The 55901-nt window shown below is 39.3% G+C and overlaps 2 protein-coding genes across 3 annotated transcripts; both read right to left on the reverse strand.

Annotated features, from left to right (window-relative positions):
- Positions 1-517: 517 nt before the first annotated feature.
- On the reverse strand, positions 518-7161 carry LOC146385337 (uncharacterized). The gene is made up of 4 exons (XM_084931014.1): positions 7111-7161; positions 3976-4438; positions 1972-2102; positions 518-1471 (listed from the first exon to the last, which is right to left on the reverse strand). Exons 2-4 carry the CDS (start codon positions 4428-4430, stop codon positions 1299-1301), a joined length of 759 nt encoding a protein of 252 aa, XP_084787140.1. The 5' UTR covers positions 4431-4438; positions 7111-7161; the 3' UTR covers positions 518-1298.
- A 500-nt stretch (positions 7162-7661) lies between these two features.
- Positions 7662-37883, reverse strand: rab11fip4b (RAB11 family interacting protein 4 (class II) b). 2 transcript variants are annotated; one of them, XM_084931015.1, is made up of 14 exons: positions 37443-37883; positions 24426-24676; positions 23708-23893; positions 20363-20497; positions 17537-17572; positions 16526-16625; positions 15996-16099; positions 15417-15557; positions 14994-15075; positions 13373-13510; positions 13029-13187; positions 11411-11491; positions 10817-10960; positions 7662-10140 (listed from the first exon to the last, which is right to left on the reverse strand). In XM_084931015.1, the coding sequence occupies exons 1-14, from the start codon at positions 37518-37520 to the stop codon at positions 10024-10026; spliced, it is 1752 nt and encodes a 583-aa protein (XP_084787141.1). In that variant the 5' UTR covers positions 37521-37883; the 3' UTR covers positions 7662-10023. The 2 variants fall into 2 exon arrangements, with proteins under 2 accessions (XP_084787141.1, XP_084787142.1); XM_084931016.1 differs by lacking the exon at positions 11411-11491 and having other exon boundaries at positions 37443-37881.
- Between the last annotated feature and the right edge of the window lie 18018 nt (positions 37884-55901).

Genomic DNA, 55901 nt, shown 5'->3' on the forward strand with positions numbered 1-55901 from the left:
TGTCTAAATACATTTGAGTCCCCGAAAATAGGGGACGGGGTATAGATGGTGGTAATTCCTCAACACCTGAGGCAGTATTTCTGTTCAGCTGCTTGAATTAGAGCTGAAAATCTGCACTTGAACAGGTTTTGATTGATTCATTTCAGATCTACTATTGTGTTTAAAGAAAAAAAACATTATGAAAATTGTTACTTGTTACTAATTGCTACTTCATATTAAAACATTTTAAATGGACCCATTTGATTATAAAAATATTGCCAACATTGCGTCTGTAAACATATTTAGTACAACTAAATGGCATTAATCAGCTCAGTGTCTTATTGCATTCTGAATTCAACACCAGGGAGAAATGGGCTGAGCACTATGCAAGTAAATGCCTCTGTCTCTCAAGTCCTTGGGAATGAACCCATTGAACTCCCTGAGGTGTATGGAAATAACTACCAGAATGCAAAATCTTATATCCACTCTGCCATCTAGTGGCCAGAAGCCATTATTGCTTCTAAGAGCCGTTAAGTAGCAACAGATGGTAAGATTTCAAATCCATTTGTTTGTGGTTAAATGGTGAAAAGAAGGTGGGCCTTCTTGTTTAAGAACATTTTTTGACAGTGGCGATGGAAACATGCAAGGTTTAAGCACAAGTTAGAAGAAAATGTGATTTATTATGGTAATAAAAATGATATGAACAACCAGAAAATCACTTTGTTATTACATAATCAAACCATACTTTCTTGGTTAAATCGACTATCCCATGAGTGTCAAATTAAAATAGTTACTTCATGTACTTGCTGTGAACAGGTGGTGTTTATAAACAGATTAAACAGATCTTTCAGCTCAAATGAGCAACTCATAACAACATGGTATTAACTTCAGGCATTTTAAAACACAAAGAAACAGTTAAAACTAGTATTTTGCTCTTTTAGCACAGACACGAAAAAGAATGGAAATATAAGATGAAAACGAAACAGGAAATGCATGACCTGTGTGAGAAACAGCACTAACTGCAGCAATGAAACTAAAAGTAGTAGTTGAAATAAAACCAACCTTTAAGATCACAAAATCCAAAGTATTTTTTTGTAATATAAAACAAATATAAAACCTGAATTTTAAATATAAAATAGAACCTACAATAAAAAGCAACCAGATGGTAACCTAGACTCCACCGCACAATCTTTTACCAATAAAGTTAAATTTAATGTTTTCCACTAAACCAAATGAGAATGAAACAAATATTTTAGAAACAGATGTTGTTAATTCTCATATCAACCATTATTCTAACATATAGGCATACGCCCAGCTTACTAGTCAGCGTCTGCGAATTGGTCTGGCTCAGTGGGAATGATGTGACGGGACCATATCAGGGGGTGTGGGTGGTGCACCGCTGGGTTGTAACTGGCTGACACCGGCAGGGCTGCTGTGTCCCTTTGCTTCAGTGTCAGGTCCTGCAAAGCAAAACGGAGGACGTCTTCTGGACCTGAAACAGGCAGCAACACACGTCATGGCCTGAATTCTAAAAGTAGTACTGACACCTACAGTAACATCAGCTTCAATGAAAACAGGATGCTGAAGGACTGAAACTTGCTGTTTCTAATATTCATTTTTAATTTAGTATATATCCTGGCACTTTTATGCACATTTGACCATTTAAATGAAAGGAAATGTAGATAACACTTTATAACTGCAATGAGCCATTTCAAAGTGGCTCTGTGTGGCAAGACTCGCTTCTCTAAGGACTTTGGTTTCAGCAGTTTTCCTTTATGACAGAAAAAGTAATGACTACTACTACTATTAATACACATCAGGTAAACTTTAAAATGTCCTTGTTTGACCTCAGTGGTGAAGATATATTCAGTAATCAACCTTACAGCAACATAAATCTATAAACTTATTACATATGCATGTATATAATAACTAAGACATTTAAATTCAGTACTGTAAAGAGAGTAGATGTCATGAAAATGTTTTTTTCTTTACCATAAGGTCTGACCCCAAAACACATGTTTTTCCAGTCAGAGCGCGTGCCCTCCTGGATCTCTTTTTCCCAGTCTTCCTCCGCTTCTGTGGGTGCGGGTGAAAGAATTTCCGGGTAGACGACTTCTTTGTCTCTGCAAGAGGGCTCATGTTAATTAAAGCAGTGGTCCCTAACCTTTTTTGCGCCACGGACCGGTTTATGCCCGACAATATTTACATGGACCAGCCTTTAGGGTGTCGCGGATAAATGCAACAAAATAAAACTAGTACTGGTACCGAAAAAAAGAAAATTTATTCATAACACACGCGAAAAGACCAAGGAAAACCGAGTAAACGATAAAAACGATAACGAAATAACGCTGAAAACCGATAAAAACCCTGAAAACTATACATTTCACACCTGAGCCTCAACTCTCGCGGCCCGGTACCAAACGACTCACGGACCGGTACCGGTCCGAGGCCCGGGGGTTGGGGACCGCTGAATTAAAGTGTTCCATAATCAGAGGGAAGGGAAATTAATTACATATTTGAAATATATTTCTGGTTGTTAGTGGCAGTATTTTTCGCCACAGTTTACATCTGATGTGTGCATAAAACCATTAATGTTGGAATTAATGTAACTGTGTGCTTTAAAAAAATGCTATACAAATAAAGTTATATTTATGAGTATTATAGAGTATTTTTATGCTTTAATTCATGCTGTTATTATGTGAATGAGATGAAAAAAATTATTTACCATTCCCATACGTTTTCACTGAATATAATAATTCAGTATAATATGCACAACTCATTCTTCACATCCAGAAGAAGCTTTGATGCATCTCTCCACTCAGTCTTAAGCATTAAAGAGTTATGGGAAGATGGGCTGTTTATACAAGAGCAGCTGGTCAGGGTGATAGAAGGGCAGCAGGACAGTTATCTGCTCCTTTGTGCAAAGAATTAACCTCCAGCGGGCTGCTCGTGTACATGTTTATGTCGCTCTGATGCACCTGTCATCACTTTAATTTGCACCGAAACAAGTGAAATGGATTCACAATGATTTATGCTTTTTACCTGGACAGAATGATATCCCTTAAGTCTGTGTGTAAATCTACAGACAGATTTGAGCCTAACTATTATGTTTTTAGTGTTTATACTGTGCTGGCTGGAGATTTAAGAGACAGATATGCACAAGAATATTGACATCACTCTCACATGTTACTCACAGCAAGATAAGCAGTTATCTAAAATAACAACTAAAGCATTCAATTTTCTGTCGTCTCATCTGAAACTTCACTCAAGTTGGGACTGAAAGCATTTATTCTTCTACTTCATGAGTATAATTTTTGTACAGGAATACTTTTAATGACTGTTTCCAATACAAAATTATAGTGTGAAATTGTCTGCACTACAGGAGCTTTTATAATTTCACATATTCAATCTATGGACACATCTGAATCCCCCTCGCTCTGTGCACAGTCCCACTGGAATGGCATTCCCTAGGCTGTTCCCATAAATCTGGAAGCATAGAATTGAGAACCCCCCTTGCTTGAAGTAAAGGACCCTGGCTAACCCTAAAAAACAACCCCATAGCATTATCCCTCCTCCATCAAACTTTACAGTTGACTTTTATGCACCTTGTTCTGTACTTCAGGGCTGAGTTGCAATGGTTCGTAATTTATGAGGGAAGAACTTCACAAACTTAACTGATTTATTACAAAAGTGGCATCCTATTACAGTACCCCACTCAGATTTAGTGAGGTCTTTAGAACAACCCATTCTTTCACAAATGTTTGTATTTGTTTTTATGCAGAAGGGAGTAAACTTGACTCATCTCCATCAGCTGAGCATTACGTATTACTTATCTGTCTCAGGGCCTCTGCAGTAGTAAATCTTGCTACTCTAGGGCTGTTATTAATGGTCCACTGCAAAACCATTAAAAAAACGTGTTGATTTGAAGTAGAATCAACACATATAGGTATATATAGGCTGGACTTGAGAACTTTAAGATTAAGATAAGTGATGGACCTCTTCTTGTGTCTCGATCTCCTCCACCTTTTCTTCTTCCCTGACGCTGATAGGCTGGGATCTGGTACCTTTTGGTCAATGTTACTGGGCGGAGCACTAACTTTGGCTGAGTTACCACTCAGGAGATCTTCACTGCCGTTTCCATCGGATGCTGGGGCATCACAGAGAGCTGGAATTTTGCATCCTTGTTTCTTGAGGGTCCCTGAGGGTGCTGCTTTTGTACTCTTGCCTTTGTAGCCATAGTTAAAATAATCGTTAATCCTGTATGTGGGTTTAGGACCATGCTGTGTGCCAGCTGGTGTGCTCCTACTGATTCTGCTGGCAGAAGCTGAGCATCCATTGTAAACAACTGCTCCATTAACCAAACCTGTGTTGTTGATCAGATCATTGGTTTTACGGCTGTTGTGATAGGTTCCCCTTCTGTTAGGCTCAAAGTTCATACAAGCCTGAGGCATCGCTTCACCTGTGAAACAGATGGAAGAGATTGGCTGAATTTCTTAGATGATTTGTGTCAGTTGAGTGTGATTAGACCAAAAGTGACACAAATGTTATACTTGGACTTCTTTAGAGACTTTAGTTAATAATGAAAACATGTAATTAACGGCACCAACAGACCTCAGGTTATTTACATATCAAAGAGATTACCTAATTCTTACAGTGACTGACACTGAGAACATAATACTTTCAAATGTAAATTACTGACAAGTCTCCTTCCCTTTATACTAAGGAATGTTGGTTTTAGTGACGTTTCTAAACATATTTCCTGTATTAAAGTCTGATTCACAAACATTTACTTTTAGTGTGAACAGGCAGCTTTGAGCTGACAAATCTGGATATCGTCTGATTAGCAGTAGCTTCATTTTTCAGCATGACAATAATCCCAAACACACTGCCAATGAAGTAAACGCCACGTGGAACTAAAAATCCCCCCCACCCACAGTGAAACAGTATCTGTCATGGATTGGCCTTCCCAGAGCTTGGAACTCAACAGTATTGAAACAGTGTGCGATCAATTTGTCAGAGGAGGGAACAAAAGCCAGCCAACATCCAAAAGCTTTTGGGTGTCCTTCAGGATGCCTGGAAAACTACTCCTGAAGACCACTTAAAGAAATTACAAGAAAATCTGTCTAAAAGAGACATCCATACCATTATTGACTTTCATTAATTGTAAAAAGCCTGTTTTTGCCTCTTATACTGTTTTTTCCATTTATGTTTGCACATGCTCAATACATCTCTGCACCCATCTCATTCTTTTTCCTTTTACAATACCAAAAAAAGATGGGGTGGCTCAAAACTTTTGCACAGTACTATATAAAAAGTCTAAACTTGGGGAATGGTTTTAATGAGGACTTAAAACTGTGCAATTCATTTTTTGTCTAGTGCATATACTGACTAATGATTGTTTTTGGTGAAATTTAGTTGGTGTGTCTCTATAGAGATTGACAAACCACGTGACTTTCGCGCATTGCATGCCGGGAACTCGTGGCAAAACAATCCAAGTACCTGCATCAAATGCAAGCATTTGCAGCACCGCAAAACGTTCATTCTTCGGTTCCAATAAATTCTTGCTTTTTCTTTGCCCCCCAAAAAGGTATGTACAAAACGAAGGAGAACAATGCCGGTCCGTACAAAGACAGACTTGATGAAAAGTCAAAGAAAAGATATGAGGAAAAAAATCAAACCAGTGAAAGGGTTAGACCCCTACGAGCACACAGAGGGACAAAATACGTTAGCGTGCTGCCCAACTTTCACCACGCTCATATTTATAATTATATGGTTCTTGGAGTGAGTGCATACACTCGTGAAGTTTAGTAACTTCAGGTCACTGCAACAAGCCCAGGTACAGTTTACCGACGGATGGGTACAGGACCTTGAAATGCACCGTGTAGAAAGTAAAGACCATCGTACATATCATAAGTTTACCAGTCTCACAAATCGTCTTCATAAATACACATTCGTTAACCGTTTATTAATAGGACCTTTGAGCTCAATGGTAATTAATTAGTAGAGGAAATAATTTCTGGTACGCATCACAGAAATGTAGCACTGACAATAATATTGTATGCTGTAATCGTACTGGGCAATTGGTGATACAAAACAACTGTTTTATCCTGTGAATAAAAGTATATGTTTTTGTCAATGTACCATGGTAATAACAGAAGCGAAACACAATATTGTGTCAGGACAATTTACTATTTATGCACAATAAACAAAGGAGCATAGCGCGACAATTTCTGTTCAGCGCCAGACTTGCTTGTAACCTATATCACCAATTATGTTAAGAAAAATGACGCATTAACTACAACAGCAGACTGACCTTTGTGGAAATGCTTGGAGCAGACTAACCAGTGAGCTGGAGTGTTCTGGGACGTTATATTTTGTCTTTGAATGGCTGCAATCCAGTCGCCTCTTTGTTACTTCGGAAACATGGCTGAACAATTTCTCTTCAACGACGTAATCCGATAACAACCGATCTCTTTACCCGTCGGCTTTCCGTGGCTGTCATGCGACCGGCTATTGCAGTTAATAATACAACAGCTTCTTGCCATTTTTTGTGTTTCTTTTTATCGCTGTATAACTGATTTCAATTGAAAGCCTGCGTGCGCTAGTACCTCTTGCCACGAGTTCCCAGAATTCTTTGCGGTTTTACCCCTGAGTGACGTCACATTTTCAATCTCTATAGAAAACAATGGCGGTCCATTAAGCTAAACTTTCAGCCTAAACCTTTTCAGTCAACACCTTTCTTACTTTTTTCTGTTAAATAGTTATTTTCATTGGTATTAATAAAAAAAACTATAAACAATAAATAATTTAAATCGTAAACAATTTTACCTTAACAATAACCAAACATACTGACACTTAGCTAGCTTTGTGCTCTTTTAACCCCAGTGAATGTAGGCGCCCTGTTTTCTGTTAGTGGGCTAACAACTTTAGCGCCGTCATGACGCCGGCATGACGATAGCTGTTGATAAAACAGCTATCGTCATGCCGGCTGCTAAAAGTTTGTGAGCTTCCTGTGGGAAGAAAACAACAGGGAGCAGATAACATACACGGAAAGCACCAAGTTATGCGTTCACATGCAAGTTTACCTTAAAACTTCACTCACATTATGCTTAATTTTAATTTAACTCTTACCTGCACCGCTATGTCGGGCACACCAGCCGCGTGCAGCACCCAGCTGATCAAATGAAGCTGCGCAGTTCGCCGATAGGAGGCGCCAGAGTACACAAATACTGCTCCGAGAGCAGGTACAAATAAATATAAATGAAAGAAGATAAAGAATAAAATATACAAATAAAACTAATGTATAAAAATTAATAAATGAATAAATAAATACATAAAACAATAACTGGCATTTATAATCCGCAAAATCTCTAATAACACCTAAATTAACTGTAATGTAATTAGTCAAATTAGGTAAAACTACATGTATAAAAGCACCAGTCACAGTCAAATCAGATAGAAATGTTTTTTCTGTCGTTGCTCCAAAATAATGTTGCAAGGAAGATTTATTTAATAATTATTTTTGGTTTGTTTTTTTCCCCTCAATGCCTGGCCCTACATGGGTATTGACCATACATAACTAAACAGCGCAGTGCTGCCCTTTTACAAAAGGTTGTAAATCTTGCGTTTTAAGATTTCCCATATGAGAATACACAATACACATAAACACATAAAATAAAACATTAAAGTTAAAACATTCTCATTTGGCGACATGACTATTTTCATGCCAGCGCAAACACTTTTATTTACAGCAAAGTACATAATGGCAGCTAAGACAGCAGCAGCATACACTTTAGGCACAATGTTTATGTTTTAGAAACTATAGCTGAATTCAAATGAAAATAACAGAAATTTCATGAGGCAACATCACTGCCAAAGCCATTTTTTATTGCTATTTAAGATGACTGCATCCAATCGGATCGTCCTAATAACAGAAAGCTAAAAGCCATGAGTTTGTGACAGTTTTTACAGCTCAGTGTGTCTTGAATTTTTGTTTTTTTACTTGAAGAATGGCATAAGTGGATTAAAAGTGAAAAGATTTAAGATGCAAAACAGGACACAGATCAGCAGGTACTGGTAATAAGTTAATATTGCTCATAATAGTCACCGTTTAAGTTAGGAAGACAGTAAACAACCATATATAAAAACCCACTTTGAAGCTGATTGAAAATCAGTGGACTTACTGAATCTAACAAAAACCTTTAAAAAAACTCAAAAATCATTGCTCACTGTGTTTATATAAAAAAAGGAAAGAAAAGAAGATAAACTGGCTTGCATACGTCACAAAGTCTTGTGCTATACTGCAAACAGGACAGCTAAGCAACAACAATTAGTTTCTTGATTAATCTGTATAAAAGTGTTTTCTCAGTATCAATCTGAAAAAAGATTGGTGAGTGGCACATAAAATACAAATTATCACTAGATAATTACAACATTTACAAGTCATGAAAATGTCATACATAGACAGAAAACGCACTTTCCAAAAAACAGCGTAAATCTATAGCGAGATTATCTCGAAAAATGTCCTCAAAAGGCACAGACAGAAGTAAATGTGACCATGCAAAAGGAAACAAAACTTTTTTTTGTGCAAGGAAGCAAAACTCAAGTTTAGAATAATTACATAATACATGAGATTGTAATTGTTTCCCCTCTGAAAACAATGCCCTCCATATAACAGTACTAAATACTGTACACATGTTGCCAAATGTATTAACCAGTTTCAATGGAAAACTGCTTTTTTGGCCACACAGAAAGTTAATAAGGAATCGTACATTCGTGATATTTACAGTTTAAGAGGGCTTCAGAGTCATTGGGGCTTAAACTACAATCTGCAACCTGCTGTAGGTGCAAATGTGACAAATCAAGTCTTTTGTACCAAAAAGTGAGTCTCCTGTGCACGCTCACATCCGGTATCCAAGTCACTGAACATGAAAAGACAACTCGGTAAACCACGTTACAATGGCTACCAGTCACTCCACCTCACGCTGTACATTCACATCTTTATATTTCTGTGCAACATCATTTGGGGTCTATTGCAAAGCAACAGTGACTTTTTATCAAGCTCAAGTTTAGCTAGCAAATAGCAGCCATGGAAGTTACAGTTTGAAGACACTCCTTGGTTGCAGCTTCGGCGCCATAACGCGACACTCAGCGACTCGTCTGTACCAACTAAGGGCCACTTCTCAGTGAAAACTGTTCACTGCTTTAGGACTGATTGACGTACGAAATGTGGTTTCGTGGAAGACGTGCGCAAGAGTGAACGAAAAACGAAATTTCACTTTCAGTGTACCTTCATCGACTTCACAAAAAGCCTCTTTTGGTAGCTTACCTGGCCTATCATGTAACATCCCCACCTGTTTAGGGTCAACGCTCTTCCTTAATTCATCGTCTTCAATTTATAATGTGGGCATCACTCTTTTTCTCTCTCTGACCGCTTGTGCCTCGCTTCTCGACCTTCTTTCAGCACATACTTGTCCAAATATGTCATCACACGCACTCAGAGACTGGCAACAGTGCCCTGGCCTGTCTCACTCTGGATTTAAAGTCTGCTTGTCATGTTGCTCTACTGTCTTATTGTGCCTCTCTACGCCATGCCAAACAGCTTTAGATCAGGATAAAGCTGTTTTCATTTTCTTTTTTTTTCTCCAGTTTTCATGTCCAGTGTACTAAATCAAGTGAATCTTCAAAGCACGTTGGACACTGAATATTCCTGGAGTTTTCACAAGAGATCAATCTTGTGACTTTAACTCCAGCTCACAGCATAGACAGAATAAAATTGTGATCAAATGAGTAGAACAGTCACAGTAGCATAACCAGTCAGTGAACAATCACTGGCTGAGAACACAGAATCCCCTTCTACCATCCGGAAGAGACGCTCTTCTTGGCACAAACAGCAGGGGGCGATGCATGTCTGTTTACATAAGACTGGCTCTGTTTTTCTGTACACTTTCCCCCCGATTCAGGTCACCCTGCTCTGATCAGACAACTGGAATGATCCTCACTCTCCCAAGATCAGGAACGCTGCTCATTCCAGTTGAGTCGCTGCTAGTTCTTTATCTCTAGAATGGAGGGGTTGTGGTCCAGGATGTTCAGGATGATTTTGTCCATGTACTGTCGCAGACGTAAATTGATCTCCTCTTGCTCCTTCAGGGCTTCCATTAACTAGGGAGAAATATGTACAATACAAGTTATTCATTAGAAAAAAAAAATGTTACTATGATTCAGTTACATGACAATGAGCTCACTGTACTCAAATGGCCACCACAGTTACCACATCTGCATCCATTAGAGCAACTTTTTGATGTAGCGAAAAACCTGCATCAGCTTTGTGATGCTATCATTTCAACATGGACCAAAATCTGAGGAATGTTTCAGTCACCTCGTTGAATCTGTGCCACGAAGAATCGAGGCAATTTCAATGTCACTAGCAAGGTGTACCTAATAAAGTGGCTGTTGACTGTATTATAATTTTAGAAAAAATAAAACTTTTAACCAACCAACCAACCAAAAAAGTAATGCCAATGTTGAAAAAATCTAACTAATGCACTGAACTCCTCTAACTGCACAGAAATATGATAACTCCTAGTAATGCTCTCCTCATTATGCAGATATAGATTTAATTGTAAAACAGAGGTAGATGCATAACATCGTACTGCTGTGATATGGCCTGAAAAACAGCTATTTCTCACTGTAACTAAGGAACCTGTAAGCACTGTGATAAAACCCTGTCTGGAAGCTGTCAGTAAGACGCAGAATATTAAAAAAAAAAAAAAAAAAACACATTGTAGCCGCAGGGGTGTTCATGTTCTTTGTTACAAGTCTGCGTAACTGATTTTACCTGGTCTCTGGAGGCATTATCGATCTCAGCAGCTAGAGACTGAGCCTTGGTCTGTGTGGCAAACAGATTCTTGGCTTCATGCAGGCTGAGGCTGATGATCTGACCGTTCAGGTCCTCGTTCTGCTCTCTAAGCTTCTGGTTCTCCTAAAATGCAAAATCAGGGGAGGTGGTGGAGGACAGAGAGCGAGAAAGGACAAGATAAGTTCCTAGGCCATAAAAGTGCACTAAAATTACTTTTTAAAAAAAAAGAAAAGACCACTACTCAAGCCACACTCAACCCATTTGACAAAGCACTGCGGTTGGTAGCAGCAAACTCAGCAATGCACGTCTATGTTTGCAGCACCTACGAGATGTAACATGGGTTATGCGTGTTACAGAACAAACTCTTCCCTGCTTTATCTGGTGTGTTATGAAAGCGCTGCGATCAAGTTGCCTTAAACTGCTGACGAGAGGTCAGTTTGCGTTTCCCTTAAGTCTATCCTTAAACATTAGTGAGGGAACTGCAGCGCCCGGTCAGCATGAACAACTTCACTCTACTCCATTGTCGTGATTAGTGGTTAATCGGTAGGTCAGAGGTCACGGAAGCAATTTTACCATCAGACCGGGACGGAGCCGAGCCCCAGTCAACACCAGGTGCTGGTATTCAGGGGGAAGAAAGTCCTGGGACACAAATCGCTGGACACACACACAGACATTTACAAAAAGGTGCACAGGCAAGCATAAGAGAGTGAATTCATCCTTCTCGTGGGTGAACAGAGGCCGTGATCCATCACATATAAAACACAGACAGTTTTATTACTTGTCCGAATTCAAAAGACATGCTGGTAACTCTGCTGGGAGGAGCAGATTAAGAGAAAGACAGGACACGAAGGCAGAATGAAACTACTGCTATTACTCCTTTGCTTGCTTGCAAGGTGTGACAAGTTTGGCTCGAAGCCAGGAGGACATGGACCGTATCATGTTAAGTCACTGATAAAACGGACACTGAATAAATCAGCAGTTCTGGCCGGCTGTGCCATTTAAAAGTTACCTCAAGGCCACGTGGGTTTGATAACTCCAGATTTTTATGGTGCCTTTGTCTGGCTTAGGAACATCAAAGCGACATTTCTAATGCATATGAACTCGTGATAAAAAGTCACACAAAAGCTTCTGCACAACTGCTTTTATGCATCTTATCTGAGAGGACATCTGAAAAACACTTTCATCTACTTGCTTATCTCTAATGTTTGCTTTACACCAGGTCTGGCCACTTAACAGGACTGCAACAATAAGATCTGCCTTGTAACTGTAGCAGGCAAAATGTCAGACAAACAGATCTAAGAAAAGATAAAGATCACATGTCCTCTGCAGCTGGCACTGCATTTAGCAATGCTGAACTTCTCTTTAATGGTTAAAAGATCGGCACAGTACATCGGGGATCACAGCAGTTATAATGCACAACAATGTATTCTGGCTGAATGTAGTCTGTGACACTATATTCTCAATTTTCATCTTTTGGTTGTAGCCACAAAAACAGCTTCATTTACACAAGCAGAAAGGTTTATGTTCCTCTGGCAACCAGTTAGCTGTGTTAAACGTTGTGGAGGTGTGCTTCAGAAAAAGTTAAAATACAAAAGGTGCTCATGAAAAGTTGTAAAACTGTATGTGATAACAGTGTATTTTTTTGAGCTGAATTTCGATTTCTAGGGGCGATTACTGTACTGAATGCATCATTCAGCGTGACAGACAGTGGAAACATATACATATGAGCCAATAACTTATAAAATCAGTCAAAAATATTCACATTCAACGCTGAATCAATCAAGTCTAAGAAGCCAGGGTACATGAACTGCTACTCTAATCAAATGAAACATGAATAATCTGTAAATAAATATTCATACATTACGTTACATTCAGTCTGTGACAGCTTAATTTGTACTTCTTACTTCTGTGCATCTACCACCTCCACATGCATGAAAAGCTCCACATAAACACATTTCAAAAAGCAGAAACTCCTCATTTCTGTCATACGATCAAATCAAAACAGCATTTAGATATTTTTGAAAATCCTTTGATTGCTTACATACATTGACTGAAGGATTGTATAAAGTTTTAAACACTGTTTCATATTCTTATTGTTCATTATTCATAACAAACAAACAGTCTTAAAGCACATTCATTAGCAACAATACTCGCTAAACTGCCTATGCCCAACAGAACATTTCATCAGTACCTGTTTGAGCCTCTTGACTTCATGCTCTAGCTCCACCTCCCTGCTCCTGTTGTTGAAGTCTGAGAGCCCCGTGGAGGAGCTCGGCCTCCGGCCTGACCTCTCTGCATCCAGCTTGAAGACCTGCAAGTGTTCCAGCTCTCGACGCAGGTCCTCTATCAGCTATGCAGCACAGAAAGAAGAATGAAAAACGTTATATAATGTGCAGAGGCAGTATATTGTAGGTGTAAGTGTATCAGCTGACATAAATGCTGCGAGAGACTGGTTACAGAGAAACTGAATGAGCAACATAACAAACAATCACACCTTGCTGTGTGTGTCTGGTTACATAAAATACTTCCTCCTACCTCCTGCATGGCATCCTTTTCTTTCTGGAACTGATGTCTATTTTGTTTCAGTTTGTCCATCATTTTCTTGTAAAGATCCATCTCATCCTTCAGGCGCAGGCTGGTATCCTCCAGCTTATCTGTCATCCTTTGCTTCTCCTAAGGATAGACATATATACACACAGCTATAGTTTGAACTTTATTTTCCTTTATTTATCTGTGTGTTTGGTATTCAGGGTCATGGGAGTGCATTTCTTTTGAGCAAACAAGTTTTAACATCAAGATAAAGTTTGCATTTATATTCTGTGATAAATTGCTCGCACAACATTTTGTAAGCTAGAGTCGGGTTTGGTGTCATTTGCATAGATACAAGTTCATAAATGAGGTGTGTCTGTGAAGGTTCTCAGTCATCCAGGTCATCGTTGTCAAAGGAGCTTGCAAAGAAAAGCGTCTGGACTTCTTTAAGTTACTTGAAGACGTTTCACCTCTCATCCGAGAAGCTTCTTCAGTTCTAAGGTCAAATGGTGGAGAGTCCCAGATATAAACCTAGTGGGAGTATCCCCCCACAGAGGGACAAAAGGACCCCCTGATGATCCTCTAATCGCCTGAGCCAAGGTGTGAAACTGGGTGTGGGTCCCAATCAGCCAGAGTTTCGGGTGTGTTCATTGTGAAACCTGGCCCCACCTTATCATGCGAATTCCTGAGGTCAGATGGCCCAGGATGTGAGTGGGCGTTAAGGCGTCTGGGAAGGGATCTCAAAACTGGATTATAGATGGCAGAGAGTTGGTGTCGGAAACCCCCGCCTCTGTTCAAAGATGGTCGCTCACAGTGGACATAGATGGCTTCTTTCACTCCTCTTTCAAACCATCTGTCCTCTCTGTCCAAAATGTGAACATTGGCATCCTCGAAAGAGTGTCCTTTATCCTTAAGATGCAGATGGACTGCTGAGTCTTGTCCTGTGGAGGTGGCTCTTCTGTGTTGTGCCATGCGCTTGTGAAGTGGCTGTTTGGTCTCTCCAATGTAGAGGTCTGGGCATTTCTCGCTGCACTGTACAGCATACACCACATTGTTAAGTCTGTGTTTTGGCGTTTTGTGAGGTGTGGTTCAAAACTAAGAGGCTATCTCCACAGATATAATTACTGGCGTCTCTCTTTGGCTTTGTGAATGTTGAAGGAGTTGTCGCTGTGCTCACAGGCGTGGATAGAAATGAGAAAACCCGCCGCGTTTGCAAGAGAAACAGACACCAAACTGCAGAGATTCACACACACAACCGATGACAGACAACTACTTAACCCTTTAAAGCCTAAGCCATGAAATAAATGGCAGAAAAATAATCTTTTGGAAAATAGAGTGTTTACTGCACCTTCTGACAAAATGTTTTAAAAAATAAATTATTAATAATTTGCAAATATGAGTTTTAACATGTATCATATTTTCCACATAAGGTGTTTTTTTTGTTGCAATTTGTTCATTAAAAATGCATTGTGCAATTTCTTTTGGTTTTTCAGAAAAAAAAAGTATACTGATGGTGTAAAAGTCTCAAAAACTCACAAAGACCCATGTATCAACTATAATACATCTGGCTTTAAAAGGTTAAATGACCAACACAGGAAATGCAGCCGGAAATGTAAGTAACACTTACCTCATCCAGCTTCTCTGTCTGCGACTTGAGTCGGTTCATGTTAAGGGACATCTCATTATTCTCCTCCTCCAGCTGCTTAACTCTACAGACACAAAATCCCTTATGTCAGCATGCATTTCTATAGTGTGGCACACAGTCAGCTAAGGCACTGTTTTGGGTAAAATACATGCTGTAGCTGTCCAGAGGCAGATGACTAAAACCCTGGGAGGACTCTCAGAGCTGTTAAGCATTTAGTTCTCCATTTTGCATTTATTTTCTTAAGCGAGCAGGGACTTAAACATCATTATCCAGGACATGGTCGGTGTCTAATTCTCTCCGATTATTATCGAACTATAATGAGTTTCACATATTTACATAAAAAAAGATAATGCACAAATAATTGGGAAATGTGCTCAGTAAATTGTGCAACTGTGTGTTTCTCACCGGTTGGTCAGCAGCTCTATCTGTGTGTTCCTGTCTCTCTCCAGCTTGCTGTAAGCCTCTCTATGGCGTCTCAGGCCCTCCTGCACACTTTGCTCTGCCCGGGTCTCTTGGTCTTTCAGCTGCTCCTCCAGCTCATGAACCCTGATGATGAGGATGATGAACGCATCAGACAACATGATTTATTTTTTTGTTACAAAGCATAAAAACCGAGCTTACTTTGAAAATGACTAAATCACTGCTGCAATTTTACATGAGTAATTTCAGTAAAATTATCTGCCCTTCATTTTTTTTGTGTTGCTATAAATTAGACTAGATTCAACTTTAATGTGACTGTGCTGAGGATTGGTACAAAGCCAGTGAAATGCAGTTAGCTGGAAGAGAACAGTCTATATACAGAAGTGCAAATGCAAATATACAGCATCACTTTAAGTATGTTGGCATGTACAGCGAGTATAGCATATATGAGCATAAATAGTGTTGTCAGTGAAGAGATGTGTATGTATAAATTATATGCATGTTACATAATTTTATGCTTATGTTAAGATAAGACTAGTGGAAAGGGGAAACAAAGTCCTCTACCTGTGCACTAGCTGAGTGTTCTCCTGCTTCAGTTTGGACTTGAGGTCACTGTTCAGCAGGATCTCATTCTCCAGTTCTGCCACCTTCTTCTCAAGAGAAGTGACCTGAGAGAAAAACAAACTGTGAAATTACACCAGAAACTAAATTAAATGTTACAATCCTATGCAAAAATTCAGATTTTGCATAGCTGGCCATCGGAAAAACATAAAAATATCCTTCATCAAAATAAACAATCTAAATTAGGTAATAAAGTTAACAGGGCAAGTTTGTAATTGAAAACAGATTCATAATGTTTAACTTAAGTTTGCAAATGTAAGAAATGACAGAAATTAGTAAATGTATCATATTAAGATGTAGCATTTTTAACATGCTGGAGGTGAGTGTTTAGTATATCAGTTTTTCACTTCCACTGAAAATACTAGATCGGACATGATCACATCCAATGAGGAATCTACTTTTGTTTAAAAAAAGCGCAGTCATACAAATCAACACATGGAGTAAAACTAACAGAAGGAAACATAAAGTCATACCTTCTCATTGATGTCGGTGTCGCAGGAGTCGATGCTGTCTCGGAAAAGGTCCTCTGTGCTGCCGTTACTGCTGCTCAAGTTGCTGTTGTGGAGCAGCTGCCTGCTCGAACAAACAGATAAACAGCTTAGAGAATATGCTCGGAACAGATCCAGGCAATGACCGGTTCTGGGAGTTTATGTTTCTGCAGCGAAGCTGCTGCAAGGTAACCCAGATATAGGACACTACAGTGCCAAAGAAAAGAAGCTGCTGCAAACAGGATTAACATGAGCATTCTCACACTCACACCCACACAGGTGTGTGTACATCTGGCTGTGATATTTATGTCATAATGTAGTTTTTAGCTTCCCCATTGTAAACTGATGGAATAACGTGGGAAAAACAAGCTGCTGGCCTATTACTGAGATTAGCAACAGAGAGGAGAGGAGAGGAAACAAAAAGGAGAAAGGGCAGAAGAACAGTTAAAGAGAGCCATAAAGTGAAAGCAGCCATCAAACCAGACAGAGGAGAAAGTAAGAAGAACAGGGAGACAGCCAAGCCTTATATTGAATACATAGATCAGGCCCGACAGGCCATTTTCACTCTGTCACTATAACTCAATTTCTGTGGCTGAAAATAGGACAAAAGCCTAGATACAAAACATCTCACCCACTACAGACGAACAGTCCATGTAGTGGGCCACTCCTGCCACTAAAAAAAGATGATGTCAAACTCGTTTCCTCAGCTCTGAGACAAAAAACAAAAGTTTTTACAGTGTGCTTGGCTCTATAATTCTTTGAATAACTAGTTAGTAATTAACCTATTTAGTGTGTGCAGTGATAGGACAGCTGAGAGATCAGGAAGCACTAGTTGATAATCTTGCTCTGTGTACGTCACTATGTCAACAAGATCGAACAAGCACGTGTAGGGCGGGCTGTATAATGCATAAACACGCAGAGGACAACTGAGTGACCTTGCCTGTAATGCACAGAAGCACATGCATGTGGACACAAACGCAAAGGTGAAAAGCCTACCTTCCAAAAGCAGTGCTGGAGATTTTCCTGTTGGGGCTACAAGGAGAAGAACAAGATTTCAGATTCTTTTCAGTCAATCATCATCATCTGTCCAGACACATAGCTCAACAATACAGTGGATGTAACCACTAATTTTAGCTATTTAGTGCGAGAGAGAGTAGGAAGCATTGGAAAAATGATCGCTGAAGGTCACTATTAATATTATTTTAGTCCTTGGTGAACAGGGCTTTCTGTCAGCTCTAGAGGGGGGACAAAGGCCCAAAGAGTTTCTGTATGATGTGCCTGGGATTCACATTAGATTAATAAAAATGAGCAAACACACTGCAGGGTTACCCAGTTGACAGCTGACACTGATATAAAGCGAACATCATCATTAAGTCCTGGCACAAAACACTAGGCTTTCAAGGCTGGAGGATAAACAAAGTTAACGCAGCAGAATAGAGTGCAATTCGACCATTTTTATAAAAACAGCCTATTCTGTGCAAAAAACGATCACTGTTGTCTCTACAGTATGACTATGGGGCTTATGTTTGATGATGTCATACGGTTTCTCCTTGCTAACAGTTTAAGAACAAGATGTACTGTTTCCTTACAGCTAATGTTTCAGTTAAACTCACACCAACTCATGACTCCAAGGTGCCCAGTTCTTAAAAGAAAAACAAGCCCAGATCATCATCCCTCTACCTCTGTGCTTGGCAGTTGTTTTGAGGCGTTTGTGATTTGTTCAGAGTCTGAGATATAGCTCTAAGGGTTTTTTATTTTTTTTGCAATTCCTCTTATTTTGGGGTGAATTTATCCCTCCTGGGAAGAATGGCAGCTGTTTTGAATGCATCTCCTTTCAGAATAATGGACTTGACATGATTTGGAAATGGCTTTAAAATCCTTCTCAGATTGATGGGCAGCAAAAATTGTGTCACTAAGATGCATCACTGCCACAGACCTGAATGCACCAGCCTAGCAAAGTGCCAAAGCCTCTGCTTTTACAGAGGTGCTCACACTTCCTGGTGATCAGTTAATCAGGTGTATTTGATAAGCAGCGCCTGGCAGTGACTTTGCCTCTTAGGTGCTGTGGGAGAAGTAAGGGTATGATAAGTTTTTCACAGGACTGTACAGAGTGGTTTGAAGATTTTTCCCCCCATGATACACCAGTGTGTGAATGTGTGTGTGAATGGGTGAATGACTGAATGTAGTGTAAAGCACTTTGGGGTCCATAGGGACTAAGTAAAGCGCTATACAAATACAGGCCATTTACCATGACTTTACATTCAGTAGAAACAAATGTAAATTCATGTGAAAGGTTTGAAATTTATTCCCTATATATTTTTTATCTACACAAATTGCAAACATATGTTACAGTACAAGACTTTATCTAAAAGCTCATTCAGTCTGTAATTTACCAGCATTCTTACGTACAAAATTGAAAAATAAACAACAATCATCTGTAGCATTGTTTATAAAACAGAATCCCAAATTAGCATTATAAGCAAGTAATAGATGAACGCATTCACCAATCCAAGCATATTTTTTACAGCCTTAAATTACTTGAATGTATTTGCCATGAAATATAATAAGAGCTCAGACAAAAATCTGAAGGTTTGGATAACCTGTTCAATTCTTTACCATCCTGAACCTCATCAAACTCAGTCTCTAAATTATTACCCCTTTATTAACACAGCCCTTCTGTGAAGACCTAACACTACTCTGCCTGCGACTGGCTTGTGCTTGTCAGGGTCGGATACACGAAAACATGAAAAATAACTGTATGTGGATGTGGGTGTGTTTTTCAAACGCTGACACAGACGACAGAGAACAGAAACAGCACGTCTCACAATGCATTCGAGAATTTCAGCTTTGTATTTTATTACATTTCTATTTTGGTAAAAACATTTACCCGCCAGCGTGGCAGCTAAACTTCGGTGATTGACACACCAAATGACAAAACTATCCGGGTGACAATTTAAGAGCCTGTTTACAAAACATAAAACATTGTCTAAGCAACTTTATGTTGTGCTCAAATGGTTAACCCTTAATGAACTCCGACCATAGGAGAAGAATATAAACAAGTAATTCTTTAAATCTTTTAAGCCTTCTCTATTGCAAAACCTATGAGAGACTAACCCCCATAGAGTCCAACATCCATGTTTCAAATTGTACTCTAAGACATTTTTCTTAGTTGAATTTTCTAAAAAGTGTGCGTCTGCATGCCTGTGCATTTGTGTATTTGTGTTTCCAGGTGGACTGTACAGTTATTAATGGTCACTGCGGATTATGTTTCTAATAATAGTTTCCCTATTACAATGGGCGGTGAGGTAAGCTCAGGAGTGACAGCCTTACATAACGATCAATTAGAGTTTGTGTGTGAGCATGTGGAGAGATGATGTGTTCAGTCATGTGTGAAACCAGGCGAGGAATCATTTAAGACTCTGTAACAATGTGAGATCATTCACATTAAATGACAGTTTAAGAAAAAGAGCCACAGATAACAGTGTCTCCTGGGTCAGTACAATGTGAGTGGATGAACACACTTTAAATTCGGGATAGTTCACTTACGAGCTGACAGCATCTGTTTCTTCTCACGTAACAGTAGGGTGGATCCTTCCTGTCTCTTGTATAAATGACTTATTGTCTTCTATGTTTAGACAAATTACCTGCCAGGATAAATAACTCTAATTTCCAAAGAAATAAGGCATGTGTGCTCTTGTTTCGAAGCTTCTGCTAGTGGGAAATGTGTACTCTGCCTGGGAAAATTGCAGACTACGAAGCATTTTTGGAAATTATTCAATTATAAGATGACATCACTGCGTGCATGCGTTATGCGTGTCCTACCTGTTTGCTTTCAGGTTTTTGAGGCGAGCATCCAGGTCATTTAGCAGGTTGACCTTTTTACTGCACTGAGAACAGTAGACATCCGTCATTTCTCCGGTGTAATGGTGACGCACCTTACGAGGAGTCTGACCCGCACTATCAACACAAAGACACAGAAACATAGTCACAGTTACTGAAACCAATCCGACCATTTATCAAGAAATAGCGAATGATGCAATCTGGACCTTATTTACATTTAATCATTAGTTATTTGGAGCTATATAAGTAAAACTGAATTAAATTGAACCTCTCATGAAAACAAAAAATAACAACATTGTTGCCCATCTATTGCTGGATTATCACTTTTAAGGTCTGATCTGAACATAAACTGCACAATCTTCATGTAGTTCGGAATAACTTTGTGAAATCGTGTTCATTACTCCTAAAAAAGTCAAAACAGTTCAACATTAAGTTTTAAGCATTCCTCTAATCTTCATCTTTTTTTAACTTTAAGATCAATATCTTGACTAGAAACTAGAAATTGTACTTTTTGCAGACGGTTATTCAAATGTCTTTGCTGTGCTGAGCTGTCTAAAAGTTCTTGTAAATTTGGGTCTCATTTTGAATTTAAATCTCCCTGCCAACTCGATTTGATAAGTTTTATCTGCTTGGTATGTGTGAAAGGAGCATGGTGCTGTAAAGCCAGTCTTTCAGCTGGGAGACGTAATCCCATTAAACACGGGCTTTTGATGAATATTAATGTGGCCTTAAGGGCAAGAACTCCTAAGCTACAGTGCTACAGTCAAAACTCTGAATAATATGAAGTTGGTACTATTCTAGGACAGAGACTGCACCCTCCCAGTCTGTGGTTCCCTTTGCCCCAAGTGATTTAGTAGGAATACTGAATCATAGCAATAATGAGACACTTACAGAGGGTTAAGTCTTTCGAATCACTCTATGTCAAACACATCAGGACATAAAATTATCAATTTGTCATCACTGTTTTGGTAAACCCTTTAGTTTGTGCAGCAATTAGTATAAGAAAGCTCAAATAAAATGACTTAATTCAATGTTTGCAGATCTAGAGAGTTTCTTTTGATGATGCAGGCAGGAGCACGTGTTTGTGATGTTTTAATGTTCAAGCATTCGACTGATGCAGGATTTCTGGTTCCACATTTGTTCCCATTTCCACAGATTTTAGGCAAAGCAGAGATTATAGGAATTCAACCAACCCCAAGTCTGCACACGGTTCTCAAACAAAGCAAGATCAAGTTGCCAACGAGCCACATGCTACGCGCAAGCTGAATTTTGTTGGTTAAAAAGATGGCTAGAACAGGAAAGAGGAAACCACGGCAGGTTTCACTACGAAGAAAAAGACGAGTGGAAAAAAACCCCCATCAAAAATAGAAAATAAAACACAAAAAGAAAAAAGAATGCTTCTTTCTCTGCTGCTTCACTTTCACTGTTGTCTTTCCACAACAGGGTCTAAGCTAAAAAGCCAGCAACAGCACAAACATGAACAAAAGTGAGCCAAATTACTGGTTCCTGGCTGCATACCTTTGACACTGCGTCATACAAGAGTGCGCTGTCATATCTGGGGCTGCAAAGATCTGTGCAGCACCCGCAGTACCAATACTGTAACATGTCGGGTCTTTTAGCAGACAACTCCACCACAATGAATGTCCAAAACAACACTGTCCATATAAAAGCAGTCAATTGTTGAAATAAGATTCAACTGGGACCTGATGAATAATAGACTATAATGAATAAAAGAAATGGGTCATCTACACGTTACACCTACAGGAACTGGTCTGTCATGAAAACTAATGCCGTGAAGCTCCCAGCACACAGTATTTGTGCTGATGTTAATGCCAGAGGAGGTTTGGAACTCTTAAGCTATTGAGCCAGCACAGCATTGGCGACTTTTAACCCTTTAAGACCTACCATAGAACCAAGTCCGCCAGAGCTTATATTATATTTTTTACATGCTGTAGTGCCATTTTTGGGAGCATTTCAAGTTGCTATACATCAATACAACCATTATAGCCCAAATTTTAATAATATGTCTGCATTAAGTGCATAGTAATTACATAAATTGCAAAAAAGTGCAATAAACTACAAAAAAATTGAAAATCATTTTTGGTTTTTTAACATATATTTTTAGTTAGAGAAATTTAAGAGGCTCATCCCTCAAAACTGTAAATACAAAAAAGTTGCACAAAATAGTTTCCTACCACAGGAAATTTATTTTGAGTGTCTTCATAGTTTTATTTTTGAAATACACCAATTTTTATACACTGCAGGAAAAACGAAAAAAAATATTATAGTGCAAATTTGCAAAAAAGCAGCATATGCATCAAAATAAACTATTTCCAGCAGTGCAATATGAGTCCTAAGCATCCCAGAAACGACACAGAAAGTCATAAAGTCAAACATAACTTTTAAAAACACCAGTATAGGCTCATGAGGCCCTGATGGTAAAAAACTACATTTCCGCGAAAATGACATCACTTCCGGTTTCAGGCAGGTAATGGCGGACATGCGATAGTTCGCGCTGATGTCTATTCCAAGTAGGAAATGTTACGAACAGCTGATCGGCTCGGTAAAGCGTGTTTCTGGAATATTATGTATTTGTTGCTGCAAGCGCTTTTTATGCAGTTTCTGCAAAGCTATATGAGGAAGGAAACTGTGACTTAGGACAAGCTGATGGCATAAGATGTAAGTACAACTCCTCCGGTTTCATATGCAAAAAAAATTATTGCACTAGCTTACGTGGTTGCAGTGCTACCGGGATTTTAAAATAGTTACGCAAAACAGAGCGTGCTCGCTCCCACCGGCTTTAAAGGGTTAAACACTATGCACCTCAGCACTTGGCGACCTTGCTCTGTAACTATATGTGGTCTGCCAGTTTGTGGCCGAGTTGCTGTGGTTCCTAAATGTGTCAGCTTTGAAATAATATCTCTTACAAGTGATTGTGGAATCTGTAGAAGGGAGTATATTTCACAAACCAACTTGTAGCAATGGTGGATTCCTGTTACAGCAAAATGCTTCAGAGAGCTCTTTAGAAAGACCCATTCTTTCACAAATGTTTGCAAAGGCAGACTCCACGGTAGGGCTGTTCGATATAACGATATATATTGAACAGCACTACTCCACGGTCAGGTGCTTGATCTCATATACCTGTCCCAGTGGGACTGAAAACACCCGAATCCACAAAATAGCTACAAGTATGTTTTTTAATGTTACGATTTTCACTATATTGAGGATCAGCATTAACACTGAATATAGTTATGAATGTAGAACGTAGTCTTATAGTTACAAGTACCCCAACATGAAAAACAATGTTTTTCTTTAGCTCGCTCCCACCTCGAGGGCACAGATGAGCCAAGGTCGGAATAACCGTTGGTACGAGCCTCGTCGTCCGGACAAGGGCTGCTGGGAGTGTAGTCCGGCTCCTCCCCTTCTCCGTAGTCTTCAAACTGCTCCTCGTACAGAGAAGCTGACGAACGTGTTGACAGGTCAGAGGTCACAGAGATACTGGTCTGACCGCACCTGAAGAAAGAGAGGGAGATGTTGGCTCTATAATCTGAAGTTATCTTTATTTTCGATATAAATTGAAATGGAGAAGTTTCTAGCTCAACTTCATCCACTTCTCCCAGTGTGCACAGAGAAGAGATTATAGTCTGAAGATGGTAAAGCTCCAGTCGGGTCAAGTAATAAAGTCGTTCTGTATATACTACAAGTGCTGCCGGAGCTCTAACTGCATCTAAATAAACAAAACTGCTTCATATGCAAGTAATGCAAATAATGGCACTTTTATGGTAACAGATCCTACTTTACTTTGACTCTAGAACTTATATTTCTCATGAGAATAAATGCATTAAATAGAGGAACTGGCAGTGGCTGTCAGACTTAGGAATTTTAGAGAACATAACAAAACAGGAGCATCAAGCTCAAAGAAACAACACAGAGCAAAGTCTGTGAAACAAACTAAAAGACATCTGAATGAACCTGAAAGTGAAGTGATCACGAATCAGTGACAAAAACAGAAAGCGTAAGTTAAAAATGACCCAAGACTGCTTACTTCTCCCCGGGAAAAAAGAGATCCCCTAGCGTGTCTTCCTTGTCTCCCAGTCTGGTGAGTCCGTCTGAGGTTTCCGAACCCTGAGTGCTTTCCACAGCGCTGTCTCTGTCCGATTCCCTCTCCTTGCCTTCGTCTGCCACCTCCTCCTCAGGCTCCTCCACCTCTTCTGGGAACAGCTGGCACTCACGGACGGGGTCAGGATAGGCCCGCGTGCACATGATGACCGGACAAACCTGATCCTCCTCAGCACCCTGCAGAAGCCAGAAGGGGACAAGCACAGATTAGCATCAGTTTGAACAAGGCCACACAATTATTAGTAGTGAAAGACAAGATAAACATAATATTTGCCCTGAATGATATCCCAAATGTCTTAAGTTTAAAACATCAAAGTATGATCTTTAGAGTTTGTATCAGAGAATTTAAAGCATTTTTGGACCTCAACTGAACCACCTCCAGGCCTCGGTATCAGAGACTTTTGTGTTTTTAAGCTATCAGAAGTAGAAAATGCATGCATACACACGGCATCATTTCCATAAGCTTATCTAATGTCAAAACATATATTTCTATATCCCCAAAACTGTCAGTGGAGTTAAAATCTAGACTTTGTTGTGGCCAAGCCATCTGTGAATACCATATTCAGGTATTCTGACCTCAGTTTATTTGGGCCCATAACATTAGACTTTAGATTATGATCTGAACAATGCCAGATCATAATCCTGCCCCTACAGGCTTGTAGGACAGGCACAAGGCATTATCTGCTTCTCGTCATACTCTAATGTGCCCATCACTCTGGAAAAGGGTAAATCTGGACTCATCTGCCCATGTGACCTTTTTCCATCCCTTCAGAGTAGAATCTTAATGTGCCCTGACAAACTGAAGCCTTTTTCTGATTAATTTGACTGATAAGTGCTTTTCTTAGTGCTGTTTATTCCCTTTGTACGTGTGAAAATGCTCACACTCAAACACAGTTGTGACTTTACTGCTGATATTTTCTGATTTAATCTCACAAAATTTTCTCCAATTGCGATCATTAAAAAAATAAAATTGGACAGTTCTTAACCTATATTCATGCAGTTTCAGCAACATCTTTAAGTTGTTTTTTTTAATCTGATGCAGGCCACTAACGTGACCCATCTAAACCACAGTAAAAGGTTTTCCATGACAATGTTCATGTTCATGTCTTCTTACAATGAGAAACTACTCACTGCATCACTGAAGGTTAAATAACCAGTTTCCAGTCAAAACATAAGAATCACTGCAGTGATTATCCAGTGGAGGGCTCTCACCTATTTGCTTAGTAGCCACAATGCCCAAGGGGGCAAAACTGTAAAAGGGCAATTTAACAGATGAATGATGGAATTGAATGCTTTTATGGGTCGTCTGACATTTCAGGACTTCTAAAGCTGTAACTCTCACGAATACCACCACTGTCACAGTTATTTTCACCTTCAGGCATAAAGAGGTCAAACAATTTAACTGACTATATTATGGCAAATCATGGAAATATTTTTACTCCTTTACAGTGCAGAGCACGATAGTGTATATAGATAATATACTATAAACCTGCAAGTAGGAAGAATCAAAAATGAGCAAATGCAACCAAAGGCATTCAATGTTTTGCAGTTGTTTATATCTGAATAATGTTTTAAATATTAGACAGTGGAGTTCATGTTGAGTTCACTGTTTTTAGCAGGGCTGTTCAGTCATTTGATTTCCCACTTAGTAAATTCCTTCACTGTGGGAATCATCCTAAGTTCACACCAGGGGGGTCTGGAGGTCTACGGGGGTGAAAGGGTGATGGGCCATAGGTCATGGGTCTCACTCCTTCTTGTTTCACCCTTCAAAAATCTGGTCTAATGCAACAGAGAACAAAGCCTTATCTCAGCATGACCGAACAGCTGAAACATGGAGGAGCAGGATAAAGAATGAGGGGCAGGTGAAGAGGTGGATAACGAGAAGAGAGAGCAGGGAAAGTAATATGTTATAGAGAGTCAGGAAAATGGAAAAGTGGGTGGGAGAGTGAATAACGAGCTAACGGGGGAGGAGAAGGAATAATGCAACAATGCAATGAGAGACTGGAAAGGGGCTAGCAGTACAGTGTGTATGAGGATGAGATTAGTCAAAGAATGAGCCATGGGAATAAAAGAGATGCAAGACAGGAGGAGAGGCAACACAGCAGAGGATAGTCAGGTTAGTTTGTAACAACATTGCAAACAAAGGATTAAAGAATCTCTGCACCTCTCTCACTCTCAAAAACTCTATGTGCTTATTGGGATTTAAACCAGAAATAGTGAGAAGCTATACCCAAAGTTTCCACAGAATATCTCCATTGCTTCATTTGATGAAGTGTGATGTAGTGGTAATAACACGTCACAAAGCATTCTGCAGGTTCAAACAAAAGCCTTTCTGTGTAGTGCTTCAATGATGCTTTGGCTTTCTTCCACAGTCCAAAGGCACGCATATTATGTTAATGTATAAATTAGGCCTGTGATGGACTGTTGACCCTGACTCAATAACCGTTATGGATGGACGGACTGTGCAAGAGCAGCTTAACGGTTTTATTTTGATGGTCAAAGAGTTTAACAGCTGAAAAATAGTTTAAATCACACTGCATACTGTATAACTTTCCTTTAAATGCTGTAAATAAATTCTATAACAGAAGATAAATGCTGTTTGTTCTTAAAAGGTCTTGTGAAAATTACAATGCTGTTATAAAGCATTAATAAACAAAGACTAATTATGCATGTAAGTCCACTGGAAAACAAAGTTTCAGATGATTATAAAATTATGAGGAAAGATTTTGCATGTATGCTTATGGAGAAGTAAATAAAAAAAGTAGCCTATCCATTTACAACACAAACTGAGGCACTGCATCGTTACAAAGAGCCAACATGGGATGTGAGTCGCAGAGAATAAAACAAAGGATAAAGGTCTCTTTAGCATTCCTTCCCTGCAGCAGAGAAAGAAACACAGTGTGCGGCAAAGAAGCAGGCAGCCCCACTCTCGGTACTCTGTTCTGCAACAATTCAGAAAACCGAACAAGCTAACACAGTGGGCGACGTGACACCTGCTGTGAAGAGACAAGAGAAGGTTTTTCAAATGCTCCTCAGCAGAAGCTGGAAATGTCAGAAATCACGCCCATGCAAAGAATATACCATCAACACTACAGTGTTATACTGACATTAACTGGAAAGCTTCACTTCACTCGGAACACCATGCATTGTTGTGGTAATAAAGGCGTAATAATAAACTTTGTCCAAAGTAAACATTTTGACACGCTGCCTTTTTTGTGTCATTTAGATTCATTTTGGTACTGAAATGTGACACAATATGGCATTGTAAAGCGCTTTGGGTGCCTTGAAAAGCGCTATATAAATCCAATCCATTATTATTATTATTATTATTATTATATGCTGAATACAAACCTAAAGATAAGACCAGAGGAAATGAAAGTAACTTGGAGACATACAAGCTGCCAAAATGACAAAGAGAAACCACATGACTTGCCCTTTTAATTAGGTAATATGGTGCATGAAGACGGCATATAACACCAGATCTCCGTACAGACATGTAGAAAAATAATTTCACTTCATCGCCACAGTTGTGGATAAATTTGGGAGATTTAACTGTAACTGATTAATGTGCAGAAAGCTCCAATCAGAATAGTCAAATTAAATATGAAATAATGAAATATTGGTTTGCGGGGGGGAAACGTAAACTTGCCAAGAGATCATCTTTCGGGGGTCACCAAAACAGTGGATCATCTGACTTCATGTCCTCCTTCACCTCAGCCATGAAAGTCATCTGCAATCTTCCACCTTTCCCCATGTTTGGCATCTCCATATTCAACATGCCCCCACCATCTCAGCCTCGCCTCTCTAACCATGTCTCCAACCTGCTCAACCCAAGCTCTCCCTCTGATGTATTACTACTAAAGAGTGTATTCATAATATTCACAATGAAATTAATTTGGTGCCAACGCATCCTCGGCATTCAGTTCATCCAGGAAGATCACGTAGTATCATTTAGGCTGCAAACTCTTCTAACAGCACTCGTTTGAGGCAAAGACGCTGCTGGACAGTTACATCCTACAGTGTTTGCTTCTTCAACCAGAAACACTTTGTACTCTACATGTCACTTTGAGCTACCCTGATGAGACTGCTAAAAAAGTGATGATTAAGGAAGGAGCTTTGCCTATGAGTGCATGTTGATATGCGTTTACTGAACGCTTCTGTTTATACCCGCCTGCTCCAGAACAGCCAGGGGGCTTCAACTGCCAAAACATGAGCCTACTGAGCATTTTGAGTTGCTTGAATCCCTGAAGCAAAAAAAATAAAATAAAGCTGGCCTGCCAAACAGCATCTGAACTGCCACTGGCTTTGAACTGACGAACTGAGGATGCCAAGATCTGCTGTACTTTTAACTGTAGCTGTTCGATCTGAAGGCTGGCATGCCTTCACATCTCATTTGGCACATTTGGCCATAAGAGGATTTTTTAAAATCCAGATATTAAATGTTTGATTTGACCAAATCAGTCATATTATTCATAAATTATCAATACCTCCCCCCAAAAAATAAACATTAAAAACTATTTAAACAATGTTGTACGCATCCAGCTTCTGCTGTAATACTGCACAGCACGAACGTTGTTATACACAGATCTCAATATTTAAATCAAATAGGAAAAATACTTTCTGATCTCTCTGTGAGCCTGTTGCTGCAGGGTCTGACCCAGTTAAAATACAGACGTCCTATCGTTCCTTTCCTGCTCTTCTCCCAAGCGAGGCCAACATCAGCAACAGAGCAAAATGGAGAGATGAAGGCGAGAGAACAATCAGTACCTTCCTGCAAGGCCTTTTGTTAGTTGAGGTTTCTGTTCACTGCAGACTATACAGTAAGTGTATTTGTTTGCAAGCTAAAGATAGTTTCATGTGTGTTACAGTATTTGTGTGTATGCTCATCATCCAGCCTTAGTAAAGCCATGTCTAGTAACCATACAGGGTTTGAAAACAAACTACCCAACTACAAATCACTGTGTGCTAACATGAAGCCGATTGATTGTCATTTATTTATAATAAGTAGTGTTTTTAAGTATGCCATGAAATGCTACTAAAAATTTTGAAATACAGACAGAATTGTGCAGAATCAGTCATGTATAAGAAAAAGAAGAGAATGCACTAATATCAGATATTATTTATATTCACTGCAACAATCTAAGCAGCGAGGAGTAAAGAGATAAGAAGACAGAAAATAAACAGCAGAAAGAAACTGAGAGAAACAAAAGGGGAAAAAATAGAGAGCAACCAAATGTAAATTAAACCAACTAGAATAAGCACTGCTATTCCTTTCAAAACGTTTGAGTTTTTTAAAAAATAAACATATAATAATTTTACAATCATAAACTTTCAGCTGAGCTTGGTAGTGACATTAGTTTTTCAGCTGAGACTGCATGACATAATGCCAGTGCGCAGCCCTGAAACTCACAACACTGAGTCATGTGCTTTTCATGCTAGAGTCGTCGAGCAACATTTCGGAAGATTAAGCAATAAAAAAACACAGTGACATACAAATGATATTACTGCACAGCCATTACCCTTGTAATACTAGAGTATTAGTTACCAGGGAGGCAAACAGTACACAGTAATCTCTCATTACAAAATGAGGGTCTGTAACAGATTATAAGAAAGGAGAGAAACATCCAGATGTGTTCTTGTTATACAATTACACAAAGTGTTGCTACTAATATTCACACCCAGCATTTTCCCAGCGTTGTGACCTGAAGTCAAAAGACCCATCCACATACAAGATGCAAAAGCAACTCAATCAGGTAAAATGGGAATAAAGGCAATAAAACAACATAAAAACAGAGTGAGTACAGCACAAAAAGATCAACTCTATTAATTATAACTATAGTAAATCATCATGATTAAAGTACACAATCAAACGGTGTTAAAAAAAACATAAACCCAGTCCTAGAGAGGCTTCAGAAGAGCTGAGTAAAAGTTTAAGTTTACCTTTGAAAACCTCAACACGCCGGGCGGTGAATCAATGATTTGGTTTCAGTTATTGAGAAAACAATGTACTCACAGCTCTAAGTCTGGGATCCCAGTACAAACGGAAGCTTTATGATCAAAAGAGCTCAGGTTTGTTAAACATACATTTAACCTATGAACTTGAAATGATTTTAAAGACGTACAGGAGAGATTGGTATCTCGATTGCATAAAGAACATAGGGATATCTGAACATTCTTGATTTTACAGAATCTGGGTGTTGTCCTAGAAAAGAAGGAAGGAGGAATCCAGTGGTGGTAAACCTATCTTGGGGTATGCTACAAGTACTGTATTTGCTTTGCCTGGGCAGCAAAGCCTAGCAGAAGAAAGATGCTTGCTGTAGCTGAAGAGGACCCCAGAGTGTTGTTATGTTGGACCCTGAGGCAACAACAACAAGCAGGCAGATCATGAGCAGAGGTGCGGCTCTCTGAGGAGGTATCGACTAAATTAATCGGCGCTTTGTGCTGTTAGCAAGTTTTTGGAAAAATCCAGACTGCTTAGTGACCACTCAGTCCAGGTACCTTATTATGGGTTATGAGCTGGGGGAACATTAAGGACAAATTGATGACTCCCACAGAATGGTCTCTACATCTTTTTAACCCGAGCAGTGTCAGCGTCAGTGAAGGCGAACGATAGAGTACCCTTCTTTTCAGAATTTGTGTACAGCCTAGTAACATTTCTTTAAACTTCAGAAAGAGCTGTCACAGTGCAACTTTTTCCAGTTGCTTTCAAGGATGGTTTGTGCTAACAAGATGGCAAAATTGAGATGTTTTTTCTAAAGCAATTTCAGGACTATTTTATAATGTTAAAAGAAGAGACTGGTTACATTTTAAGCAAACCGTTAGCGCATTCACACTTTGCCTTAGGCAACAATATTCTCCAAAATCAAGCACTCTCATACACATCTTCTAAAAAAAAGTTTGCTGTAAGCACACTGAATGAAAATGAGTCTTTTTCAGTATAATTAACACATGGCTACAATAGATCCTTGTGCATAATAAAAGCTCACAATGCACATATGCAAAACACTCACACAAATAGCAACTTCAGTCTCTCATTCAGCAGGTTGGAAAACAACTACAACGTTATTATGACCACAATTAAAGAGATTCACATCTTCTCGCGCCAATTTAGTCTATGCTGAGTGCTGAAGGTCGATACCATTTTAGTGCTGAACAAATCATTAATCTGCTCTTCTGGTAAAGAGGAGAATTATGTGGACAGCCATGCATTTCAAGAATTAAGTGATGTTAAAAGAAGGCGACGACTGGTTTAAACATAAGTCTTGATTCAAGCCGACTGCTTTACATATTTCAATCATTTGAAGTTTAATTTTATTCAGGAGACATTGCAGTTTGTAATGACTTTAAGAGAGTAGGATCTTTTTCTGGGTACCACCCTTTAAGGATATTTAAAGAACATATTTGTGGGATGTCATATGAGCAAAGCCAGATTAAAGGAATTATACGTCTCAATAAGGCTTTAAAAAGGTGTTGTTCCAGCTGCAGGTTTGTGGAATAACTAGTTAGACAGTAACCACCTTTTTGTTGTCTTATTGAGCAAAACAAGTGTCGTGCGGTACAAAGAGAAGGCTTAACAAAGATGGAGTGCTACGCCACTTTGAAGAGGGTTTGGATGAGCAGACGCACGAACTGCTGTCGAGTGGATCGATCCAAACCGATGAAGCTTTGATTTAGAGTGAGTCAGCAGTAAAAGGACCGGAGGATAAGTAGAAGAGTGAGAGGCAGAATGAAAGGGGGAAAGATGGAAGAGAAAATGGAAAATGCGTTTGAAGAGAAGAGCAGGATGGGAAATCCAGACTGAGAGCTGCAGTGTCTCCCTGCTTGCGTTTGTCAGACTGAGCCACAGAGATAAGAGGCGTTTCTCTGCAGAGGCTCCCCCCCCCCCATTTCTTGCTCTTTGTTCAGTTTACTCTCTATTCTCCAAACATCTATTTGCTCCTCGTTTGTTAGCGCCACAAATGTATTCACCTAAAACCTGAAAAGTTAAGCTTCCGTTTGATATGCAGCATTTTGACTGTTGCCGCCTGGTGCTTTGATTACCTTGAGCCTCTGATCCTGTCAGAGAAGCAGCTCTGGTACAGATGGAGTGCAAAAGAGGCTTTATAAGAACTTAAAAGGCTACAGTTACAAATAAATAAATGGTGAAATAACTTGTTAGCAACTAATAAAATGATCTTTTTTGTCATTTTTTTAACCTTTGTTTGATGATCATCTTTGTAGCCTCATTTTTTTTTGGGGGGGGGGGGCACATTTTATCACTAGGTTAATCTATGAAGCAAATAACCATTCGGTATTCCTTGAGTTGATGAGAGACAGTTGCAGCCACACCTACATGTATTCCTTAAACATCTGCTCTTTGTGTTTAATGTGCATGTTTCTGCCTGTGTAACTGCCTTACTCAGATTCAACAGTAAGCATTATTCTTCCTGAATCATATCTGACTCATGTTTAAACTCCGTTTGTTTAGGTCAACACTGTTTGAAATGCTGTGTGAATTAAACACACAAATACACACACGTCTAACTGAAATGCTGAAACATGAGGAAACCATGAGACTCTTTACAGCCTCACTGTCTTCTTGCTCATTCATCACTAGGCCATAACCATAACTGAAACATGGGGAAAAAAAGACGTTTGTTTCAGGTAGCTACTTGAGTTACAAGAAATGCCACACTGGACAAAGGACACTGTAGGGAGGGACTGCAGACGCACACTGGAGACTCTGTGGAGGTACGTTCAGTGAAACGCGAACGGCCCTAGAGTTAAAACGCTGTGCACGTGTCAGTATTTGCTTCTGTATTTCTGAATTGACTGAATGAAGATGAAATCAGATTCAGTTTAGACGGTTCAAGGTACGTTCAGTTAATAAAAACAGGGAGAACCTGAAATACATCCCATGATTAATGTGCCAGAGTTCATTGTGTTCATAAATTTGAGAACTGCATGTCTGTAAAGTGACAAAACAGTGAGGACAAGCAGCTTGTAAAAACAACTGCTATATGATTCTGATCAGAGTTAGTTATATTTGTCATTAGTTTTAATTTTGAATTTTTAGTTTTGATTCAGTTGAGTTTGAAGTGTTTTAGAGCGACTTGGCTTATCTCAGTGTATTTATTTATTTGGTTGAAAATGTTTCGTTTTGGTTTAGTTTTTGTTGAAGATGCACTGATCTGATATTTGGATTAAATATCGCTTTGACTTGAAAGACTAAATGACATGAAGGAAGCTAAGAGCAAGGGAGGAGCAGTTTGGTGACGTTTCAAGTGACTCAATTTTATTTTTATGTTGGCAGATGCTCTCATTTTAACTTCAAGCTTCAGTCAGATGATTCAACATGACTGAAAAGTTTTTACTATAGCCATGTAACACAGTTTTTATTCTACATATAGAAGGGTTGTCAAACATAAGGCCCGGGGGCCAGATTAAGCCTGGCAAAGACTCCAATCTGGTCCACTGGATGGCTTTAGTGAAGGAGGGCACAAATATTGAACTTCAATGTATTTTCATAAGTTTTACAACTTTTAAAAGGCCTTCCTGATTGCCATTCACTCTGCACCAAAACTATAGATAAACAATAAAAATTAACACACTGAAAAGTTCCTGTTTTTTCACTATTTTCTATAGAAATTTCTTTTTTCTTTTTACAATTGGTCCACTGGGGCAAAAAATGGACATTACTTAATGTGACACTTGTGACTGTGATACATTCAGAAAACAGCCACAGGCTTAAATGTTTGCAGTGGGCAACAGTATATAAACTCTTATGGAAACTTAATTAATGTTATACGTTGTAGTAACATCAGCAGGCTACTCGGCAACCATCCTAACATTTGACTCTGTGTCAACTCAACAAAATACAACGTCAACAATTTAAATAAACATCTGCCATCACCACGTCAACACGTTCAAAATTAATAAATGAGTTTATGTTTAAATACGTGGAATGATCATTTGGTTTCGGTATTTAATTGGGTATCAAAAATCGATCGTGCAGTTTTAATTGGTATTGGTGCAAACTACTACTTTCCTGGTATCCTGACATCCCTTTTTTATCATCAGGCTGGGGTTTTTTTTTGGACAGGAAGACTTTTGTGTACATGTTGGTTACCTACAGTACTTGGTACCAGCAGACCCTTGAAGCCAAAGTTCGAAACTAGAAAAGTGCAAATTTGGCTTATCTTCAGTTTCTGTGTTAGTTTTCTATTTTTAATATAATGTGGGGGTTTGGCATCAGGGACAAGTTCAGATAGATAAGATATCATAATAGAAACAATACTTCATATCATGTACACATCCTCGTTTCAACATGCACCAAAGCCTCCTGAAGCTTGCAGAGTTGATAAATTTCACTACACTGAAAAAAAACATAAAACTAAGGATATCAGTTTAGTTTTAGTTAAATGTTGCTTCTCACTGTTGCTGGTGACACTGATATTTATCAATAAAGCATGTGTGTCGGTTTTCAAACACTTCATAATGATAAATAATAATAAAAATATACCTTATATATAATGACAATGGTATAAAAAGCAGGCCCAATTTGAGCACTGATTAAAGCCCAGTGACCGTCTGTTTCATCTTGAAAAATGAAACTGTTAAAATGAAAATAGTTGTGTAAGCATCTGTCACAATAATTTAAGTTTAACCCAAGGTATATGTTACGAGGAAGTGCAATTATGAGAAGCTGTCACACAAAGTGGGTAGGTGTGAATTAGCTCATTTGCCCTTGGTCTCGTTTGACATGTGCTATGTGCTCCTGCCAAACAAAACAAAGAAGTTGGCATTAGCTGGCAGAAGTCATATCAAAACCATGCATGCTTTCCTGTAAGTACTGCAGTCAATGACTGTAAGAGATGCGGCAACTTCAAACGACTGCTTTATCAGTCTAAAACCCAGAGATATAAAACACGAAAAAAGGAGAAAATAATTACTCTCAATCATATTTTTGTCCATTATAGACTTAAATAATTAATAAACCATCAAATCTGATGACTGTTTCATCTTTTTGTCCTCAGCGTTGCAATCCACTGATTAATGTTTCCCTTGAATTATCATCGTCACCAACAAAAAGAGAAGTTAGTTATCTTTCCCGAAAAGAGGAAACGCTGACTCATTTGGAGTTTCACAAGCACTTAACACTCGCTGTCCAATTTACTGTTCAGGTTCGTTATTTCACAGCTTGAGAGTGTTGTGTCTAGAGTGTTTTATGAGTCATCAAACTCGCGTCCAAAGAAAAAGAAGGGGGGAAAAAGGACACCATCCTTCTTCAACATAGTGCATTGTCTTTCTCTTAACTGACAGCTCGTGAGCCCACTTGCTGTCGGCTATTGAACGGAGGCATTTCAGCGTGCTGTTTGGCAGACACTCAGCAGGTGGTCTAGCCCCTGTCTGCCAGGGGCATTAAAACCCTATTGTCTGTTTTTAAAAAGTAACTTTAAAACACTTATAACTGGTAAATGGTGAGAGCCAGGGGAGCTTCAGCAGCATTCGATTAATATTTATTTTTAAACCTAGAGTACATGATCTCAGTGACGAAGAAGCTACAGTATGAATGGTCCTGTTTAGATAATTGCTCGTTTTGTCTGTCGATTGTTGTGTCTTTTCTCTCAGTAGCAGTGTGTTAGAAGGCCCGGAAGAAATTGTGTAAGAGGAGCGACTGTGACTCCTGGAGATTAGCTTTCATTCACCGAGTACAGCTCAGAACTGCATGTTAATCTAGTTATTCTAGTCCCTGAGAAATACAGGTGCACTGGTACAAATACTTGGCTATGAGACGGTTTTGATGATGGAAACAAACATCAAATTACTGTAAAAAGCAAATGTGTTAAAGTGTATGCCCTTAAACACATTTGTCTTTTCAGTAGAAAGATCTTCGGAGAATGTTTTTGTTTCTTTTGGTCCAGGGGAATCGACAGCCACTTTCCTGCTCAACTAAGAGAGGGCAAATCTCATTATGTAACGTCCAGTCACAGAGCAGCAGGTGTATTCAAAGTGACTACAGAGTCTGACGTCATGTATATGTTGCCACTGACAATAGAAATAAAACTCCCCTTGCCTTTCTATTTTTGGAGAGTTGAATAAATACGCTCAAAAGTTACAGCAAACACGAACGTGTGCAAAAAAATATCAGGAAGGATTCTCCATGTATTTTAAGTGTGCGTGCTTAAATAAATCATAGCATTTGCAAACAATTTAAATGTATAAAAAGAGAAGTTTGTATATGTGCAGTGGTCATGTGACAGGAAATCTGTAGTTTTGTGGGATGTTATTAATGAGCTTTGGCTCATATCAGCTGATGGGAATTTTTAAGTATGAAATGCCGCAAAATGATGATGATAATGATTAGATAGATACATTTATTTGACATTTATAAACACAACTATAGAAAACAACTTTGTCACATTTATCTGCTGTTTCTTTCTTTCTTTTTTAAATAAACTACACCTGGACATTCACTTCACATGTCTTTTCATCCCTCTCTCTGTCATTCTCCGTGTCTCCTTCCAGCTACCCTAGTTTCCAATTAATCCCATTACCCTCAGGGAGAGATGCTGGGATGCAAAGGAAGCAGAGGGAATATGACAGGAGGAGGGGGGAGACAGGAAAGCAGAGAGAGGAAAAAGAAGAGAGGAGACAGGAGTGTGCAGGCATGACACCAACAGCTGAGCAACACAGACAGGCAAGCTGTGAGGCAGGGTCAACTACGTGCAACACTCACATTCAAACACACAAACCGGGGGACAATGGACCGCCGCTGAAGCATCACCCCCCCTTAACTCCCCTTTAACTCAGCTGTCTTTCCCCCAACGCGTAAACTGCTTTTCTTTCACTAAACCCCAGCTTCTCCCTGCGGACCTCTTTCTGTGTTTTGTTCTCATTCTGTCAAGTCATCTTTTATCACCCTCACATTTCAGCAGGCTTGCTGCACTCCCTGGTCTCTTACCCCGTTAACTAGTGCGGGGAGTCCATGATCGGCAGTCTCCCTCTTTCCACCAGCCAAACCGTGTTCCACTGAAGTCATCCAGTCGCCCTGTTTACCAGGGCTAAGTCCGTTGTCTTGGCTTTCACGCGCACAGGTGTTCCCTTCAAAGGCAAGTGTGAGGGCAGGAGGGGGGGAGGCGTAAACGACGGAATAGTCCAAAGGGTGAGTCCCCGGTAGTGGTATAGTCCACGGAGAGGCAGAGGAGCGAGGCAGGCTGTGTCTTTCTCTTTAAAAACACTGCACTGGCTTTTCCCGCACCAGCGCAGACTCTCTCTCTCTTTTGACAAACGCGTGCACGCGCAAACACACACACACACTCTCTCTCTCTGCACCTCACACACTTTCTCTCGCTCACTTGTTCGCCGGCTGACTCGCATTCACACAGCGAGAGCTCGGATCGGGCAACAGTTGTTGAATTCATGGCCCCTCCTCCTTCTCCTCCTCGCTCCCGCCTCCTTGCAGGTGGTCGCTTAGCAACTGGCTGCTGTGGGCGGGGCTTGTGAGAGTTCTCACATTGCTGCACACTCGGCTCTCGGCTGCCGCCCACTCAGGCTATATTTGCATATGAAGCCCGGCCTGCCTAAAAGTCGGACTCCCGGTGAAGAAGAGGCCAGTGCATGTGTGGGCTGTGAAGAGGGGGAGGAAGGTGACGGTTGTCACTAAAACTGAAACAGTTTGCATTCGGTGATGCAGCAGGTTGCATGAGATAGGTCAAAAATACAAGATGTGCTGGTTAGTCATAGCGGAAAAGAGGATCAAATAGAAGACAGGAAGCATGAGTGAGAAGGAGAGAGGGGATAGAAAAGAAGCTGGAGGCACTGGTTGTTCATTTCACTTAATGAGGTCAGGAAATATCTTGGCTGTAATGTATTTTTCGAGCAGAGGAGCAGACAGCAGATACAATAAAGTGATTATATGATAGAAAATTAATTTTTAAGAAAAAAACCCTCACTGAGTTACTCAGTTCTATGTTGTTAAACAGAATGTTTGGGGGGCTGGTCAGACAAAACAGTCATTGTAGGCAACATACCTCATATGGCTTGGGCTTCAGAAAAATCAGTGTAGGCGACTGACATGTTTGCATTTCATTTATGGGACGAGAAGAAATAAAGCTTAGCGGCACAGAAAATCCTCTCAAAAGTGCATTCTGAGAAAAGATGCTTTTCTTGGTGCCTGCAAAGTTTACATTTCACAGCTACAATGAGTGACAACTTGAAATCAGTGAAAATGTATCCAATTCTTCACGTTCATAAGGTGCTTACTTGCTTGCATTCTTAGGTAAAACCTGGATAAATAACTTTAATATGCTATAATTCAATGCTATAACTCGATGCTATGCTAAAACTATTTTTGCTTTAACATTTGACAAAACAACTTTTTTTCCAGTCATGCCATTTCCTCTGCACTCTTATGTAACTTCCAAAAATTCTATATATGTCGGAAAAATGGCCTGTGAGTGGGCTCTCTATAACGTGAACCATTATTAGCTTAGCTCCACAGAATATCTGAATCATTCTCACAACTTCCACTCCATGCTTTACTCCTTACTTGTATTGTGAGTCGGCCACTGCTTCAGAGTCTCTTATAAGAGACAGAAATACAGAAACAAACTGCGATTTGGTGTGTTGTTTACTTTTGGTTACTTATTTCTTAATAGTTGAGTAATTCTACATTAAAACTCAACTCAATAGTCTGCTCTGTAGACTGCACAGAAGAATTTGCAGTGTCTCCAAGAGGACTTATGCCAAAGTAAGATTAAAGGAAACTTACCAGCACTGTAATGAAATCAGCTCAGATTGCATAATATTTAACAAATGATGAGAAAAATCATATATTTCTGACTGTAGGATAACAAAGTTCAGAGCCTTTATAGTATATGGGCTGATCTAGCCAGTTCTCATTCCCAGGGAATCAAATACTGCTGTTTTGTCAAAGCTTCTGGTGTCTCAAAGATAAAATCAAGGTACCCTTAGGTTTCGTTTCTGTGACGCACAGAGATATGACAATATTGAGAGGGTCTCTCACTCCCAGATTATCATATGCGGTCCACTTTTAAATGCAGTGGCTAAGCGTCATATTAACAATTTAAAACAAGGTTTATTTTAAACCTAACCAAGTAACAAGCTGATCATTTTTTCCTCTCTTAAAACAGATTTTTATCTCTAGGTGTCCAATATAGAAATAACCAGCATATGAAGGCACCACTGGCCAAATCTGTGAGATGTCAGAGGCAACTGACAGAACAGCAGTTTTTGACAGCCTGGAATAAAAATGTGTTGAGTGTTTGTTGTTGTAAGTCATAGTGCTATTCTGATTCAGCAAAAAACCCTGAACTACCAGTTTATCTGGCTACATTTTCTTAACAAAAAAGAAAAAGAAAGATGAGATGAGCTGTTTTTTTAATATGCTGCTTCATTTGGCTCAAATCAACAACTACCATTATTATTATTGTCACATGAGAACCTCCCTGGCTGGCTACCTAAAATATAACCAGCTAGTTCCCCATGCAGCCTAAACATAAATCATACTCTACTGCCACCTATAACAAAAAAAAATACCCCTGCTGATTCAACTTCAGAAAGATGGCAACTCCTCTGTGTATCTATTTTTAAATGCCTGTGGCTGTATTTCCTTACACAGACATCTAAGCTATATTCTCTAATGATAAAATGGTGATACAGTATCTGTGTGCATGCTTCTGTTTGTATGGTGTTTGCTAAAGTTTCACCACTCTGCGTTTTGTTCTGGTAACTGGACTCAGCAGCTCTTGGCATGAGCTGCAGGCAGCTGAGCCAGATCTTAATCCTGCTAAAATTACAAGGAAATGCCAGTGGACCTATTACCTCCTCACTGTCTTTGACTCTCTCTTCTGCTTGTTGACATATTTTCAATGTTTCAGTGTGAGCTTTGTGACTCATACTTTGCTTTTCTCTCTGTCTCCCATGCATGTAGTCTTAGAATAACACAGTGATGAAAAACAAGGGGAGAGGTGGTCAGAAAGAGGCAAAAAGAAGAATAGATATGATTTACATTAAAGCAGCCAAATAAATCAGATTATGGGGAAAGGAATGCACCGTATAGTCTTCTTCTTTCTCCTCTTTACTTCTCAAGGATGCTGGCAGTTGCTCAGCCAGTGGTCTGTGGCTATTTGTTTACATGCAATTTGTTAGAGAGTTGGCCCCTTTCCTTCTTTTCAGAGAAGCCATTTACAATTCTATTCATGTCTACCTGCCTCAGCAGCACATACTTAGGGACAAGAGGGTTGGTTTTAACTACATACCTTCACAAAGTGTTATAGTAATACTTTTTAGTAAGGGGAAGATCGAGCTCAAAATCATCACATTAGTTTCTGTAACTGGGTTTAATGGACTGAAAGCAGGTGCAAGATTAAAGCAATTAGAGGAGGTGGAAAAGGGGATATGATGGTGTATGAATCCAAATTATATTTCTAATGCACAAACACATTGTGGGTATTTAAAAAAAAAAAAAGCACAAACCTAACACCTAACAAATGTGTATGTTGCAGAGTTCAGCTGAAACAGCTCTGTGGGGATTCTCAACCAGCTGCTGGGATTCGCAGTGCAGCCAGATGAATGATAGAGGGAGAGGGTGGGGGTGGAGAAGATAGAGAGAGGGAGTAAGAGGCTGCGGAGAACAAGGGAGGAAAAGGAGAGCACGAGAAGCTCGCGAAAAGTAGACGAGGCAGCAGTACTGTTGGCGGGGGGTGGCGGTTGTTGGTGGGCAGCTTATTTGCGCTGAGTGCTTTGAATGCCAATAACTCTGCTGCTAAGTGCAGAAACACAAGCTTTGGACATGGTGGCACATTTTCATAAGACCAGAAGAAAACATTTTTTGATATTCAGATTTTATTTCAAAGAAACATACTCCATCATTCTTTTAATCTTTTGTCCCTTTAGGTGGACATCAGGTCTTGTTTGATCGCAGAATGATAGAATGAGGACTGAGTGAAGCCGAATGATATTTCACTGAGCTTTTCTTTTTATTGAGTTTTCATGTTTCATGCTAAAAACAGTTTCAGCCCAGTTTCTCTATGTTATCACTGCTACTTTCCCTTCACAGATGAGCCCCACCCTCTGGTTTGTGAGCCTGGACGTTGTTTTCTAAAACCTGCTCACCTATTTTCTGTTTGATGTTATCAAAGGACCATCTGTTTGGTGGTAGTGGGCCCCGTTGTCCTGTTTTCATGCATCATCCTAAAATAAATTTACTGTACTGTCAGATTTACAGTACTGCTGTACTGTCAAGGGGATGTCCCCTTATTATCCCCTTTTCCCCAATTATAATAATTTAAATAAGCCCGCGCAAGATTACAAACTCATCTGTTACAAACTTTAATATAATCTAAGGTCATTCTGCAGAACTACAGGTACCTTTTTAATTCTGTCCTACAGACACAACAGTCTGCTATCATGATACAGGAGGAGGAGTTTATTATATAAAACCTGAGGTCTGACAACATGAAAGCACTAAGTGCAGTTTTGTGAGAGTCACTATAATGGAAATGCTGGCAGAGAAGGTGTTGAGAGAAAGAGGTCAGGCAGAGTGTGAGTGAGCTAATGGTAGACTGAAAAGGATGACATCTGCTGCAACATTTTCTTGCTATCCGAAGGGTTGATATAAACAGTGAGGCTATGAATACATGTGAATAAAAATGTAGAATATGAGCGTGACAAGTCAAACCAAACCATGAAAAGAAGAGCGCAGAGACATACATGTGGGCCATATCTGGGACTGCGAAGCTGTGGTGGGCTGGAGTCTATCCCAGCTTTCATGAGTCGGGAGGCAGGTTACACCTAAGCCAGGTCACCAGTATATCTTAAGGCTAACAAAAAGAGGCAGACACCTATTCAGTTTCACAGTCACACCTGTGGCCATTTTAGTCACCAGTTAATCCAACATGGAAGTCTTTGAATCGTGGGAGGAAAGCAGAAGACCTGGAGGCTTTCCAGCATGCACAGGAAACAGATGCAAACACCAGGAAAAAGACGCTATTCAATACGATATTTAATTTTTCCCCTTCTTTTTACTAAATCACGAAGAGTTGAAACAATGAATCGATTACTTGACTTAATCTTCTTGGAAACGATTTCTTTCACTTTTTGCATAATAAAGTGTAATAAATTCATAAGGTTTGGAAAATCGGTTGAAAAAAAGAGTTGGCGATGTCACAAAAGCTTCTGCGAAACGAATGACAGGAAATCGCAGGGAAGATTTCCTGTCATGAAAACCACACATTTATATTAAGAGAACGTCCAACCAGGAATTTACCAGCTTACTTTTATTACTTTTACACAGAAAAGATCAACCAACACTGAAAATATTTTCAAGGAATCCTGCAGTTAAAATACTATGAAAATAACCCAGACATGTTACAGGAGTGAAATCAGGTCACTGGGTCAGTGATGCCTCTGTGGAAAACTCGATATATTGATTTCTGTTTACATGGCGAGAATTCATCCATTTGTTATGGCACAGTGGACCCTGACAGGCCGATGGATGACCTGAGTGTATGTCCAGAATGTACAAAACCGTAAATTAAAAACTGTTCAGGAAGTGGTGAGGAGTTGGTCATTTTTACTGTCTTGCTGGATAGATATGCAGATATGCAACTGCACATATACACACAGACACACTTTGACAGTGTATGTGGCAACCATGCAAATGACTGCACATTGCAGTGGAAGCACTAATTTACATTTACCTGGAAACAGACATTAAACTCTTAGGTAGGTCACAGGGCCCTGTCAGTGTTATACAACTAAAAATGTAATTTTGCAGGTAAAAGTGCCTTCAGTAAAAAATGCAAAACTGTTAAGTAAAGCTTACAGGGGAAGCAAACTTTTGCTTTCTGCTATTCCTACTTCTTCTTTGCAGATTTTATTTGACTTTTAAAGTTATGTTTACGCTGGCAGTTAGGTAACCTTAAGAGAAAAACTTTGGTTTGGTTTGATAAAATTTGTATGTCATACATAAAACATGGATGGATTAATGCATCTATCTTTCAATTATGTGCAAACTAACATAGAATAATATTATAAGTCATCTAACAAGCCCCACAATTAAGGTTTCATATCTCGAGCTCTAATTTCTGATCCCTGCATGAAGGCAGCAAAACGGTACTGCTGGATGTTTAAAATGTATCAAATATAACACGGTGCAACCTGTGGTGAAGTAAAGTCACTGCTTTTTTCCCCCCCTATCAGTGAGTGATAACTAACACTGATACTCTGTCAGTATGCTGAGTAGGCCCTGCAAACAGGTGACTGACAACACATCAAATCCTTATGATCAATACGTGACCTGACCATCCATCTATCAAACTGCCACACCACTGGGACAGCGGGCGACAGACGAATCAATGAGGAAGGGAGAAGGTGGAGATACAGACAAGTCTGATTACAGGAAAGCGAGCAAGAGAGAGACAAAGTGAAGGATCTGACTGACTGCCCATGGTGGAATCGCAGGTCAAAAATGAATAAGAAGAAGCAGAAAAAGAAGGATGTTTGGTGTTTATAGGAGGTTTTTACTTCCTCTTTTTAAAGGTTACTCTGGGTAGGGAGGGTGCGAACTGAGCGGAACAATGCAGCTAGACAATGGCTGCTAATTAGCCTGACAGACGGGGGAAAAAAACACTGAACCATGAAAGGAGTCATTGGCGAAGGTCATGGAATACAAATACACTGTGGAAAGAGAAGAACAAAGAGAAGCGGATATACAAACACAAACAGCCTTTGAGCTTTAGTCCTTACCCTAAATGGACACTAGTGCTGTAACAACGTCAGATTTTTAGGTTACTGTGGCCAATTAACCAAACCAATATACATTTGCAATCAGGTCAGGTGAGAGGCCATAACCCATAGTGACGCATGAATATTAATTTATTAACTATCACACTTTTCATCAAACATGAAGAGAACTGTGATTTTCACCTATTTGTGGTGCTTTACAGTTGCTGCAAACAAACCGAACACATCAGACAGTATGAACGTGCACTGCTTGAACAGAGTGCGGTGTATGCACTCTGCATCTGCCTAAAGATGAACACAGACATCATTCAGTCTGCTCAACATGGGAAGCGTTTTTCTTTTACTTCCACAAAAGCATCACAGTATTGGTGTTGAAAGACACCTGGATGCTGACACAGTAAAGTGGCAGTGATCACAAGGAAAATCCTTTTTATATTTCTTTCTCATGTGGAGAACATATTTGAGTCATCGCTGAGGTTATTGCATTTTTTTCTGCACTGCCATGTTGTGATGCTACAGAGGACAAAAACCACCGGCTGAAACTGATTGTGCAAACCTGAGGTTTAATAATGTGCAAAACCAGGATGTGGTACCAGCAGGAACAAATGAATTTGGTGTGAGAAAAGTGTCAGGCCATTTCAATCATTTACAGGGATGTTTACAGTAAAGATCATCAAGATAACACTATCAAAACAGATGCGCTCGACTACTCCTTCATAATAACAAGACACCTTTTTAATTCTTGTCACATTGAAGTTAAGCTAAAACGTGCCCTAACCCCAACTTTTAACTAATTGTGAATACTATATGATAGCACTTAATTCCTAAAAAGCAAAGGAACTGTTACAACCTGCCATAACATGAAGTGGAGAATGACACAAGAGTAAATAACTAAAAATCAGAGGTTAAAATGAGTCAAAACTGTTTGGAACGGCGTTCCGACACCTTTGGATATTGAGCAATTAAATCTAATAGACAGATTAATGCGTATTACTCTCGAATGAGTATATTTATTGTGTGTTGTAGCTTGGCATTTCTTCCAGTGATGGCATGGAGATACTTGCATAGTAAGAAGAAAATAATGTATAGACGATGAATAGAATCTTATTTTGTATTTTGATCTCTTACTTGGATTTTATAGTTGTCACTATAAGAGTAATATTTTGTTGAGGGATAGAAATCGAGAACTGTTTTATTTCCAGAGTACCAGTTCCCAGTTAACCAATTCCTTGGAATTTTTTGTCTCCTTGCTTATTGATCGTGCTTATTGGTTCAATTTTGTTCCTCCGCTAAAAATTGCTAATTTCTACGGAGCCCCTCTGATGACATGGTCCAAAAAATAAATAAATTGTGGCCACAAAATACTACTTTGTGCCCTCGAAATAGTATAACGTGCCCACGAAATACTTATTTGTGGCCACGAAATACTATTTCGAGGACACGAAATGCTAATTTGTGGGCACGAATTGGGTATAACGTGGCAACAAAATAGATAACGTCTGCACATCATATTGATACAACAATGCCTATGGTGTATAGGCTAAACCTATACACCATAGGCAGAGACAGTATGATTGAGTTTTATTTTAGGCTGGGAATGAGCTACAAATGCATTTTGAAAAGCCTGGCAATGCAAGGAACCATTATTACGAACAGACATTTAAACAGGATATTGAGAGCCCAGTTGCTTTATAGACGTAAGTACGACCTGGACGCCGGGATAGATTTTATTGTCAATCAACTGCAAGGGCCTGGGAAGGATCACGGTTATCGGTCAAGTGTTTTGTGCCTACAAATTAGCATTTCATGCGCACGTTATACCTATTTCATGCCCTCGAAATAGTATTTCGTGGGCACAAATAAGTATTTCGTGGGCACGTTATACCCATTTCGTGCCCACGAAGTAGTATTTTGTGGCCATAATTTATTTATTTTTTGGACCATGTCATCAGAGGGGCTCCGTAAATTTCAGTTTGTGTGTTGGAGGAGGAAAATAGTGGTGCAGTCTCAAGTGTGGATATGGACATTACCTTTATTTTTATTGTACAAAAGGATCAGAGTGCAATGGTAAAGTGAAAACAACTGTATTATGCTGCTAACACAGCTTCAGCTCTTTGCAAGCAACTCCACAGACAGCATGCTAACTCTAAGCTAGACAAGAACCCAGAGTGACATTAAAGTTGAGTGTTTGCTCACCTCAGTCCAGCAGCCAGACTCTGAACTTCAACAGGTAACAAACTGATGAGCAGTCAGGCTGCACCTCTGTACCTGTACATTTTTTTTTTTTTTACAGTAGAATTACTTTAGTCTCTTTGTGTGGGGTTTTAGTTTTGGCTTGAGCTGCTGGCTTAAGAGAAAGATTGCATGTGTTTTCTCATTATGTAACGTGTTTTGTGTAATATGTGCAATACATTTCTTTTTTGAGTAATGACCCCAACTCTGATCACAACAATGAGGGGAGATACCTCCAACAGGCATAAACATTTGGCCACACAGCATGCAATTAGTTTGTACAAATGTAATGTCTTTGATATGCTGCTTAGCGATGGTCGGGACTCTCTAAGTAGAGCCAACCCTATGAACCCTATGAGAATCAATAATGGAATCAGAATGCTAAATCCTTATCTATTCCCAGCCCTAATTTTGCTACCGCCTGATTACAAATCTGCAATTCAGTTTTATTTACAAATGTCTTCCTGAATTTAAAACAATTCCAGTGCAAATTGTTTAAAGATTTTTGGTTCTTATCATTATTTTTCCAGTGTCTCAGCCTTCAAGTGTGATGCAATGCTATGGCTTGTGGGAGTGGGAGTGTACAATTATAGTTGTGTAGGAAAGAGGGAAAAAACAGAGAGTGGGAGAAGGAGGTACTGATCCAGAACTGAGTTCTTGTGACAGCTTTTCTATTCAGTCCACACATCACAGGGCAATCTGCGACCTGATTAAACAAACAGAATGAAGGAGAAATGAGAAAGACAGAAAGAAACTGGCGATGGAGGAAAAAATGTGCATGCTGATCAAAGTCCACTGGGAAGCACAAAGCATGAGCTGTGGATGAAAGTCACAAAAATGGGGGTGAGAGGGAGGGAATCTTTGGATCTAAAGAGTTAGTAGAGTCAATCCCCGACTGAACCAAGTTATGCCCACATGAGCTGCACAGTGACATGTAAAGCAAAAGGGGTTCGTGGAGAGGGCTGAAATGTTTTGCACACTGGGCTTGAGCATCATAAGAAATTTTGGCTCAGATATGAGGGCACAGTGAGGGAGGATGGGCAGAACAAAGCTTTGACGAGACCTCTGACACGGGAAGGGAGAAAACATGGAGGACAGTAGACTGTTTCATTCAACAATTTTTAGGCAGACAGGTGGCCAAGGATGTATGGCCACCTGTACGCAATGATTTGAATTAATGCCAAAACAAGCAAAACAACAACAACATGGTATTAGAAAAGTAGAAATAACTGACCTCATGGAGGAAACATCACCACAAAATGAGGAAATGCGATGAAGAGAGGCCAAACAGTATCACTTAACTAAAATAACTACAAACAAAACTGATATTTAAAGCTGGATAAATAGCTGTCAGTCATTAACAGAATTTTATCAGTTACAAGATATGGTGAGCTGCCTGGAAGAAAAAGTTGTTTTCATGTACTACTTCATACATACTACTAATCAGAAGAAATCTCAAATCAAATCAAATCAAAATCTCAAATTTCAAAATGACCCTGTGGAGTTTAAATTATGTTATATTTACTCACAAGGGCATATTGTGTCTATTCCTGTGGCCTGACAACTTACATATTTGTGTAAGCGTAATGTGTAATACCTCTATATGGCAGAATTTGGATTCATAAAGGCATCAAGGAAGCAATCAATTGATGTTAGCTGGCACTGAAATTATCCAATATGCTGGGAGGACAGCTTAGACTGACTTTGTGGTCAGCTTGAAGTAATGCTAAGCCGTATTTGTTAGTATCATTCAAATATAATAAAAAACTGTTTGAGCGAACTAGTATTTCGATTGTGTTTGTCAACTCTTGTGCATGTGCATGTGTATTGCATACACAAGTATTCATATATGCTATAGCACTTGATGCAGTATTTAATTTAGCGTTTATCTTGGCAAACCTTTTAGTGGATATAGGAGAAATAATGTAGATACAGGTGATATTTATAAATATAGCTGATGTTAATCCTTGTTCCAACTCTGTATAATACTGTAGATATTATTTTACATAGACGTGCATGAAAAAGTAGGTCAGCAGATCCATGCTTACGTTGCAACATCATGCATGATTTACATGCACAAGCTTGTTTTTGGGTTTTGCTGAACACAGTTTCTTCTTTCTTCTTGACTCACTGGAAGAAGAACACTGAACGGCTGTGCAATTTTACATGTCTGCTCAGTCCTCAGCCTTACAGTGACTAAAGAGAGAATCACCCAAAAACATGAAGAAAGAGAAGTTTTTTGGAAATAAACACATAAAAGTGACCCAGACGTGCACACACACACACACACACACACACACACACACACACACACACTTCTTTTTTCAGATGCTCGTGAAAACATAACATTGTCCTCTTCTGTCACTTCAACCCTCTGCACATTTTTTTGCTTCCTCGCAGCTCCGTCTTCAACGTCCTTTGTCTGATATATTCACTATACCTCCTTTGCACATATACAAACCACTTCAGCCTTGCCTCCCCAACTTTGTCTACAAATCATTCACCTTTCCATCTCCTTCCATCTGCTTCTATTGACATTCATTCTTCTCTCCAGTGCATACCTCCACCTCTCCAGACTCTCTTCCGCTTGCTCCCTACTCTCACTACAGGTCACAGTGTTGAGTGTGCAAACATCATATCCAACGTAGACTCCTGCCTGAGTCTCTGTCAAGCATCCATGTGTATGTGAAATGTTCTATTATTCAAATGTCCTTATTTAGCAATGTGATGAGGGCTGTTTTTCATTACCAACTTAAAAGAAAAAATAAATGTCATCAAAATTTACAGGCCTTGTGACCTTATAATAATGGAGCCAAGTTATTTCAGTTATTTTTCTTTCCTTTTCACTGTTCAGACATGACTTTCAAAAGGAGTGTACGGGAAAGAAATGTTTCCTTTCCTGTAAAATGCCTGGAAGCTAGGCAAGGTTAATGCACTCGATAATAGAGCCCAGGCCCCAAACAGGACAGCGTACTTACAATGTAAGATGTGGGCAATGTGTTTGTTTTGTACTTAAAATTACTTAGGGTATAATTTTTGTGTCATTCCCTGTAAAATACCTACAGTTTAGCCTCCACTTAAAATGACCTCCGATGTAATTATCATTTCTTAGTTGCACAAATAAAAATGACTTATGTACTAGCTAAAGCTATTCACACGTTATTTAAAATTCCTTGGAAACTACTTAACAGAATAATTATTTCTTTGTTTCCTGTAAAAAAATGACTGGTTACCCGCTTATTCTAGTGTACCTACCCTTAAGGATTTGTAGGTAAGTATAATTACATTATAATTTCAAATGAAATATACTGAAATTCTATTTAATTACAGGGGAACTACACTTGTAGTCATGGGCCAAGTTATAAAGTGTTGGACACACACACACAAAATGTTGACATTGCACTACAAAGACGTGTTTAAGGTGAAAAATTAAATCTTTCTGACAGCCTGTGCAACTTGTTTTGAATACCTGACTCATGTCTGTCAACATGCTTGCATCATGGCATTCCTTAGCATCAGTGTACACACAGAAATCAATGGATGTATGAAGTGAAATGTATATGTGCATCTTCCAAATGTGCTGCGTGTGTGTCTAACAGCTCATGCTTCATGCTCTCCTCCCAGATGCTGCTGGCAGGAGGTGACCTCTTTCCACTAACAGACGGTCTGGTCCTGTCATAACACAAACATCGGCATATGAGAGGAACTCAGAGCCTGCTCAAAGTTAGAACAAGGTCACATCAACTTCCACAATAACTAGCTGAAGAGGAACAGCACAAATACATGCCATCAAACCACACTGCTCTGCTTCCTCTTTGGCTCTAGCTTCACTCGTTGCCTTGGTTGCAGTCGTCTTCCAAAGTGCCTCAAGTTTAAGGTGCAACGTGATTTGATATTCTCTTTGCAGCGATATGAATGTTGCTCTAAAAACATTTGAAACATCTTTGGAGGAGTTTGTAACTTGTTTAAGATTGCAGCTCTGATATTCATAACATAGTGAAAACAGCCCAGAGACACACATATAAACAAAAGTACTGATATGTTGGTACTGCCTGAGATAATCAAACCCCAATGAAACACATCATTTATCACAATGTGGAGTTGAGAATTACTTGTATATGCTCCAGATGATAGGGATGCTGTGAAATGTGGCTTCGGAGGTGATCAGGGGAAAGAAGAAAGATGGAGAAGTCAACAGAAATCATGAGGCTATTAATGAAAAGAAACGAGGTTGAAAAGGATTAAGCACATCTATATTTACAGCATATATACTGTGGTATATGTGCTATATTCAACTGGGGATTTGGCTAGAAAAGAGCAAGTGCAACTTGTTTATAAGATTTATAGCCACTGCGAGTCAGTGAGACCATGGAAAAAAGGCAATATGTGCATGAGAGAAAGAGGAGGGAGAAACAAAGATGGAGAGAAACAGAGACGGGGTGTTTCTGTTCATTAGCAGTCCTCCCTTACAGCAGAATAGTTACAGGATAATCATGTCGAGTTGGTGGCAGTGTGTCCTTGACTGTCATTGGTGTGTCTCTGCTGGGCCTCTATTCCAGATTGTGTGTGTATGTGTGGGTTTGTAAATATACGAGTCTTTCAAAACTTTAATTAACCAAATAAGACCCACACACTGTTGCCAAAAGCTGGGTGGCAGCAGTGCTCATGTTCTTACTAATCCACATCTTATAATTCCCTGATTTCTAGTCAGCCTATTGTGTGCCCACTGAAATTCTACTGGGAATATGATGTCTAATGGTGAGAGCAATGAGTGCCATGCTTTGAACAGGTTGAGTTTTGCAGCAACATCCATCTCGGCCTGTTTTCATTAGGATGCTCTGCTGCATTTCCTCATTGATGGAATCTATTGATTACACCCTGCAGTACTTCTTTTAAACTCTACAATATTTGTGTTAACTTGCTGCTTTACTCAAGGATATCTTCCAAACTTCTGAAGCTGTGTGATCGATGAGTTTTTAAAAAAATGGGCATGTTTTCCATACAAGATTTGTTTTTTTCCCCATTTGATCACGTGAGTTTTTCCAAATTCAGAAAATGTGGGCATGCTATTTCAGGAGTCAGTCAAAAGCAGACAAAAACATAGCTTTCAGCATCTAGATCTCATGACATGTTGAAGTGTTATTTAATACATGCTGTGGAAGTCTTAAAATTTGAATACCTTGAATAATTGTTCTAAAACAGCCGCAGTGCAGACCTCCACATTGTTCATCTCGATTATATCCTTGGTTCAAGAGGAAAGCCAGTGGCTGATTTGGAAGTGAGAACTGATGCGTGTCACTTGTACTAATGAGTTCTGTCACTCACAGCCCCAGGCCAAAGGGCTCATTAATACTGTATGTTAGATAAAGGTGTTTTCTGACTCTGCTCTTCTCGTAGCTCTCTAAGTCCACTCAGGTCACACCTGATTTCTTTTCTTTCTGCTCTTTTTTTAAATTCACTTCTGACTGCTGCTCTTATCTCTTTCCAGACTTTCATTCCTTCACATCCATCAATTCAACGTTAACCCAATACATCCCATTTTTTCCCCAGTACAGGCAACTTATAATCATTTCCTTACGCAGACCAACCAAGACAAGCTCACATAGTCAGCATTCACAGGCGTACTCCTTTCCATAACTTCCTTTGGAGTCACTACACTGTAGTCAATCAATGAAACAAATGAATGTAATCAATACCAATAGATTTTAGCTTTAGGCCGTATGAGATGAATATCGGTGTGTTTTAAACCAATCTAAGAATCCTTTTGCGCCTCTGGGTGCAACAACCAATTTTTTGCATCTTCCTGTTGTTCCAGTAGCTAGGACCAATAACAGATGTGTGTGTAGGTCAGTTGTTGTATTTGAACTTAGATATTTTAGAAAAAAAGGGTTTGTACTAAGTTATATCACTGTCAAGTGACAGCAGAGGGTTTGGGCACTTTTGCTGATGCAATTTCTCTTCTGCCCTCCACATATTCTGTTACAAGCATAGTACCAAACTAACTGGTCGATAGAACTCAGATTATTTTTAGTAGACTATAAAGTGAAGCCAGAAAACCTCTGGTCTCAGAAATCTTGTCTGAAGCTGACAGAGTGACAAATTGCTTTACCAAATTCTTCTATTGTGCTGGAAAATATACGTCGGCTAATCCTTGATAAAAAAAAGTAGTTAGGGTAATGGTACATGTTGTCTGACCATTTGAAAAGTAAATCTGGCTCACAAAGAGGCAACAACCTAATAATAGACTAAAATTACAGACTAAACAATCCTGTATCATAGGCAAGTCGTATTAATATTAATATCCATATCCAAATATTTAAACAATGTGTAATATGGGGTTTTCTGTCAGAGAAAGGTAAAATGTCACACCTGGACACAAAACTGCTACAGACAAATGAAAAACCAGAGTTCAAAACAAGCTTGCTTTCTCAGCTCTGTATGCAAAAAAAAACGTTGGTGGTTGAAAAGGTAAAGGTAAATAGGGTTTCTGAAAATATGTGGCGATCTGCCTATCTTGCCAAAAAAGCATCATTAAAAAAATATATAACATGTAAAGTGGAGAGTCCAATCGATCATCATTACATTATGAACAGCTTTCTGATTTCTGTGAAATGTTTGGAAGCTAAACACCTCAAATCACTTTAAGTTTGACCAACTTAGAAAAGTAAACCCCACTCACACCCCCCAAAAATATTGTATAAATGTCCTTTGGTAAGAAAATTTGTTTAGTAGAATAAATTTTGAAAACTACCTGAATTAAATTAAAAAGTTAACACAAGAAAAGGAATGCAATAGATTTAAGATAAGCTGAATTATCTTTGTTTTATCTTTTTAAAATTTCTCTGTTTAAATCGTTCCTCTTGATGACATGAAGGCATTTTTTGCCCTTCACATTTGTATATAGCATATGATGACATCTGTGTTTAGCAAAAATTCAAAAATGATATTAATCGTGGCAGCTGAGAAAAGGCGCAGACCTCTGATCACAAGGAAAATGCAAATCTAGAAGACAGCTCGTTACAATGTGCTATCAAATCACATCACGCGAAATGCTTCGCAATGTGACACCACATAATGTAAGGTTCCCACGGCTGTCAGAACACTCATCGGTCAATGGTGTGGCTTTTATGTGGTCAGAAAATGTTCATTTCAGACTGTCATCACACACTGAAAAGCACTCAGACAGAGAGAGCCAAAACGTAGGACATGTTCAGATACACTGAAAACTAAAATGGTTCATCCACTACAAATAAACACATCATCATTTTTTGGCACATCAGCAATAAAGACTGAGCATAATTTTAGTACAGTTTTTATATTCTTATCTAATATATTGCAACAAGAACAAGAGTCCTGTTATAAACACTGATGAGAAAATATTAGACAAGGTCACACCCACTGTGTAACTTTTAGCTACAGTTATCAAATTTCCAACTCCTCTTTAGGACAAAAGAATTAAGTTATTCTGTACATTTTAGTTTCTTATATTACACACCGTTGGCTAATCATATTGAGCTATGTGTACTTAATCCTGCTGGGAGATGTAACCACCTAACACTGTGTCTGAATCTGAATGGCTTGTACAGACAGTCTGAGGGGACAAATGACAAATAAGGGGACTTTTTATATTTTATGGGTTTTTAAGCCAAAATGGCTTTTTACATATTTATGCAAAAATTTGAAAATGCATTTTACTTAATGATCGTTTGTCAGTGCCTTACTCAACATGTATGATAACTCTTTAACATATTTATGATGCTTTTGGTCCAAGTACTGTTAAGGTTACGTGGAAGTTTAGCCACCCAACCTCTTGCTCCTCTCGGTGAGGGAATGACTGTGATCTTGCTTAAAAGAAACTACAGTTATATTTATGCAGGGAAATTCAATTCAGTTTTCAATACAGTTCAGTTTTATTTATATAGCAGCAAATCACAACAGCAGGCACCTCAAGGTGCTTTATATTGTAAGGTAAACCCCCCACAATAAGAGAGAGAAACCCTAAATCAAACAACCCTATTTGAGCAAGCACTTGGTGACAGTGGGAAGGAAAAACTCCCTTTTAACAGGAAGAAACCTCCAGCAGAACCAGGCTCAGGGAGGGGCGGAGCCATCTGCCTCAACTGATTAGGGGTGATGGGAGGAAGGGTAAATAATAACTAATGATTATGCAGAGTAGTGTACAAACACACAGCGAGTGACAAAGGTGAGTAAAGAAAAGTGATCTATCTATCTATCTATCTATGTATATATATAATTACCTCAACAACACTTAGAACCAAGATAACATAACATGAAAAAACAGACAACAAGCATTTCTAGACTAAAAAACCCTGAAACATGTGTGTGAAAAGCAAGCTTTCTTACCAAACTCACATAATTTGTGTGCATAAGAAGTTAACCATGAGCTCCTCCCTGACAGGCTTTGAGGTGTTAAAACAACATTATACTTTTACTTTAGCTTTTTATGGGAAGCTATAATTTCAATGGCCGCAAAAATTTCTTGTCAAGCAAAACCCTTTACAAGTCATACATTTGTAAAAACAACTATTAGGTTTTTTCAAGCGCAATCTCAATCAGCAAAGTTCTCATTTGTCTAGTGCTCCTTTAAACAGTGCATTAGCATAGTACTCAAATTCAGCACTTACAATGCTTATGCTCTATTCTCTTGCACAGGTTGCAGCTGTATGAAAATACACTGTGATAAGCTCATGAATGACAAGCTTTTTGCTTCACTGATCTGCTGATTTCGAAGGAGGATATAAAAAAAGGCACATTAACAAAATCATGAACACAATGTGAAGAAGGTGGTGCTGACCTTTAATCAAACTTCTGCTCACAAACAAACACCCAAAACAGCTCAGAGGAAGGTGACACTTTGTTAGAAGGAAGTGTGCATATTGCAGACAGTGATAGAGACGTTGCTTCTGTATAGGTTTCCCATCATGCACGGGCAATGTTCAAAAACAAATATCTTCTTTCACTTTCTCTCCGTTTCTTTCTGATTCCCATTTTAGACCCCCCTTTTTTGTATTTCAACTTTTTCAGTTGATACTTTTGCTCTCCCAATGATTCTCTCTAATATTGCATCCCTGCCTGACTTCTTCCCTCCCTTCTCTCAGTTCTTTAATCAGACCATGAAATGACTGCACATACTGGCAAGGCTACCCACTTCTCAGTGTTCATCTGAAGTGCTAATGAGGAGGGAGGGAGAAGGGAAGGAAAGGCAGAAGATGATGGATGAGGGAAGAGATGGAGAAATCAAATGATGTAGCACGGGGAGAGGCAATGGGAAAACCAAGGGGAAATGAGTGGTTCAGAGAAAAAAAGGAAGCGAGGCAATTAATAACAGAGAATGAGAGAAAGAGACAAGCGAAGAGCAAATTATGAAAAAAACAGCAGGAAGTGCAGCAGAGTGATGGAT

This window comes from Perissodus microlepis, chromosome 6 (genome assembly GCF_051167445.1).
Source record: "Perissodus microlepis isolate ML-2025 ecotype Zambia chromosome 6, ASM5116744v1, whole genome shotgun sequence".
Classification (NCBI taxonomy): domain Eukaryota; kingdom Metazoa; phylum Chordata; class Actinopteri; order Cichliformes; family Cichlidae; genus Perissodus; species Perissodus microlepis.

Bases quoted from the DNA above. Each gene is read 5' to 3' on its own strand.
- LOC146385337 (XM_084931014.1), bottom strand. From the start codon at position 4,430: ATGCCTCAGGCTTGTATGAACTTTGAGCCTAACAGAAGGGGAACCTAT. The intron at 2,103-3,975 runs GTCCATCACTTA...GCCCTCTTGCAG, and splicing joins AGATCGAGACACAAGAAGAG to AGACAAAGAAGTCGTCTACC. The intron at 1,472-1,971 runs GTAAAGAAAAAA...TGCCTGTTTCAG, and splicing joins TTTTGGGGTCAGACCTTATG to GTCCAGAAGACGTCCTCCGT.
- rab11fip4b (XM_084931015.1), bottom strand. From the start codon at position 37,520: ATGACTTCAGTGGAACACGGTTTGGCTGGTGGAAAGAGGGAGACTGCC. The intron at 16,626-17,536 runs GTAGGCTTTTCA...TTGTTCGAGCAG, and splicing joins TCCAGCACTGCTTTTGGAAG to GCAGCTGCTCCACAACAGCA. The intron at 16,100-16,525 runs GTATGACTTTAT...TTTTTCTCTCAG, and splicing joins ACACCGACATCAATGAGAAG to GTCACTTCTCTTGAGAAGAA.